The 61302-nt window shown below is 46.2% G+C and overlaps 1 protein-coding gene across 1 annotated transcript; it reads left to right on the top strand.

Annotated features, from left to right (window-relative positions):
* Positions 1-17590: 17590 nt before the first annotated feature.
* cyp27c1 (cytochrome P450, family 27, subfamily C, polypeptide 1) lies at positions 17591-53674 on the top strand. The gene is made up of 9 exons (XM_078229147.1): positions 17591-17872; positions 25615-25805; positions 28963-29162; positions 35409-35618; positions 38354-38517; positions 41203-41369; positions 47717-47795; positions 52177-52380; positions 53558-53674. Exons 1-9 carry the CDS (start codon positions 17591-17593, stop codon positions 53672-53674), a joined length of 1614 nt encoding a protein of 537 aa, XP_078085273.1.
* Positions 53675-61302: the final 7628 nt, after the last annotated feature.

Below are 61302 nucleotides of genomic sequence, written 5' to 3' on the forward strand. Positions count from 1 at the left end.
TAGCCAAAAGGCCAAGAGGCGCCGTGGGGAAAAATATACAGAAGTCTGAGGTGACGTACCAACCGACTCAAGAACAGCTTCTGCTGCCATAAGACTTCTGAATAGTCCTATCACACATTAAGCTGATGTTTCTCTTCACCCTATGTGTAACGGCAACACAACATTCTGCACCCTCTCCTTTCCTTCTCCCCTATGTACTCTATGAAAGGTATGCTTTGTCTGTATAGCAAGCTAGAAAGAACACTTTCCACTGTATACTAATACATGTGGCAATAATGAATCAAATCAAATCAGTCTAGACTGGGTGGCTATATAGAAAGACGAGTGTGTGATGCCATCTGCTGGCAGAGGGTGTGCTAGCAACTGCTTGTATCTCAGTTTCCCCCAATGTTAAGTAAATGTTGTCTGTGTGTTGTTACATCAAAGGCAATTCTGGTATAACAGAGCTTCTTCACCTATCACCTCATCCCAAAAATACCCGACTGCCTGGTAAGATTACAATGAGAGTTCCCACCCTCATCAGACGTTTCAGTGTCTAAATTTACACACAACTTGCCTTTATTTCACTCTGCATATCCCAGGGCAAACACAGTAAGAAGTCTCACAACACCAGGTTAAAGTCCAACAGGTTTATTTGGTAGCAAAAGCCACTAGCTTTCGGAGCGCTGCTCCTTCGTCAGGTAAGTGGAAGTTCTGTTCACAAACAGGGCATATAAAGACACAAACTCAATTTACAAAATAATGATTGGAATGCGAGTCTTTACAGGTAATCAAATCTTAAAGGTACAGACAATGTGAGTGGAGAGAGGGTAAAGCACAGGTTTAACCAGTGCTTTACCCAGTGGTTTAACCTATGCTTAATAGGAATAGGCCACTCAGCTCCTCGAGCTTGCTCCGTCATTCAATAAAAACATGGCTGATCTGATTATAGCCTCAACCCCACCTTCCTGCCAACCCCCCAATAACCTTTTACCTCTTAGGGAGACAAGTGGCCAAAGTTTGGGCAAAGATGTGAGCTTTAAGGAGTATCATAAAGGAGGAGAGGCGGAGAGGTTTAGGGAGAGAATTTAATTCATTCATGCGATGTGAATGTCGCTGGCTGGGTCAGCATTTATAGCCCATCCCTAATTACCCTAGAGTGGCACGGTGGCACAGTGGTTAGCACTGCTGCCTCACAGCGCCAGGGATCCGGGTTCAATTTCCAGTTTAGGTCACTGTCTGTGCGGAGTCTGCACGTTCTCCCCGTGTCTGCATGGGTTTCCTCCGGGTGATCTGGTTTCCTCTCACACTCCGAAAGATGTGCTGGTTAGGTGCATTGGCCATGCTAAATTCTCTCTTAGTGTGCCCGAACAGGTGCCGGAGTGTGGCAACTAGGGGATTTTCACAGTAACTTCATTGCAGTGCTAATGTAAGCCTACTTGTAACACTAATGAACTAACATTAAACTTTACTTGAAAAGATGGAGGTGAGCCGCCTTCTTGGGCCGCTGCAGTCCACGTGGTGTAGGTACACCCACAGTGCTGTTAGGGAGGGAGTTACAAGATTGTCACCCAGCGACAGTGAAGGAACGGCCGATATATTTCCAAGTCAGGATGGTGAGTGGCTTGGAAAGGCGATGTTACAACATGTCTGTCACCCTTTTTCTATTTGGAGTTTGTGAGCATTGCATTTGAGCACCTGGAGGCACGGCTGCCAGTGATAGAGTTTGAAAATCAGGGATGGACAAAGTTTATCAGAGCACAGAGTCTGCGGAAGGTGGTGGTGCTGGAGGAGATTACAGAGATAGGGAGGAGAGAGGTCACGGAGGGATCTGAAAGCAAGGATGAAAAAGTTAAAATCGAGGCATTTCCAGACCAGGAACCATTCCTCATTTTCTCTTCCTCTTTCCTCCTCCTCGTCTTTATTATTTTCCTCTGCCTCCGTCTCCTCCTCCTGTTGCTGCCTAGCTGGTGCTGGGAGCTGATCCATTAGAAAAAAACTGGGCGGCACGTTGGCACAGTGGTTAGCGCTGCTGCCTCACAGCGCCAGGGACCTGGGTTCAATTCCGGCCTCGGGTGACTATCCGTGTGGAGTCTGCATGTTCTCCCCGTGTCGGCATGGGCTTCCTTCGGGTGCTTTGGTTTTCTCCCACAGTCCAAAGATGTGCAGTTTAGGTTGACTGGCCATGCTAAATTGACCCTGAGTGTCAGGGGGATTAGCAGGGCAAATGCATGGGGTTACGGGGATAGGGCCTGGGTGGGATTGTTGTCAGTGCAGACTCGATGGGCCGAATGGCTTCCTTCTGCACTGTAAGGATTCTAGAACAGTAAGGTTATGGATCACGCAGTGGATCATGAAGAATCTGGAGACCAGCTCAGGGCTGTCCTTCATTGCAAAGGGAATGGAATAACAAAGTAGAAAAGTTTTACTGCAGCTGTACAGAGTCTTGGTGAGACCCCATCTGGAGAATTGTGTACAGTTCTGGTCTCTTTATTTGAAAATATATAATTGCATTAGGAGCAGCTCATAGAAGATTCACTGGACTCATTCCCAAGATGAAAAGCTTATCCTATGAAGAAAAGTTGAGTAAGTTGGGCCTGTACCCATTGGAGTTTAGGATGAGAAGAGATTTCACTGGAACATTGTGGTGAACCATCGTTGGTTCCCACTGGATAGTACTGAGCCAGGGCTGGCCAGTACTACAGGAATGTATATAGGTTACTGTGGGATTGTACTAATGTTGCTGTTGGGTTAGGGTGGGATTGTTACACCTGTGTTTGTTACGTTTGTGGCACATCCCAGTCGGGCTCCGCCTCCTGGGAGAGGTATAAGACTCCCTGCTCGGACGGGACCCCTTCAGTCTGGGATAGTGTGTTAAAGTTCTGATAGCTCCATTGTTAGTTAATAAAAGCCTTCTTTTACTGAAGCTTCGAGCCTCGTGTCCAATTGATGCGCATCAAACATATAAGATCCTGAGGGGACTCGATCGGCTGGATACCAAGAGGATGCTTCCCTTGTGGGGGAGACCAGGGTCGCAGTTTCAGAATAAGAGATCTCCCTTTTAAAATGGTGATGAGAAGGGACTTTTTACTCTCAGAGAGTCATTAGTCTATGTAATTTGTTGCATGTTGTATGTTCAGTTGTTTGGAACTTAAACTGTGAAATTCCCTCCCATCTCTCCATCTCACCATCGGTGGTGATTGTCCCTTGAAGGGCAAAGCAGCAGAATAAGGGTCTCCTGGTCTGTGACCAATCAAGACTCAGGGTGTGGAATCACCCCTTGGCGAGAGAGGTTCCTAGGCAGAGAGGAGCGAGCATTAATGTGTTCACTAAAGAAGCCCGTGAAAGTGCAGCCTTACACCATCCCTCTATCTTTTCGATTGAAGCCTCCCCTCAAAACCTACCACTTTGACCATAGATACATAGAAACTAGAAGCAGGAGTAGACCATTCGGCCCTTCGAGCCTGCTCCACCATTCATTACGATCATGGCTGATCATCGAATTCAATATCCTGATCCCCCCTTCCTCCCATATCCCTTGATCCCTTTAGCCCCAAGAGCTATATCTAATTTCTTCTTGAAATCAGACAACGTTTTGGCCTCAACTACATTCTGTGGCAGTGAATTCCACACATTCACCACCCTCTGGGTGAAGAAATTTCTCCTCACCTCAGTTCTAAAAGGTTTACCCTTTATCCTTAAACTATAACCCCTAGTTCTGGACTCTCCCACCATTTGGAACATTCTTTCGGAGTCTACCCTGTCTAATCCTGTTAGAATTTTATAATTTTCTATGAGATCCCATCCCACTCTTCTAAACTTTAGTGAATATAATCCTAATCGACTTAGTCTCTCCTCATATGACAGTCCCGCTATCCCAGGAATCAACCTGGTAAACATTCGTTGTACTCCCTCTATAGCAAGGACCTCCTTCCTCAGATAAGGACACCAAAACTGCACATAATACTCCAGGTGTGGCCTCACCAATGCCCTATACAATTGTTGGTCGCCTGTCCTAACGTCTCCTTATGTGGCATTATCCTGGTAAATTCACCCTGCACTCCTTCCAAAGTCAATATATTCATCCTCAGGAGAGATGCCCAGAACTGTTCACATTCTCCTAGGTGTGGTCGAGCCACGGTTTCATATCCTTCTTAGGCAGTCAAGCGGAATCGAAGACCACTTGCTTCCACTCGGCTTGATGGGTTCTGAGATGGTTAATAAGCCTAATGCATGATCTGCTGACTCTGGCACATGTGGGACAGGTGGTGTGGAAGGGTTGGGTCAATGGGTTGTTTAAAGGTTTGTGAGCTACCTCCGGCATCGCAACTTCACCTTTGCACGTTCCCAAGGAAGTGTCTTGATGTGCGTGGGACCTCCCCAGATGTAACATCTCCATTTTGGTTGGTCAGGAGCCTGGGTCTCCTGTAAGTTGGCGGGGATGTTTGATCTCTAAGGGGTGCTTTGAGGACATCCCTAAGGTTTCATACAGTTGAAGCATGACAACTATCCCTTGAATTCCAGTCCTCTAGATAGAAAGGCCAGCGTTCCATTTGCTTTTTGACTGATTCCTATCCCCTTTTGTGATGCTATCATGAGGTCAGATTCTCCGGCCGTTCACGCCAGCAGGATTCTCTCGTCGCGTTACAGTGACCGGGAGTTTGGCTGAGGGTCAAATTCTCCGTCGTCCCTTCAGTGGAGGTGGGGCGTGAAAGGCCAGAGAATTCCAGTCATGATCTATACACCTGGACCCCATATCCCCTTTTGCCATCCAGTGTTTCTAGCTCTTCAACATTTAGAAATTGCTTCTTTCTAAACGTTTCAGATCCAAAGTTGGTGACCTCTCATTTGTCTCCACTGAAATCCATTTGCCACTGTTTCAATTTAGTACTATGTTATGAAGAAGGGTGGATAAATAGTCTTGTTGTTAAAGATCCTCTTGGAAAGAGTGATCACAGCGCGCCAGAATTTCAGATTCAGATTGAGCGAGAGTTTTTACTAGAGTTTTAGCATTGGGCAGAGGTAATTGTACAGACCTGAGGGAAGAGTTGAAGTAAACTGGACACAAATAATTGAGGGCAGGGCAGTTGAGGAACAATGGTGGATGTTCGGCGAGATATTAAATGCTTCTCAGTAAAGGTTAGTGGACAATACTGGTGAGGTATTGATGGGAGACACAGAGGAGGCACTAAGCCAATATTTTGCCTGTCTTCACGGTAGAGAATAATGAAAATTTTCCAAAAACTGTCGTTAATGCAGAGGAACTTGGTGCAATAACCATCACTAGGGAGAAGGTATTGAATAAACTAAGGGGATTAAAGGCAGATACGTCTCTGGGACCTGATGGCCTGCGCCCTCGGGTATTAAAAGAGGTGGCAGCAGAGAAGTAGATCCATTAGTTGTGATATTTCAAAATTCCTTGGATTCTGGTACGATCCCGGTGGATTGGAAACACACTAATGTGACTCCTCTATTCAAAAAGGTAGAAAGGCAAGAAGTTGGAAACTATAGGCCAGTTAGCTTGACCTCTGCGGTGGGGAAGTTGCTGGAATCAATCATTAAGGAGGAAATGAATGAGCATTTAGCAACACAAAGCTCAATCCACCATTGTCAGCATGGTTTTCTGAAGGGTAAGTCATGCTGAACAAATTTGCTTGAGTTCTTTGAGGACATAACCAGCAAGATGGATAATGGGGAACCTGTTGATGTGGTATATCTAGATTCAAGAAGGCATTTGACAAGGTGCCACTTAAAAGCTTGATCCAGAAGGTGAGATCGCAGAGGATTGGGGGTAGAGTACAGGATTGGTTTGAGGATTGGCTGACTGACAGAAAACAGAGGGTCGGGAAAAATGGGTCCCTCTCTAGCTGGTGAAATGTAACTAGCGGGGTGCCTCAGGGGTCAGTCCTTGGACCTCAACTGTTTACAATCTGTATAAATGATCTGCAAGCAGGGACAGAGTGTAACATAGCAAAATTTTCGGATAATACTAAAATAGGTGGGAAAGCAGGCAGTGAAGAGAAGATAAGGATTTTACAGGTGGATATAGATAGGCTAGGAGAATGGGCCAAAATTTGGCAGATGGAATTTAATGTGGATAAGTGTGAGGTTGTCCATTTTGGCAGGAAAGATAGAAAGGGAAATTATTACCGAAATGAAAAGCAGATTCAAAACGTGTCCAGGCAGAGGGATCTGAGAGTCCATGTTCATGAATCACAGAAAGCCGGAATGCAGGTGCAGCTCGCAATAAAAAAGGCAAATTGATGTTGGCATTTATTGCAAAAGGGCTGGAGTATAAAAGTAGTGAAGTGTTGTTGCAATTGTTTCGGGTGTTGGTGAGACCACATCTGGAGTATTGTGTCCAGTTTTGGTCTCCTTATTTGAGGAAGGATGTGGTGGCATTGGAGGCAGTTCAGAGGAGGTTCACCAGATTGATTCCGGGGATGAAAGGGTTGACGTATGAGGAGAGATTAAACAGTTTGGTCTTGTACTCGCTGGAGTTTGGAAGGATGAGAGGGGATCTGATCGAGGGATATAAAATACTAAAAGGGATTGATAAAGTAAACGTAGACCAAATCTTTCTTCTTATGGAGCAATCCTAAAACAAGAGGTCACAGGGTATAGGTTGAGAGGTGGAAGATTTAAAACTGAGATGAGGAGGAATTACTTCTCGCAGAGGGTGGTGAATTTATGGAACTCGCTGCCCCATAGCGCGGTGGAGTCTGAATCGTTGAACGGTTTCAAGAAGGAGATAGATATATTTCTAATTGTAAAAAAGGGATAGGGGATATGGTGGGAGAGGGGGGGGTGACCTGGGAGAGATCAGCCATGAACTAATTGAATGGCGGAGCAGGCTCGAAAGGCTGAATTTGCCTCCTTCTGCTTCTAATTCCTATGTTCCCCATTCACTTAATCTATCAATACATCCCTGTCATCTTATGCTTCCACCTACAGTGTTTATTAAGCCACCAATCTTTATGACATTGGCAAACTTGGATATGTGGCTTTCTGCCCCATCATCTAAGTTGTTATTAATGTGATGGATAATTGAGACCCCAAGCAGTTCCTTGTGGGATCCCACCGGTCACATTCTGACAATTAGAGCACTTGTCTAAGCCGACTCTCTGTCTCCTGCCACTCAGCCAATTTCCTAACCAGGTCAATAATTTGCCTTCAATTCCAATGCTTCAACTTTTGTTAATAGTCTCTAATGAAGGACTTTATCAAATTGTGACGCCACTGTGCCTTTAAAAAGTTTATTTTAATCATGAGTCTCTGGTGGTTTTTCAAGCAGTTCCTAGCATCTTATTTTGGCACCGTGATGTCTGTAACTGGTGTCCTCTAATTGTTACTAAAGCAAGAAAAGGACATCATGCTGATTTTAATCTAGGCTAATGCAGTGTCCTTGGGTTTTATGATCCTTTGGAATTGCTGCGTGGGGCATGATTGACAGGTCAGGTGATGGCTGGTGATGGTTTTTTGTCCACAGGAAAGTCCAAGGTTTTAGTTTCATTATTCTCAGATGCTGTTTGGATGTGAGACAAAAAGCAGCGTCTTGTTTTCCCCTCTCTCTGGAGTTGGAAATGTTGCTGTCTGTGAGTTGCTGTTAGAAGCTGGTGGAAGCAGGCAGTGCCTCTGTCTCCCTCCCTCTCTCCCCAGAGGCTTTATGGAAAGTTCCAGGACTGGGAAGCCTCAGAGTTTTAATCCAACATTCAAAGGACTAATTCACAGCAGGTGTTAAAAAGCTGCAAAATCCAGCATCACCTGAGCATGCTTGCTTTTTGTGCCAAGTTCAGAAAGGGGTGTATGTCTATAGGATGGTGGTTGATTTGGAACATCATAAATAGCTAGCTGTTATGATTCATACTTTATCATGTTTGATTCTTGTAATTGGTAAGAGTTATACTAAATCTTTTTGTTATATTCTAACTGTGCTCTTAAATAAACTTTGTTTGATTAAAGCTCCCGAGTAGGTCACTTGAATTATATCCGGAGTGAAGCATCACCCTAATGCCAAAATCAAATGCAAAACTTAGGGTCTAGGCTACCTTTGTAAAACACCTTGGAACTTCTGGCCTGGATCAGAACAAAATGCTTTCTGGAAGTTCACATAAATGACTTCCATAGACAATCCCTGTCCACTCCCTTACTCACATCATCAAAAGTTCATTAAGATTCTTCAGGCATGACCTACCCGTAAGAACATATGAATTAGAAGCAGGTGCAGGCACTTCAAGCATGTTCTGACACTCAGTAAGACCATGATTGATCTGATTGTGGCCTTAAAATGTCTGCCTCCTCCACTGCACCCCCTCCCCCATCCCCCTCCCCATTACCCTTGACTCCCTTGTCAATCAAAAATCTGTCTAACTCAGCCTTGAAAACATCCAATGAGCCAGCCTCCACAGCTCGCTGGAGGTAGAGAATTACAAACACTAGCGGTCCTCCGAGAGAAGAAATTCCTTCTCGTCTCTGCGCTGAATGGGAGACCCCCTTATCCTGAAACTAGTTCTAGATTCCCCTGCAGTAGATAAAAAATACCTCTGAGGCTGGTATGAGTCAAAATAGAGTAGGCTTTATTCTCACAAGCTTGCGGAAGAACTTGACCCCTTGAAAGCAGAAGCCAAAGTTCTCCCTGAACACAGAAAATTGGGGATATATATACAGCATGGCTTCCAATACTGGCCACGACTCAAACACCAGATCAGTCACGACTCAAAAATACATTTACAGCTTCTGGTCATAAACCAGAGTGTATCTGGTATTCTCAGGTCATGAAGCAGTCCTTGGTTTCCTACATTAACCCTTTAGGTACAAAATACATTGAGTACAAAAAACATTAACCTTTCCCTTCTTCAATCCCCCCTTTTGGTCGGGGCCAGGTCCAAGCATGGCCCCATGACCAATTCAGAGCCAAAGGTCACCAGTATATATGGGCCTACCTCCTTCATCAGGAAGTCTGCCCCTTCTGCCTGTACACTTGCACTTGGCATAATTCGGGCTGTTCGTGCAATAATGTCATACAAATACAGCAAGCAATAACAATGACAATGAATACAATCAACCCCTGCATCAGGTATGATCCCCACAACCCAAACCATTGCCCTAGCCATCCCGGAGGGTTATAATTATGATATTGGCTCCCTTCATCCTGTGTTGTCTTCGCTACTCGTTGTATATGATCTGCCAAACGAGTTATATTTTAATCATCTGGGATATACGTGCAGCATTCGGAGCGCACATTCCTCCCTGGAAAGCCAACACACAATCAAGTGTCAATCGGTTCTGTAAAGCAACAGTCCGGACAGCTACAACCTCAGCTGATACTTCAGAGAAGGCTGTGCTCACCTCCTCGAATCTGTCTCTAGTTTCATTTGCAATTCTCTCCAAGGTCGAGGCCATATGTATATGATTCGAAATCCTCTCTACCATTCCAGGAGTTGACAAAGGAATAGGGAATAAAGGACTTCCCCCCTTTTCTCCGTGCATGGGAATATGCAAGCAGACCCAGCACTTGCTCAAAATTTGACTGCAATACATACAAGTGAGACATATACATGAAAATGTTCATGTGCTAGGGTCGGATTTTAGAGGATTGGTACAATGATTGCTTGGATCGACCAAATCTCGTGTTGATGTACACATCCTCCCGAGCCGTGCACTGATGCCGGGTACAGGTCCACCCTGGTCCCTCAGCCAAACACCAAAAATTCCAGTTACACCACATTACATTGCATGGGAGACCCCAATCACCTCTCCCCTCCAACAGAGTTGGCAACATGGCATGGTTAAGGAATCCCAAGCAGCGGTCCCTATGGGTTACCTCCCAGGGATTTATTCCATGTGTCGGAAGGTTACAATAGATAGAGCCATCGTTACAGAGATGCTTGCGATGCTCTATCCCCAAGTCTACACAATTCCATCTATACTTCCCCTCCGTAACTAACAGGGCAAGGGTCGTGAGAAGCAGCAAGAAAATCATCCTATCACTTAACTAATAACCCGCGCGACCGTTATACAATGGTCCAAAGGCTATACCGCCTGTGCGCCACTGCCCACGAACCCGTTCAGCTTGCTTGGAGGTCAACTGTCTCACATATCTGTGAATTAAGCACACTACACAATTTTAACCTCATAGGGGCCCTTCCATTTAGGGGCGAACCCAGGTTTGTCAAGTAGTGCTGTTACTAGGATGCAACTTCCCGCCCGTCAGGGAGCATTTCAAGCTCTCTCTCCCTGTGTCTCTTTGTTCCGGATTGTCATTTACCAATTTGCGCATCCCTTTTAGTTGGGTGCTTCGTTCCAAAACATATTTCCTGAATTCATCTTTTAGTGAACCTACATCATCACCCATTCTGTCATTAATTCATAAGGGGTTAATCCGGTTGTCCGGTTTGTGGTAACTCTTAGCCTCATCAGTATAGTGGACAATATCTCTGTCCACAATTTTCCCGATGTCTGTATGGTTTTAGCTAGTACATTATACAGTTAACTACACACCCCCCTTCCATAGAAAGCTTAGTGTGAATTAAATAACACTTTACACAGTTTTTTTGGCTGCAGTTGGACATCCATTCATTTGTATATAATCTCATCAAAAGACATCACATTCCCAATTAAATCTCATGCCATACAGCTCCAATCTTTATATAATGTACTCTTACATTGTATCTAATTTAATCATTTGCATAGCGAGGAAAACAGGAAGCTCCTACAGAGTTATCAATACACAACATATAATATATAACTACATTATCCAAAATTGGTGAAGGCTTTTCAGGATTTGATTTTATTCTCGGGTCTATATGGAAAATAATCAAGCGGCAGTTGTATCATACTTTACACATCATAACTGTGATATCCAAACCCCTTTACTCCAAGCCGTTTCCAATTTTAAACTGAGCTCCAGATCTAAACCCTCGCACTCGAGGAAAACAACAGGCGCCAAATCAAAACCAAAGTAGCTACAATACATACTAGTTAATTAATCAAAAACATTTTGGTTTGATTTAAATTGGCTAGATTTCAAGCTTGACAGTGCTCAATATTTGGCAAACTTTGAACAATAGGTAGCACATAAAATTCCAACGGCAGTATATAATTTTAACCAGTTTACAGAATATTAAACTATTAGAGATTCGTAAATCACTATATCCTGCGGACCTTAATACTGCATTCTAAATGGGCAATTTGCATTGGCAACTAAGATTTAATTGAATAATCTCCTGGTAGAACTTGAAATAAGCAGAATTACAATTTATTTCACTGACTTAAAATATTTTAAACCGACTCATAGACAGTACATTTACCTCATTCTTTTGTTCTTGTTTATCTACTTTCCCATAAAATTACTTATTTTCTTCTCCCAATTTCTCAACTCACTCTCTCATAATCTTCACTTTGAGACAAAGGAGAGAGCACATGGTTCCCTCCAAGGTTTAAATCCTTTCTTAACAAAATTTAAACACAGGCTTATTCAAAATCCAAATTGGCTATTTCAAACTTCAATTTATGTACTTCGATTTTGAAATTTCAATTTACCTTCTAATTTTATTTAAACTCTGTATCAAACCCACTGTTGTAAAATCACAACAGGGAAGAACATCAAAACAAATAACTTTGTTAAACACACATAGACACACATGGAAACTTCCAACACTCATTCAAACTTAACATCTTAAACTGAGATGTAAGTAAAACATTTAAAAGAATACAGAACTTGGATTAAGACAGTCACTTTTATTCTTCTTTCTTCCAAACTATAATTAAACTCAAAACAGAAGTAAATTCAAGAAATCTTATCACTTTAATCTTTAACAGTCTTAGCACCTCCCCAGCTCTCCTGAGGCTAAACTAAGGTCATTTATTACCCGCAAAAAACACTCCACAAGAACAAACAAAGGCTTCAACAATTCCTGCTCTCAATCTAATACAACAACAACCACCTACATTTGACTAGCAACCAGATCACACAAACACACTGAAATACAAAAACTAAGATCTCTCCTATCCACCTCCAGGTATGCCATTAGCCCATTCTTCCAATTCATTATAGTTCGGGGTACTGAGAACTCCCATTTTAAGGATCTTTTGGTGAACACTAAAGAATTCATCCTTAAAAGCGTGGATGAACGCTCGATCTCGTCGACTGGGTTTCCTTGTCCTGAGCACTCCTGATATATCTGGAACAACTATCCCCCATATTCAGAAGCTCCTTCCCCTTTTAACTGTTTCGTTGTGGTTATTCCGCTCCAGTTAGTGGGAGCATTCCCTACCACTCTCAGAGTTTCAAACTGGGCAAAGGGTGTCTGCTGGGCATCTATCTCTGATGTTAGGGCAACTACATGTGTCCACCATCCCCCATTATAATCCTGTGTTGGAGGAGCGGCGGGTCCACCTGCTACCTGCCTCCACTTACCCGCTGGACAGGCTGCCCTTACTAGCTGGTGTACGTCTCACAGGTGTAATAGGTGTCCTACCCAGATTGTGTCTAATTCTTCCCAGAATTTAGTGTTTGCGCTTCTAGGTTGTAATTTACCCAGGGAAGCCATTATCTGCTGCCTCTCACCTGGGGTGAATGGTTTATAATTTACCTTTGGCTGCGCATCTGTTCCCCCTCGGGTTAGTAGCACTAAGCTGTGTTCTAGCGCTTCCCACTCCTCTGGAGGAGCGGTTAGTCCCCGTTGTGTGGACTCATAAGGAGGTAGAGGAACGGTTTCCCTTCTCCATTGCTTTTCTTCTAATACTTGGTTTTGTTTCTCCAGTTCCCTTACTCTGGATTCTAACTCCCTAATCCTTTCTTTATCCTCACTCCACTTCTTAGTAGAGGCGACTACTTGCTCAATTAGTCCAGCTAACTGATGTATTAACAATACTCCTATTTTCCTTGTCATGTTTCTCTTTTCTTTACCCAACCATTTATGCTGTTGGCCCAGAGGGTAGGATAAGTTCCACCCCCCTTTTCTCATCTGTTTAATGAATTTGTACCTCTTAGTCATACACTCATCTATCAGGGATTCCGGAAGTCCCCACTGTCCTTGTGATCCTGCCATAATACCACCTGGAGTCTTCTATTCTCCCTTCTCGCTCTCCCACTCCTAGGTCGCTCTTATCAGGGTCCAGTGTTACCTGTCAGGGGTGATCAAATCCCTCCCTATCACCGCTTACACTATTAAGCTTACACTATTAAGCTTACACCATTAAGCTTACACCATTAAGCTGGCTTCTACTCCGGTGATCACTCAGACAGTCTCTCTTTCTCACTCACGTCTGAACATCACGCCTCAGGCACCTTTTTCTCCAGTCTTTACACTCACTTGAGTATTAAAGACAAATGCCTCCTTGCCCGTATATGTTCAGTTCAGACCTCTTTCACTCTCACACTCTCTCATCACATATGATCACCTCACTGTAGTTTGACTCACCCGATTAGGTTCAGAACTCTATTCCAGTACCCAGGTTGTGGCCATTCAACCTGAGCCCGCAAACAGAGTCCCGCAAACAGATCCCAGGGGTGTCCCAGGTTTCGGCACCAGTTGTAGTAGGTAAAAAATACCTCTGAGGCTGGTATGAGTCAAAATAGAGTAGGCTTTATTCTCACAAGCCTGCGGGAGAACTTGACCCCTTGAAAGCGGAAGCCAAAGTTCTCCCTGAACACAGAAAAGTGGGGATATATATACAGCATGGCTTCTAATACTGGTCACGACTCAAACACCAGATCAGTCACGACTCAAAAATACATTTACAGCCTCTGGTCATAAACCAGAGTGTATCTGGTATTCTCAGGTCACGAAGCAGTCCTTGGTTTCCTGCATTAACCCTTTAGGTACAAAATACATTGAGTACAAAAAAAATTAACCCTTTCCCTTCTTCACCCCCGTAAAGGGAAACGTCCTTTCAGCATCTTCCCTGTCAAACGCCCTCAGGATCTTATATGTTCCACTAAGATCACCTTTCACCTTTCTAAACTCTAATGAGTACAGACCCAACCTGCTCAACCTTTCTTCATAGAATTAAAGAGGTTTACAGCATGGAAACAGGCCCTTCGGCCCAACTTGTCCATGCCACCCTTTCCTTTACCACTAAGCTAATCCCAATGTCCCTCTATACCCATCTTACCCATGTAACTGTCTAAATACTTTTTAAAAGACAAAATTGTACCCGCCTCTACTACTACCTCTGGCAGCTCATCCCAGACACCCGTCACCCTCTGTGTGAAAAAATTGCTCCTCTGGACCCTTTCGTATCTCTCCCCTCTCATCTTAAACCTATGCCCTCTCGTTCTAGACTCCCCCACCTTTGGGAAAAGGTATTGACTACCTACCTTATCTATGCTCCTCATTATTTTATAGACCTCTATATGATCACCCCTAAACCTCCTACACTCCAGGGAAATTCGAGGAGTGCAGTCCCCATTAGAGACTTTAGAAATATCCCAATCACAGGCATTGAGCTAACTGGTCTGTAACTCCATGGTTTCCCTCTCCTGCATTTCTGAAAAGTTCATAGAGTGGCACTGTTTACTGTGAGGGGAATTGATTACAAAAGTAAGGACGTCATGCTTCAGTTATACAGGGCATTGGTGAGACCACATCTGGCGTACTGTGTACGGTATTGGTCCCCTTATTTAAGGGAAGATGTTAATGCACTAAAATCAGTTTACTAGACAAATGCCAGAAATAAGTGAGTTGTGTTATGAGGAAAGGTTGGAGGGATTAGAATCATAGAATCATAGAATCTACAGCACGGAGACAGGCCCTTCGGTGCAAACTGGTCCATGCTGACCAAAAAGCCCATCTAAGCTAACCCCATTTGCCTGCATTTGGCCCATATTCCTCTAAACCTTTCCTATCTGTGTATCCATGTCTCAATGCCTTTTAAATGTTGTCAATGTCCCTGCCTCAACCACTTCCTCCGGCAGCTCATTCCACACACGTACCACCCTCTGTGTAATAAAAGTTGCTCCTCAGGTTCCCATTAATTCTTTCCCCTCTTAACTCAAACCTACGCTCTATAGTTCTCAATTCCCCGATCCTGGGAAAAACATTGCGTGCATTCACCCTATCCATGCCTCTCATGATCTTATCACCCCTAGGTCTCCTACACTGCAAAGAAATAAGTCCTGGCCTGTACAATCTCTCCTATAACTCAGCCTCTTGAGTCCTGGCAACATCTTTGTAAATCTCTTCTGCACTCTCTCCAGTTTAATAACATCTTTCCTATAGCAAGGCGATCAAAACTGAACACAATACTCCAGGTGCAGCCTCACCAACATCCTGTACAACTGCAATATCACTTCCCAACTTCTATACTCAATGCTCTGGCTGATGAAGGCCAGCATGCCAAAAGCCTTCTTCACTGCCCTGTCTACCTGTGATTCCACCTTTAGAGAAATGTGCACCTGAACTCCAAGGTCCCTCTGTTCCACAATACTCCCTAAGGTCCTACCATTCACCATGAAAGTTCTCCCTTGATTTGACTTTCGAAAAAGCAACACCTCACACTTACCTGTATTGAAGTCCGTTTGCCATTTCCCGGCCCACTTCCCCAGCTGATTAAGATCCTGCTGCAATTTTTGATAACCTTCCTCACTGTCTACAATGCCACCTATTTTAGTGTCATCTGGAATCTTACTGTTCATGCCTTGTACATTCTCATCCCAGTCGTTGATGTAGATAACAAACAGCAAGGGCCCAGAACTGGCCTCTAAGGCACACCACTAGTCACAGGCTTCCAGTCCAACAAGCATTCTTCCATTATTACCCTCTGCTTCCTACCATCAAGCCAATTATATATCCAATTTGCCAGCTCTCCCTGGATTCCATGTGATCTAACCTTCCAGAGCAGCCTACCATGTCAAACTTTATCAAAGGCCTTACTGAAGTCCATATAGACTACATCTACTGCCCTTCCTTCATTAACCTTCCTGGTTACTTCATCAAAGAACTCTAACAACTTTGTAAGGCATGATCTCTCATGCACAAAGCCATGCTGACTACTCCTAACCCTGTCTTTCCAAATGCCTGTATATCGTATCCCTCAGAATCCTCTTGAACAACTTACTTTTTCTTTGCAGCCCTTCTTAAATAAGGACACATCATTTGCTCCCCTCCAGTCTTCTGGTACCTCACTCGTGGCTCACGATGTTGCAAATATCTCAGCCAGGGCTCCCGCAACTTCTTCTCCTCACGTAATGTTCTTGGATGTACCTGGTCAGGGCCAGGAGATTTATCCACCTTCATACATTTTAATACGTTCATCACCTCCTCTACTGTATTGCAAACTGTCCCCAATATATCGCCACTAACATTCGCTCTGTCAAATCCACTCTCAAACCTACTCTTCTCCAAGGGAAACAGCCCCAGCTTCCATCGAATCCATACAATCCTTACAGTGCAGAAGGAGGCCATTCAGCACATTGAGTCTGCATCAACTCTCCAAAGGTGCATCTTACCCAGGCCAGGCCCACTGCCTCCCTCCTCCTCCCCATAACCCCAAGCATTTCCCATGGCTAATCCACCTAACCTGCACATCTTTGGAGCATGGGAGGAAACCAGAGCACCCAGAGGAAACCCACGCAGACACGGGGAGAATGTGCAAACTCCACACAGTGCCCAAGCCGGGAATCAAACCTGGGTCACTGGCGCTGTGAAGTAGCAGTGCTAACCACCGTGCCACCGTGCCACCCAATCTTCTCCAATGTTTCCACGTCACTGAAGTGTGTTAGTAAGTAAATTTATTTCATTAATGTCACAAGTTAGGCTTACATTAACACTGCAATGAAGTTTCAGTGAAAATCCCCTAGTTGCCACACTCCGGCGCCTGTTCAGGTACACTGAGGGAGAATTTAGCATGGCCAATGCACCTAACCAGCACGTCTTTCAGACTATGGGAGGAAACCGGAGCACCTGGAGGAAACCCACGCAGACACGGGGGAGAATGTGCAAACTCCATACAGACAGTGACTCAAGCCAGGAATCGAAGCCAGGTCCCTGGCTCTGTGAGGCAGCAGTGCCAAGCACTGTACCACCATGCAGTGTATGTGTATGGTTAGCTGCCATTGTCTATGACCTCCGTTGTTGGTCATCCTTCGAGCCAGCACTCCCTGGTTGGCACCTGAAGCACACACTCAGTGGGGTAAGTGGGTGAGGGGTGAGATGACTGTTTGGGGAGGTTGAAAGGAGCAGGCAAAGGACAAAAAACGGGAAGAGAATCGAGCCAACCATTTGAATCTGGATGACCCTTCATCAGAGGAGGTCGGCCAGACTTGAAATGTTGGCTCTGTTCTCTCTCCCCAGGTGCTGTCAGACCTGCTGAGATTTTTCAGCATTTTCTGTTTTTGTTTCTCAAGTTCCTGCATCCGCAGTATTATGCTTTCACATAAAGGACAAGAAGTGATTGTTACATAAGTGGTTGTTACATAAGTAATTTGGGGAAGATGGGGGCGGGGTCCTGGGAGGAGCAATGATTGAAATGTGATCCCAGAACTGTGAAGGGGGAGAAGCAAGAGGCTGGGAGCTGAACTGGAAAGTTGGATGTTAGGACATAGGACAAGCTGGTTACACTGAAGTGAGAGAGTCGAGAGAAATAAAAGACACACACACGCAGGGCGATGTCTCACCTCGGGATCTTACTGAGTTTAAGCAAAGGGAAGGAATGTCTGTCCCGTGTCCTCCAGATGGTGAAGCCAGCTCTCAGACACCCTGCCTCAGGCAGCCAGGCGCTGCCACTCACCCAGACAAAAGATGTGGAGACCCTCGTGGGCAGCTCCACACCGCCCGGGGCACAACCCCAGCGGGTCAAAGACTTGTCCCAAATGCCGGGACCCGGGACATGGAACAACCTGGTGGAGTTTTTCTGCAGGGATGGATTCAGCAGAATACACGACATCCAAGTGAGTTATTTTTTAAAAAAAGGGGCAAATGTAACTTAGTGAGCTAAGTCAAAAATACTGTGGGATAAATGTGTATATGTGTATGTGTGTGTAGGTATAACTATACTCAGGATTTCAGTTATCTGGGGGCTATTTTTTATTGGTACAAGGTTAAATCTAACGGGGGAAAGTTAGATATTTCTCTCGCCAACAAAGAAACTTCAGCAGAGGCGCCAGTTTGAATGGTATGAGTTGTTTTGCTGTGACCAGCCTTTGATCCCTTTCATTAAGTTTCTTCTTTAGAGGAAAGAGTTTGAGGAACTTTTGAAAGCAGTGTGAGATTGAGTGGACTGGGAGCTTGTTAGTGAAAACCTCTCTCACAAGTTGCTGAATCCCAGTCCCTTGTGTCTTTCCTGCAATGACTGTGCATGGGGCTAGCCCAGTCGGCAAAGGGGCATGCCACTCTTCATCTTAGGGTGGTCGGTTCAAGGGCAACATCGGCTGCTAAGTACTCTTTACGGTGCCAGTTTTGTGCTTTAGCCGGTAAGACTCTCCCCTCCTGAGTCCCAAGATCCTGGGTCCCGCACACAAAAAGAAATCAATGTTGGCATTCCAGTGTATTACTGAGGGAGTGCCGCACTGTTGGGAGTGCTGTCTGTTAGATGAGAAGATCCCACCTGCCTGCCCTGATTCTAGAATCACCATAGAATCTCTACAGTGCAGAAGGTGGCCATTCGGTCCATCCAGTCTGCACCGACTCTCCAAAAGAGCATCTGACTCAAGCTCATTCCCCTGCTGTACCTTTGTTTAAGAAGGGTTGCAGGGAAAAGCCTGGGAACTACAAGCCAGTGAGCCTCACATCTTTAGTGGGTAAGTTGTTAGAAGGTATTCTGAGAGACAGGATCTACAGGCATTTAGAGACACAAGGACTGATTAGGGACAGTCAGCATGGCTTTGTGAGTGGAAAATCGTGTCTCTCAAATTTGATTGAGTTTTTTGAAGGGGTAACCAAGAAGGTAGATGAGGGCAGTGCAGTTGATGTTGTCTACATGGATTTTAGCAAGGCCACTGACAAGTTACCACATGATAGGTTGTTGCATAAGATTAAATCTCACTGGATCCAGGGTGAGGTAGGCAAATGGATACAAAATTGGCTTCTTGACAGAAGCCAGAGGGTGGTTGTAGAGAGTTGTTTTTCAAACTGGAGGCCTGTGACCAGCGGTGTGCCTCAAGGATCAGTGCTGGGTCCACTGTTATTTGTCATTTATATTAATGATTTGGATGAGAATTTAGTAGGCATGGTTAGTAAGTTTTCAGATGACGCCAAGATTGGTGGCATAGTGACAGTGAAGAAGGTTATCTAGGATTGCAATGGAATCTTGATCAATTGGGCCAGTGGGCTGACGAGTGGCAGATGGAGTTTAATTTAGATAAATGCGAGGTGATGCATTTTGGTCGATCGAACCAGGGCAGGAGTTACTCAGTTAATGGTAGGGCGTCGGGGAAAGTTACAGAACAAAGAGATCTAGGGGTACAGGTTCATAACTCCTTGACAGTGGAGTCACAAGTGGACAGAGTGGTGAAGAAGGCATTTGACATGCTTGGTTTCATTGGTCAGAACATTGAATACAGGAGTTGGGATGTCTTGTTGAAATTGTATAAGACATTGGTAAGGCCACACTTGGAATACTGTGTACAGTTCTGGTCACCCTATTATAGAAAGGATATTATTAAGCTAGAAAGAATGCAGAAAAAATTTACTAGGGTGCCACCGGGTCTTGATGGTTTGCGTTATAAGGAGAGGCTGGATAGACTGGGACTTTTTTCTCTGGAGCATAGGAGGCTTAGGGGTGATCTTATAGAAGTCTATAAAATAATGAGGGGCACAGATCAGCTAGATAGTCAATATCTTTTCCCAAAGGTAGGGGAGTCTAAAACTAGAGGGCATAGGTTTAAGGTGGGAGGGGAGAGATACAAAAGGGTCCAGAGGGACATTTTTTTCACACACAGGGTGGTGGGTGTCTGGAACAAGCTGCCAGAGGTACATAGAACATAGAACAGTACAACACAGAACAGGTCCTTCGGCCCACGATGTGCTGAGCTTTATCTGAAACCAAGATCAAGCTATCCCACTCCCTATCATCCTGGTGTGCTCCATGTGCCTATCTAATAACTGCTTAAATGTTCCTAAAGTGTCTGACTCCACTATCACTGCAGGCAGTCCATTCCACACCCCAACCACTCTCTGAGTAAAGAACCTACCTCGGACATCCTTCCTACATCTCCCACCATGAACCCTATTGTTATGCCCCCTTGTAATAGCTCCATCCACCCGAGGAAATAGTCTTTGAACATTCACTCTATCTATCCCCTTCTTCATTTTATAAACCTCTATTAAGTCTCCCCTCAACCTCCCCCACTCCAGAGAGAACAGCCCCAGCTCCCTCAACCTTTCCTCATAAGACCTACCCTCTAAACCAGGCAGCATCCTGGTAAATCTCCTTTGCACTCTTTCCAGTGCTTCCACATCCTTCTTATAGTGAGGTGACCAGAACTGCACACAATATTCCAAATGTGGTCTCACCAAGGTCCTGTACAGTTGCAGCATAACCCCATGGCTCTTAAACTCCAACCCCCTGTTAATAAAAGCTAACACACTATAGGCCTTCTTCACAGCTCTATCAACTTGAGTGGCAACCTTCAGAGATCTGTGGATATGGACCCCAAGATCTCTCTGTTCCTCCACAGTCTTCAGAACCCTACCTTTGACCCTGTAATCCACATTTAAATTTGTCCTACCAAAATGAATCACCTCACATTTATCAGGGTTAAACTCCATCTGCCATTTTTCAGCCCAGCTTTGCATCCTATCTATGTCTTTTTGCAGTCTACAACAGCCCTCCACCTCATCCACTACTCCACCAATCTTGGTGTCATCAGCAAATTTACTGATCCACCCTTTAGCCCCCTCCTCTAAGTCATTAATAAAAATCACAAATAGCAGAAGACCAAGCACTCCGCTAGCAACCTGCCTCCAGTCTGAAAATTTTCCATCCACCACCACCACCCTCTGTCTTTGATCAGATAGCCAGTTACCTATCCAGTCGGCCAACTTTCCTTCTATCCCATCCTCCTTACTTTCATCATAAGCCGACCATGGGGGACCTTATCAAATGCCTTACTAAAATACTAAAATCCATATATATGACATCAACTGCCCTACCTTCATCAACACACTTAGTTACCTCCTCAAAAAATTCTAGCAAATTTGTGAGGCACGACTTGCCCTTCACGAATCCGTGCTGACTATCCCGGATTAATCCGCATCTTTCTAAATGGTCGTAAATCCCATCCCTAAGGACCTTTTCCATCAACTTACCAACCACCGAAGTAAGACTAACCAGCCTATAATTACCAGGGTCATTTCTATTCCCTTTCTTAAACAGAGGAACAACATTCACCACTCTCCAGTCCTCTGGCACCATACCCGTGGACAGTGAGGACCCAAAGATCAAAGCCAAAGGCTCTGCAATCTCATCCCTTGCCTCCCAAAGAATCCTAGGATATATTTCATCAGGCCCAGGGGACTTATCGACCTTCAGTTTATTTAAAACTGCTAGTACATCCTCCCTCCAAACATCTACTTCGTCCAGCCTATTAGCCTGTAACACCTTCTCTTCCTCAAAAACATGGCCCCTCTCCTTGGTGAACACTGAAGAAAAGTATTCATTCATCACCTCTCCTATCTCTACTGACTCCATACACAAGTTCCCACTACTGTCCTTGACCGGCCCTAACCTCGCCCTGGTCATTCTTTTATTCCTCACATAAGAATAAAAAGCCTTGGGGTTTTCCTTGATCTGATCCACCAAGGACTTCTCATGCCCCCTCCTAGCTCTCCTAAGCCCCTTTTTCAGCTCATTCCTTGCTAACTTGTAACCCTCAATCGAGCCATCTGAACCTTGTTTCCTCATCCCTACATAAGCTTCCATCTTCCTTTTTACAAGACATTCCACCTCTTTTGTGAACCATGGTTCCCTCACTCGGCCATTTCCTCCCTGCCTGACAGGGACATACCTATCAAGGACACCCAGTATTTGTTCCTTGAAAAAGTTCCACTTTTCATTAATGCCTTTCCCTGACAGTTTCTGCTCCCATCTTATGCCCCCTAATTCTTGCCTAATCGCACCATAATTACCTCTCCCCGATTTATAAACCTTGCCCTGCCGGGAGGGCCCTATCCCTCTCCATTGCAATAACAAAAGACATTGGTAGTAGTAGAGGCGGGAACAATTTTGCCTTTTAAAAAGCGTTTAGACAGTCACATGAGTAAGATGAGTATAGAGGGGTATGGGCCAAATGTGGGCCATTGGGACTAGCTGAGGGGTTAAAAAGATGTGCGGCATGGACAAGTTGGGCCGAAGGGCCTGTTTCCATGCTGTAAACCTCTATGAACCTGACCTATCCCCATAACCCCACACATTTACCATGGCTAATCCACCTAACCCACACATCTTGGGACACTAAGGAGCAATTTACCATGGGCAATCCACGTAACTCGCTCATCTTTGGAATGTGGGAGGAAACAGGAGCACCCGGAGGAAACCAACGGAGAGAACGTGCAAATTCCACACAGACAGTGACCAAAGGCCGGAATCGAACTCGGGTCCCTGATGCTGTGAGGCAACAGTGCCAACCACTGTGCCACCGTGCCACCTACTGTTGTACCACTTCGGAGAATAGCAGGGGGATTATCTATCCTCCATGTTCTGGCCAATATTAACATCAATCAACATCACATAAACAGATGATCTTGCCAATATATTGCTGTTTGTGGAAGCTTGCTGTGCACAATACAGATTGTTCACCATCTATCCCACATTACAACAGTTGTCTACACTTCCAAAACATTTAATTGATTGTAAAATGCTTTGGGACATCCGGTGGTTCTCAAAAGCAGTCTATGAATACAAGTCATTTTAGTGTCGCAACTCCTCTCCCCTCCCTGCAGCCTGGGGTGGCACAGTGGTTAGCACTGCTGCCTCACAGCGTCAGGGACCCGGGTTCAATTCCCAACTTGAGTCACTGTGTGGAGTTTGCATGTTCTCCCCGTGTCTGCGTGGGTTTCCTCCGGGTGCTCCGGTTTCCTCCCACAGTCCAAAGATGAGTAGGTTAGGTTGATTTGACCTTGCTAAATTGTCCCTCAGTGTCCCGGGAGGTGTAGGTTAGAGGGATAAGCGGAGTAAATGTGTGGGGCTGTAGGGATAGGGCCTGGGGTGGGATTATTGTCGTGCAGACTCGATGGGCTGAATGGCCTCATTCTGCACTGTAGGGTTTCTATGATTCTGTCCTTGTGCAGGTTGAGGATTTGACCAGCTTCTCAACAATCCTCTCTTGATTCAGTAACGACATTCCCTTTATAAGATATTGCTCAGGGCATCTACATTAACATGCTGCTGCTCCTTTCTCTCTCTCTCTCTCATCAGGTATCAATTGATGTTGGCTCGCTTCCATGGTTTCAATATCCTCTTAACCTTGTTAGAAATGAAAGCTCTCTTTGTTTTCATTGGACTACTTACAAATAGCTCCTTGAAACAAAAGTTCCAACCTGTTCAAAGAATGATGTGATTTGATTTATTATTATTAAAAGTCTCAAAACACCAGGTTAAAGCCCAATAGGTTTATTTGGTATCACGAGCTTTCGGAGCGCTGCCCCTTCATCAGGTGAATGGAGAGGTAGGTTTCACGAACAGGCATATATAGACGGACACAATTGCAAGATGATGGTTGGAATAGGAGTCTTTACAGGTAATCAAGTTTTTACAGGTACGGAAGCCAGGTGCTATATAAATGAATGCAAGTTGTCGTTTGGCTCTGGAGGCAGGGAATGAAAATGGAGAGTGAGTTGAAGTGTTTTGTTGTTGCTATTTAAATGGGATGTTCTTCCTGAGGACATCCAGCAGTTTTCCATTAAACTTGACCCCAAGTGCTGCAAATGACCTGGACACCAAGGGATGCACAAAATGTACCCGGTCAGCATAAAAGGTGCACTACAACAACAACTTGCATTTATATTATGCAAACAGCTTCATAAAAAGATCCAAAGGTGCCTAACAGGAGATCAAATTTGACACAAAGCCACATAGAGACATTGGGTGGGATTTTACAAGAAAAATTCCAAGTGTCCAGCGATCGTGAAAATGGGAGTTTTTACTCCCAATCTTATGCACATAGTGCATGAAAAAATGGGCTCGACTGTTTCTATCTACTACGGGCAGTGGGCGGGGCTAAACTCACCACTCACTGATCAACCAGCAGAGGGAGCTATTGAGCATGTGTAGACCTCTGTGGCTGCACATGCACAATTCCAACAGCAGAGGCCTGAGAGAGAGAGAGAGCTGCCAGGCCTCTGCGACAGCAGCCAACCTCAACACAGCAGCCCCCCTCTCCCACAATCACGGGGGCCCGTAGCCAATCGCAAGTCCACACTGCCCGAAAATATAGCCCCCATTGCTGCCCAGACAGATCGTGCCCTCCCCAACCGATCACAGGCAGTGGGCCCACCCCACCATCCCTCCCTCCCTCCCTCCCTTCCTCCACTGATTATAGGCAGAGCAGCAGCAGGCGACCCCTCCATCCCCGATCAGGCCAACCCAGCCTCACCCTGTCCCTTCTATGCTGAAGTATCCTATGCCCCGCCCTCCAGTCCCCATCCACATAGACCCTGGCTCCGCCCCCTTCAGGCCACATCGCGTTCAGGTCCCAACCCCACAGGCCCCATGGGGAGAGGTGCGGGGGAATGCCTCTTGGATGCCTAGGAGGCACCCCCCCACCTTGCCCTTGACCTCCCCATGGGGTCCTCAATGGCCTCCGGTTCTAACGTCAAGGGCAACACAACTGTTCCCTGTTCAAGGGGAGTAGGTGTTTTCCTCTCCCAGCAAGGCCATAAGGGCAAGTGAGCGAATGATTGAGCGCCGGGCTCACTAAGCACATGGAAATTAACATTTAAATAAATCTAAATAACACATTCAGCCTCTCGGCAGGGATGGGCAAAAGGCTGACCGTGCCAGAAGTCTGTGCCAGAGATCACAAGAGCCGAGAAATTGGGCGCGATCCTGATTTCTTGCTTCTTGTGCTATTTTAGCAGCTCACTCCACCCATCGATGGGCATTGCGAGCCAGTAAAATCACGGCCATTTGGTTGGTCAAAGAGGTAAGTTTTAAGACTCCTATTAAAAGGCTTAGAGAGATTCAGGGAGACAATTCCAGAGCTTGGGTCCAAGCTGGCTTCAGGTACGGCTGGCAACGAGGGAGGGACGGGGGATGGGGGGGGGGGGGGGCTGTGAGGTGATGGGGGGGTGGGGGGGAATGAAAATTGAGTTGTGTGCAAGAGGCCAGAATCGGAGGAACCCACAGATCTTTTTATCGGGTGGAAGTTACAGAGATACAGAGGGTCAACACCAGGCTGAGATTCGAAAACAAGGATGGGAATTTTAAAAGCTAAGGCTTTACAGATGGAGAACCAGTCAACGATTGGTCTAGTTGGACCAAGGAGCGGCACAGGCTTGGAGGGCCGAAGGGCCTGTTTCCTGTGCTGTACTGTTCTTTGTTCAGTCAGTAAATATGGGGCTGATAGGTGAACAGAACTTGGGTTAAGTTAGGATATAGGGAGCAGAGTTTTTGATCTGCTTAAGTTTACAGCGATTAGCGCTGTTGCAGTTTCTTATTAGCCTTTCAATGAACTTATATATTGTTTAATTGCAGCTCCAGCACACACGGCAATATGGCAAGATCTTTAAATCGCACTTTGGGCCTCAATTTGTCATTTCCATTGCTGATCGGGACATGGTGGCACAGGTATTGAGGGCAGAGGGCAGGGCCCCTCAAAGGGCCAACATGGAGTCCTGGCAGGAGTACAGACAGTTACGAGGGCGGGCGACCGGATTGATATCTGCGTGAGTAGAAACTGCTCAGTGCTGTGATTTTTTAAATCATTCATGGGACATGGGCGTCGCTGGCTGGCCAGCATTTATTGCCCATCCCTCGTTGTCCGAGGGCAGTTGAGAGTCAACCACATTGCTGTGACTCTGGAGTCACAAAGTAGGCCAGACCAGGTAAAACGGCAGATTTCCTTCCCTAAAGGACACTAGTGAACCAGATGGGGTTTTCTAACAATCGACAATAATTTCATGATCATCCATAGATTCTTATTTCCAGATTTTTTTTTATTGAATTCAAATTCCACCATCTGCTGTGGCAGGATTCAAACCCAGGTCCCCAGAACATTAGCTGAGTTTCTGGATAAATAGTCTAGCGATAATACCACTAGGCCATCACCTCCCCTGTGTTCAAAGTAGAACCAGACAGTCATGTTAGGCAATTATATAGTTGTGATTGAATAGAGCCAACGTTTTGAGTCTGGATGACCCTTCATCAGAGCTGGGGTCATCCAGACTCGAAACGTTGGATCTATTCTCTCTCCACAGAGGCTGTCAGACCTCCCGAGAGATTTTCCAGAATTTTCTGTTTTGGTTTCAGATTCCAGCATCCGCTGTTATTTGCCTTTATCTCTGTTGGTGACTGATATTTTTTCTCTAATCCACAAGATTGTCTTCCTGCTCCTCCTGTGGCAGTGACCCCACTGGCAGTATTCTGACAAACATTGACCCTGTGAGTGTAGTCCTGGCTACAGCAGGCTATCCCAGCATTACTAGAGGCGCAAGGCGACCTTCACTCAATGTGTAGATACTTTCCGAGAAGAACCACTTGTCAGGACTTGGAGGGAATCATCTCCTTCCACCCTCTGCCCTCAACCGCATGGCAAACCTCAGGCATTTCGGCCAATTCTCATGAGTGTCTCATGACAGGAACTGGAGGAGAAGACCATTTAATCCCATTCGATCAGATTGTGGATAATAAGACCATAAGACATAGGAGCAGAATTAGGCCACTTGGCCCATCGAGTCTGCTCCGCCATTCAATCATGGCTGATTTTTCTCTCATCCCCATTCTCCTGCCTTTTCCCCATAATCCCTGATCTCCTTATTAATCAAGAACCTATCTTTCTCTGTCTTAAAGACACTCAATGACCTGGCCTCCACAGCCTTCTGCGACAAAGAGTTCCACAGATTCACCACTCTCTGGCTGAAGAAATTCCTCCTCATCTCTGTTTTAAAGGATCGTCCTTATAACCTGAAGTTGTGCCCTCTGGTTCTAGTTTTTCCTCCTAGTTAAAACATCCTCTCCATGCCCACTCTATCCGGGCCTCGCAGTATCCTGTAAGTTTCAATAAGATCCCCCCATATCCTTCTAAACTCCAACAAGCACAGACCCAGAGTCCTCAACCGTTCCTTATACGACAAGCTCTTCATTCCAGGGATCATTCTTGTGAACCTCCTCTGACCCTTTCAAGGCCAGCACATCCTTCCTTAGACATGGGGCCCAAAACTGCTCACAATACTCCAAATGGGGTCTGACCAGAGCCTTATAATCTGTGACCTCACTCAATGTGCTTTACCACATCTCCCCATAACATCCTGTGGTTAGCAAAAAAAATCTATCAATCTCAGCTTTGAACTGAATTGATCTGACATCATTTGCTGTTTATAGGAGATAGTTTCAAACCTACACCACCATTTATATTTTGAATTGTTTTCTTAGAATCTTAGAAACCCTACAGCACAGAAAGAGGCCATTCGGCCCATCGAGTCTGCACCGACCACAATCCCACCCAGGCCCCACCCCCATATCCCTATATATTTACCCACTAATCCCTCTAACCTACGCATCCCAGGACACTAAGGGCAATTTTAGCATGGCCAATCAACCTAACCCGCACATCTTTGGACTGTGGGAGGAAACCAGAGCACCCGGAGGAAACCCACGCAGACACGAGGAGAATGTGCAAACTCCACACAGACAGTGACCCAAGCCGGGAATCGAACCCAGGTCCCTGGAGCTGTGAAGCAGCAGTGCTAACCACTGTGCTACCGTGCCACCCAAAAATTTTCTCACCTCACTCCTGAAAGGACTGGTACAAAATTTTATGCTCTGAACCTTAATCCTAACCTCCACAGAGGAAAGAGTTTTCATTTATATAATGCCAAGACTGCTCGTCTCTCTCACTCCACTGAAGCGTCAGCCCAGATTCTGTGTTCCAGTCTCTGGAATGGGTCTCGAACCCACAACTTTCTGACTCAAAAGCAAGAGCTTTTTTAAAATTCATTTGAGAGGTGTTGGCTTCCCTGGCTAGGCCAACTTTCATTACCCATCCCTAAATGCCCTTGAAAAGGTGGCAATGAGCTGCCTTCTTGACCCAGTGACAGTGAAGGAACAGTGATATACTTCTGAGTCTGGATGGTGAGTGACTTGGAGGGGAACCTCCAGGTGATGGCGTTCCCATATATCTGCTGCCCTTATCCAGCTAGATGGTAGTGATGGTGGGTTTGGAAGGTGCTGCCTAAGGAACCTCGGTGCACCTAGTATATGGTACACACAGCTGTCACTGTGCACAGTGGTGGAGGGAGTGAATGTTTGTGGAAGGGGTAGCAATCGAGCGGGCTACTTTGTCTTGGATGGTATCAAGCATCTTGAGTGTTGTTGGAGCTGCGCCCATCCAGGTAAGTATTCCATCCCACTCCTCAGTTGTTCCGTGTAGATGGTGGATAGTGGTTCACATTGCTGCCTCACAGCGCTAGGGACCCGGGTTCGATTCCCGGCTTGGGTCACTGTCTGTGTGGAGTTTGCACGTTCTCCCCGTGTCTGCGTGGGTTTCCTCCGGGTGCTCCGGTTTCCTCCCACACGCCAAAAGATGTGCTGGTTAGGGGCATTGGCCATGCTAAATTCTCCCTCGGTGTACCCGAACAGGCGCCGGAGTGTGGCGACTAGGGGATTTTCACAGTAACTTCACTGCAGTGTTAATGTAAGCCTACTTGTGACTAATAAATAAATAAACTTTAAAATATATAAATTGATGAAATGGAATGAATCGAGGGGCCGAATGGCTTACTCCTGCTCCGAATTTGTCTGGAGTTGTGGTCACTGGAAGGGATAAGTTTGTCGGGCCTACTTTCCTGTTCCTAAAATGTTGCTTTTTGTGGCTGTTAATTTCAGAGAGGGCGAGGAGTGGCTGAAAATGAGGAATGTGCTGAAACAGCGGATCATGAAGCCCAAGGACGTGGCCATGTTTTCGGAAGGTGTGACCAATGTTATCGCTGACCTGATCAAACGGATAAAGTACATCAAGGTTCAGGAAGAAGGCTCGGAGACCATAACCGATGTGAATAGTTTGTTCTTCAAATTTGCCATGGAAAGTAAGAGCCTTTGTCTGGACCCGGCCTTGCGCCTATTAACCCCGGGTCTCCCTGGCTGATGTCCAACTGATATCCATTCACAGCCGTGGATCTGAAACCATATCAGCTGGGAAATCACAGGCCAATCTTTCAAACTTGCTCTGTGACAGTTGACCTTGCAAAGGGCTGTTAAATTGGGAGGGGTGTCTACAATTGAACATAAGAAATGTGAGCGGAATTAGGCCATTCTGCCCCTCTATTCATTCCACAGGGTCTTGACTGGCCATCTACCTCAGCGACACCTTATTCAAAAGAGTGTAAAGAGAAACCTGCCAACTGCGGGCCAATCAGATTAACGCAGGTGGTGGACGAACTTTTGGAAATGTTTATGTAAGGCATAAGAACAAAGAACAGTACAGCACAGGAACAGACCCTTCAGCCCACCAAGTCTGTGCTGACACAGATGCCTCTCTAATATTTTCTTGCCTCTATGTGGTCCATATCCCTCTATTCTCTGCCTATTCATGTATCTATCCAGATGCCTCTTTAATGTTGTTATAGAATCTGCTTCCACCACCTCCTCCGGCAGCGCATTCCAGGCATTCACCACCCTCTGTGTGAAAGATTTGCCCCTTACATCTCTTTTAAACTTCGCCCCCTCTCACCCTCAACCTGTGCCCCTGAGTAATTGACCCTTCGACCTTGAGAAAAAGACTCTGACTGTCCACTCTATCCAAGCTTGTCATAATCTTGTAAACCGCTATCAGGTCCCCCCACATCCTTCGACGCTCCAATGAAAACAATCCAAGTTTGTTCAACCTTTCTTCATAGTCCATATCCTCCAAACCAAGCAACATCCTGGAAAATCTCTTCTGCACCCTTTCCAATGCATCAACATCCTTCCAGTAGTATGGCGACCAAATTGTACACAATACTCCAAATGTGGCCCAACCAAAGTCTTATACAGCTGCAACATGATTTTCCAATTCCTATACTCAACGCCGATGAAGGCCAACATGCCATACGCCTTCTTGACCACTTTGTCCACCTGAGTTGTTACTTTCAGGGAATTGTGGATCTGCACACCTAGATCCCTCTGTATGCTAATATTTCTAAGGGCTCTACCGTTTATTGTATACTTTCCTTCTGCAGTAGACCTTCCAAATCGCATCACCGGGTTAGGTTGATTGGCCATGCTAAAAATTGCCCCTTAGTGTCCTGGGATGTGTAGATTAGAGGGATTAGTGGGTAAAATATGTAGGGATATGGGGGTAGGGCCTGGGTGGGATTGTGGTCGGTGCAGACTCGATGGGTCGAATGGCCTCTTTCTGTACTGTAGGGTTTCTATGATTCTATGATTTGTCCGGGTTAAATTCCATCTGCCATCTTTCGGCCCAGGTCCCCAGCCAATTTATATCCTGCTGTATCCTCTGATAATCCTCCTCACTATCCACTACTCCCCCAATTTTTGTAATTACTGATCAGACCACCTAATGGAGCCAATGGACATGCGAGAATTCATTTAAGGAGCCAGCGCAGGTTGTTTTTTTTTTAAAAAGGCAAATTATATCTAACTGACTTGATAAGAGGTTTTATATGGGGCAGAGTATTGATGAAGGCCGTTTGGTATGTGGACCTGTAAAAGGCACTTGATAAAGTGCCACATAAATAGCTTACCCAATATACTGAAGCCCAGGGATTAAAAGGGACTGAGGCAGCATGGATATGAAATTGGCCGAGTAACAGGAAACAGAGGTGAACAGTTGGTTTTCAGACTGGAGGCAGGTACACATTGGAGTTCCCCAGCGATCGGTACAAGGCCCTAGGTCTTGATATCGAATGATGATCTAGATTTTGATGTGTTTGATTGTTCTCGAATCATCATAGAACCCTGCAGTGCAGAAGGAGGCCATTTGGCCCATCGAGTCTGTACCGACCACAATCCCACCCAGGCCCCATCTCCATAACCCCATGCATTTACCCTAGCTAGTCCCCCGACACTAAGGGACAATTTAGCATGGCCAATCCACCTAACCCACGCATCTTTGGAGTGTGGGAGGAAACCGAAGCACCCGGAGCAAACCCACGCAGATACGGGGAGAATGTGCAAACTCCACATAGACAGTGACCCAAGCCGGGAAACGAACCCAGGTCCCTGGCGCTGTGAGGCAGTAGTGCTAACCACTGTGCCACCATGCCACCCTGGTATACAGGGCACAATTTCAGAATTTGCAGATGACAAAACATTTGGAAGTTAATGAACCGTACCAAGATTGTGATAGACTAAAGGTATAGGTAGCCTGGTTGAATGGGCAGAAAGATGGCAGGTGAGATTTAGAATCATAGAACCATAGAATCCCTATAGTACAAAAGAAGGTCATTCAGTCCATCGGGTCTGTACTGACTCTCCAAAAGAGCATCTTATCCTATCCCCGTAACCCCGCGCATTTACCATGGTCAATCCACCTAACCTACACAAATTTGAACACTAGGGGACAAGTTAGAAGGGTCAATCCACCTAACCTGCACATCTTTGGACTGTGAGAGGAAACCGGAGCACCCGGAGGAAACCCACGCAGACACGGGGACAATGTGCAAATTCCACACAGACAGTGACCCAAGGCCGGAATTGAACCCAGGTCCCTGGCACTGTGAGACAGCAGTGCTGACCACTGTGCCACTGTGCTATTGTAGAATAGCGTGAAATGATAAATTTTCATAGAATGAGGAGAGACAGTATAAAAAAGAAACTTATAAAATTCTAACAGGATTAGACAGGGTAGATTCAGAAAGAATGTTCCCGATTGTGGGAGAGTCCAGAACTAGGGGTCCTAGTTTGAGGATAAGGGGTAAACATTTTAGAACCGAGGTGAGGAGAAATTTCTTCACCCAGAGGGTGGTGAATGTGTGGAATTCACTCCCACAGAATGTAGTTGAGGCCAAAACGTTGTCTGATTTCAAGAAGGATTAGATATAGCTCTTGGGGCTAAAGGGATCAAGGGATATGGGAGGAAGGGTGGATCAGGATATTGAATTTGATGATCAAGATGAATGGTGGAGCAGGCTCGAAGGGCCGAATGACCTACTCCTGCTTCTAGTTTTGATGTTTCTATAAAAGGTACAATGCGACAGAGAGTGCAGGAACAAAGAGACCTGGGGCTATACACCTTTGAGTAGCAACTGAGCACAATTAACTAAAAAAGCACGCCTTAGAGAAAGAACTGCAACAGAAATGAATAAATTAAATTGGAATGGTGTTATAGGTGGAGGTGAAAAAGCAAGGAAGTCATGGTGGACCTTTAGAAGACGCTACTTCAACCTCAACTGGAGCATTGTGTCCAATTCTGGGCACTACACTTTAGGAAGGACGTGAAGGCTTTAAAGAGAAGACAGAAAGGGTTTTCAAGAATGGTTCCAAGGACGAGGAACTTCAGTTGTGTGGATCGATTGGAGAAGCTGGGGCTGTCTCTTTGGTGTTCAAAATTGTGAGCAATTTGGACAGAGTGGATGGGGAGAAACTGTTCCACTTGGTTGAAGTACCAGAGAGCACAGATTTAAAGTGATTTGACAAAGAAGTAAAGAAGCATGAGGGAAATCTATTGTTTTGAACGTGGTGGCTGGTTAGGATCTGGAATGCATTGCCCCAAAAGGATGATGAAGGCAGATTCAATCATGGCTTTCGGAAGATAAGGATAAGCCATTAAAGGGGTAAAACTTGCAGGGTTACAAGGAGAGGGGAGGGAATTAGGACTAGCTGAGCTTCTCTTCCAGAGAGACAGCATGTTTTTGATGGGCTGAATGATCTCCTCCTGTGCCATGACCATCTATGACTCCAACTAGGGAAGGAAATCTGCCATCCTTACCCGGTGTGGCCTACATGTGACTCCAGACCTCCAGACCCACGGTAATGAGTTTGACTCTTAACTCACAATCCCTCCATCTCTCAATTCCCTTCGCATCCAGAAATCTAATGATCTCTAATGGCCATAGGAGACAGAGGGTAGTGGTCGAAGGGTCTTTTTCCGGCTGGAGGTCTGTGACCAGTGGTGTTCCGCAGGGCTCTGTACTGGGACCTCTGCTATTTGTGATTTATATAAATGATTTGGAAGAAGGTGTAACCGGTGTAATCAGCAAGTTTGCGGATGACACTAAGATGGCTGAAATTGCAGATAGCGAAGAGCATTGTCGGGCAATACAGCAGGATATAGATAGGCTGGAAAATTGGGCGGAGAGGTGGCAGATGGAGTTTAATCCGGATAAATGCAAAGTGATGCATTTTGGAAGAAATAATGTAGGGAGGAGTTATACAATAAATGGCAGAGTCATCAGGAGTATAGAAACACAGAGGGACCTAGGTGTGCAAGTCCACAAATCCTTGAAGGTGGCAACACAGGTGGAGAAGGTGGTGAAGAAGGCATATGGTATGCTTGCCTTTGTAGGACGGGGTATAGAGTATAAAAGCTGGAGTCTGATGATGCAGCTGTATAGAACGCTGGTTAGGCCACATTTGGAGTACTGCGTCCAGTTCTGGTCGCCGCACTACCAGAAGGACGTGGAGGCGTTAGAGAGAGTGCAGAGAAGGTTTACCAGGATGTTGCCTGGTATGGAGGGTCTTAGCTATGAGGAGAGATTGGGTAAACTGGGGTTGTTCTCCCTGGAAAGACGGAGAATGAGGGGAGATCTAATAGAGGTGTACAAGATTATGAAGGGGATAGATAGGGTGAACGGTGGGAAGCTTTTTCCCAGATCAGAAGTGACGTTCACAAGGGGTCACGGGCTCAAGGTGAGAGGGGCGAAGTATAACTCAGATATTAGAGGGATGTTTTTTACACAGAGGGTGGTGGGGGCCTGGAATGCGCTGCCAAGTAGGGTGGTGGAGGCAGGCACGCTGACATCATTTAAGACTTACTGGATAGTCACATGAGCAGCCTGGGAATGGAGGGATACAAACGATTGGTCTAGTTGGACCAAGGAGCCGCACAGGCTTGGAGGGCCGAAGGGCCTGTTTCCTGTGCTGTACTGTTCTTTGTTCTTTGTTCTTTGTTGTGATAGAGTATTACAAGATTATGAGTGGCACGGACAGAGTGGATAGTCAGCTGCTCTTCCTTTTGGAGGGCCGAAGGGCCTGTTTCTTGTGCTGCACTGTTCTTTGTTCCTAGGGTAGAAAAGTCAAGTACTCGGGGACATAGATTTAAGGTGCGTGGGGAAAAGTTTAGAGGAGATGTGCGAGGCAAGTTTTTTTACACAGAGGGTGGTGAATGTCTGGAACACGTTGCCCGGGGAGGTGGTGGGAGCAGGTACGATAGCGACATTTAAGGGGCATCTAGATGAATACATGTAAAGGATGGGAATGGAAAGATATGGACTCTGTAAATGCATACGGTTTTAGTTTAGGCATCATGATCGGCGCAGGCTTGGAGAGCTGAAGGACCTGTTCCTGTGCTGTACTGTTCTTTGTTCTTTGAATATACGCAATAACTGTGCATCCACTGACCCTGGGCTAGAGAATTTCAAATTTCATCACCTTTGAGTGAGAAAATTTCTCCTTGGGTCAAATCGGTTAAAGTCTCCCAGGGAAGCAAATATCAAGCATTGTTCCACCATTAATCTGAGTGCTATTGAGTGACTCTTATGTTCATGTGAATGTTGAGTGCAGAGTAACACCAACAGCATGGGTCCAATTCCCGTACCACCTGAGGTTATTCATGAAGGCCCCACCTTCTCAACCTTGCCCCTCGCCTGATAAGTGGTGACCCTCGGGTTAAATCATCACCCGTCAGCCTATGGTTCTCTGGAACTTAGGCAACTTTCATTTCATTGTCTTTTCACCGAGGTAGGGAGGCTAAGGAGGGATTTGAACCTAAGGATGGTGTAAGCTTAAAGTTTTAAAGTTTATTTATTAGCATCACAAGTAGGCTTACATCAACACTGCAATGAAGTTACTGTGAAAATCCCCCAGTCGCCACACTCTGGCACCTGTTCAGGTACACTGGGGGAGAATTTAGCATGGCCAATGCACCTTACTGACACGTCCTTCAGACTGTGGGAGGAAACCCGGAACATCCGTAAGAAACCCACTCAGATCTGGGTAGAACGTGCAGACTCTGCATAGACGGTGACCCAAGCCGGGAATCGAACTCGGGTCCCTGGCGCTGTGAGGCAGCAGTGCTAACCGCTGTGTCACCGTGGGGTAAATTGGGGGAGGATGCTGCCACTGAACCCCTAATCTCCCAGCTATGGTGATAACTCTCTCCTTCCTACCCTCAGGTGTTGCCACTATCCTTTTTGAAACTCGCTTGGGATGCTTAGAACACCAGATCTGCCAAGAAACAAAGGACTACATGGCAGCCCTGGAGCTCATGTTCAGCATATTCAAGACCACCATGTATGCGGGAGCCATTCCCAGATGGCTGCGGCCTTTCATCCCCAAACCCTGGAACGAGTTCTGCCGATCCTGGGATGGACTTTTCCGATTCAGTGAGTACCAAGTGACTCCAAAGGTTTTTGCAACCTTTTGGCAGCTTGACTTCTCCTTCAAGCAGAGAATCCCGAGTGCCGAGGATTGGTTAGGTTTCTTTGGAATGGGGGAGACTTTGAGATAATTTAAGGTTAACTGAAATGGAAGCAAGAGTTCACCGTTTAGCCCTCACAAACATCAGCCAATGAGGTGATTTCAAAACATTTATTCTTTCATGGGATGTGGGCGTCGCTGGCTGGACCAGCATTTGTTGCCCATTCCTCATTGCTCTTGAACTGAGTGGCTTGCTAGGCATTTTCAGAGGGCAGTTAAGAATCAAACACATTACTGTGGATTTATATCACATGTAGGCCAGACCGGGTAAGGACAACAGATTTCTTCACAGAGCATCATAGATTCAAGTGATAGTTACAGCATACAAGGAGGCTATTTGACCCTTGGGTGTGTAGAAATTCCGAATTTTGGGGGGTATTTTGGGCATCACTTGTTGTCCATTCCTAATTGCCCACGAATAGGACAACTAAAAGTCAACCAGAGTCAACCGCCACATTGCTGTGGCTCAGGAGTCACATGTAGGCCAGACCAGATAATTGCAGCAGATTTCCTTCCCTCAAGGATATTAGTGAACCAGATGGATTTTTCCAACAATTGACCCGTGGTCACTATTACCAAGACTGGCATTTTTTTTTCAAATTCCAGTTTATAAATTGAATTTAAATTCCACCAGTTGCTGTGGTGGGATTTGAACCCAGAGCATTAAGCTGCACTTCTGGATTACTAGCCCATTACCATTAGACCACTTGTCTCCCCTTCCTGATGGCTGATTATGTACCTCAACTTGATCACCCACATTCTGTGATTCTTTTAGTATCCAAAATCCCTAAAGATTTTAATCTTGAATGTCCTCAGTGAGTGAATATCCGCAGCCCTCGAGGGTAGAGAATCCTAAACATTCACAGCCAAAATTGCCAATTCCTTGTTCTGAGACTGTGATTCCTAGTTCTAGCAACCAGGGACAGCATCCTCCCGACATCTTCCCTGGCAAGCCCCTTCAGAAATTTATGCACATCAGATTTATTAATTTGTGCGTAGGGTGTGGGTGTCGCTGGCTCGGCCAGCATTTATTGTCATAGAAATCATCATAGAAATCATAGAAACCCTACAGTGCAGAAGGAGGCCATTCGGCCCATCGAGTCTGCACCGACCACAATCCCACCCAGCCCCTACCCCCACATATTTACCAGCTAATCCCTCTAACCTACACATCTCAGGACTCTAAGGGGCAATTTTTTTAACCTGGCCAATCAACCTAACCCGCACATCTTTGGACTGTGGGAGGAAACCGGAGCACCCGGAGGAAACCCACGCAGACACGAGGAGAATGTGCAAACTCCACACAGACAGTGACCCGAGCCGGGAATCGAACCCGGGACCCTGGTGCTAACCACTGTGCTACCGTGCCGCCCCTTCAGAAGATGGTGGTGAGCTGCCTTCTTGAACTGCTGCTATCCTGGGTGTAGTTACCCCCACAATGCTGTTGGGAAGGGAGTGCCTCTGACTTGCTCTTGTCGCCACAGTATTTGTATGGTTGGTCCAGTCAGTTTCTGGTCAATGGTAACCCCCAGGATGTTTACCTGAACAAATTTAACCACAAGTCCATCAAGCAGTGGTCTGCACGTAATGTCCTCGAGGCTCTGAGGGAAAAGGAGATGATGGATCTTGTTGGATGGTTCCCTGAGCAGACTGTCAAAGTCATTAGGCAGATCGCCTCATCCCCAGAAACTTTCAAACAAGTACCGGGAACTAGCTTGGCTGGTGATGAGAAGGGCACTCCCTGGCAGATCCTTCATGTACCCTCAAAGCCTCTGTGTCACAGCACGCTGCCCTTGAACAGGCTGCGGAGGGGAAGAGACGGTCGCACACCTCCTTGCGGAATGTGCCTTTGCGATGATGGTCTGGAGAGATACGCAATGGTATCTGTCGAGGTTCATCCCGAGCAGCTCTGTGACGCAGGACTCTGAGTTCTACGGGCTGTTCCCAGAGACCCACGTCCAGATAAATATCAACTGCTGTTGGAGGGCCACAGCTCGTAACCCTGAACCCGAGAGCCTTACCTGAGACTGCAGTGATCCACAACAGGACAAGGACAACCACTCTGTGAGACTTCAAATGACCTTGCTGTCCTGTGCTAGTAACAGTAAGAAGTCTCACAACATCAGGTTAAAGTTCAAAAGGTTAAGCAGGTTGATCGAGTGGATAGTCAGGGCTGAAATGGTTGCCACAAGAGGGCACAGGTTTGAGGTGCTGGGGAGTAGGTACAGAGGAGATGTCAGGGGTAAGGTTTTCACTCAGAGGGTGGTGGGTGCGTGGAATGGGCTGCCAGCAACGGTGGTGGAGGCGGATTCGATAGGGTCTTTTAAGAGACTTTTAGATAAGTACATGGAACTTAGTAAGATAGAGGGTTATAGGTAAGCCTAGTAATTGCTAAGGTCGGGACATGTTCAGCACAATTTTGTGGGCTGAAGGGCCTGTATTGTGCTGTAGTTTTTCTACGTTTCTATGGCAGGTTCCAAGTTTAAGATTCTATTTTGCAATACTTTTCAAACCTTAGGGGTACGCATGTTCTCATAGAAATCAATGTAATGTTGACTAATCGGATTAATCAGGGTTGTTTTCTTTGTCCTCTTCATTCCTTTCACTCATTTCCTCATCTTCCCCCTGCCCGTCTAACCAGGTGAGATCCACATTGACCGAAAATTGACCCGGATTAGGCGGCAGTTGGAGGAAGGGGGCGAGGTGCAGGGTGGACTGCTGACCAGTCTGTTGGTCAGTCAGGAGATGACCCTCGAGGAGGTCTACGCAAATATGACAGAGATGCTGCTGGCCGGAGTCGATACGGTAAATCTAAGGTTGAGTTATTACCGCCTCTCCCTGTGGTAGGAGACCCTCCCTCTGGGAGAAGCTCGAGATCTGAATTCTTCTCTCTCAATTTGGAGATGAGTAGAATTTGTGACACACACCTTGGTCTTTTTTTGTTATTGATTCAAGGGAGATGGGCATCACTGGCTGGCCAGCATTTATTGCTCATCCCTAGTTGGGCAGCCAAGCGTCAACCATATTGCTGTGGCCCTGGAGTCACATATAGGCCAGACCAGGTAAGGATGGCAGATTTCCTTCCCTAAAGGGCATTAGTGAACCAGATGGGTTTTTCTGACAATGGTTTCATGGTCATCAGTAGATTCTTAATTCCAGATATTTTTTATTGAATTTAAATTCCACCATCTGCCGTGGCGGGATTCGAACCTGGGTCGCAAGAACATTAGCTGAGTTTTTGGATGAATAGTCTAGCGATAATACCACTAGGCCATCGCCTCCACTGGACTTACTTTACAAATGACTTCATTGATCAAACCCCGAGGGCAGGACTTCATGTTGAGGATCGTGGGGAAGTTGAATGAATCATATTTAGCAATAAGTAATTGGTATTCAAATGTGAGTTCTGGTATTCCAAATTGGATTCTCTTTGTGGTTCATTAGGTAAATACTGAGACATGGATTAGAAATATCCTAATTGTGTTCCCTTTGTGGTGACTGGATGATCTCAGCCAATGAGCAGTGGAGGAATCAGCGTATTAGTAAACTAGGAAACATTGCAACTGGAAGTGGAGGGAATGAGAAGAGAGAATGTGATGAAGTGGGAACAATTGATGTCAGTCAGGAAAACCTAGGCGATTGGTTCAGGATAAGTTTAGGGGAGGCGGTGGCCTAGTGGTATTAACACTAGACTATTAATCCAGAAACTCAGCTAATGTTCTGGGGACCCGGGTTTGAATCCCACCATGGCAGATGGTGGAATTTGAATTCAATAAAAAAAATCTGGAATTAAGAATCTACTGATGACCATGAAACATTGTCGATTGTCGGAAAAACCCCATCTGGTTCACTAATGTCCCTCAGGAAAGGAAATCTGCCGTTCTTACCCGGTCTGGCCTACATGTAACTCCAGAGTCACAGCAACGTGGTTGACTCTCAACTGCCCTCTGAGATGGCTGAGTGAGACACTCAGTTCAAGGGCAACTAGGGATGGGCAATAAATGCTGGCCCAGCCAGCAACACCCATGCCCCACAAATGAATAAAGAGTTAGGCTGACAAGTTATAAGGATAATGGCCGGGATTTTCCATTCAAGACCGCGTCGGGCGCCATGGGGACGGGAGTGGAAAATCTCACAAGGACAACAACATTGCATTTCATGCCAAGGTGGGTGAATGCGTGACATGATTGCCACCACCCCCTCTCCCCCCCCCCCCCCCCCCCACCCCCACTTCAATGACAGGACACATTTCTTGTCGGCACGGTAGCACAGTGGTTAGCACTGCTGCTTCACAGCTCCAGGGTCCCGGGTTCGATTCCCGGCTCGGGTCACTGTCTGTGTGGAGTTTGCACATTCTCCTCGTGTCTGCGTGGGTTTCCTCCGGGTGCACCGGTTTCCTCCCACAGTCCAAAGATGTGCGGGTTAGGTTGATTGGCCAGGTTAAAAAAATTGCCCCTTAGAGTCCTGGGATGCGTAGGTTAGAGGGATTAGTAGAGGGGGTAGGGCCTGGGTGGGATTGTGGTCGGTGCAGACTTGATGGGCCGAATGGCCTCCTTCTGCACTGTAGGGTTTCTATGATTCTATGATTCTTGACGTTTAGCATGGGGAACATTATTTGAATGAATTAGCATATCATTGTCAGGCCTCTATGCCTGGATCATTCCCCCCCCCCCCGCCCGTCAGAAAAACCATCCAGGTCAGTGTGGCGGCAGAATGGCACAACACCTAACTGGTGTCCCACGGCCTGCATCTAGTGAGCAGACCTCCCAGAGGAGCTCAGGCAAGTGCATTGTTCAAGGGGGAGAAGGCCATGCCTGGCACTGCCCCCTGGCACTGACAGTAGGGCCATCGCCTGAGTGACAGGACGGGGAGGTTCCAGGTGAACCTCTTCGCGTTGGGGCAGCCTTTAAAAATGGCACCCTGCTCCTCAAGGTTCTAATTTGCTGATGGCCGCTCCACCAGTTCTGGGACCTGCCCCTTGCTGTTCTGTTCTTCTAAGTCCAGGGTGATGCAGCGGAGAAAGCTGCCATTGCTGTCCGCGATTTTGACGTCGGCTTTTCCCACCCGCTATCGGCCTTTGTCAAATTCTGAGACAATTTAGCCTGATATCCTTCAAATTAATATTAATCAAATTCGTGCCAAATCTACAGTCATTCAAGTGGGAAAGATCACTCCAGGGTTTCCAATATGCGCAGATCGGAAGGTTGTTTGGGTGGCGGCCATTACTCTTAAAATTAAAAAAACAGAAAAACTGGAAATACTCGGGTCTGGAAGAATCTGTGGAAAGAGGAAGAAAGTTAATGTTTCAGGCTGGTGACCTTTCATTGGACCTGCCCTGTTTTCCCACCTTCTCGGTTTTGCTTTCAGATTCCCAGCATCCGCAGTGTTTTCCTTCTGTGTCAGTCCACAGGTTCTCTGCTGGATTCTCAGGGTGGGGGAAGCGACCTTTCCTGGTTTGTGGTAAAGACTCGGCCTGTGGTTTAATTTCAGACCTCATTCACGTTATCCTGGAGTACGTACTTACTGGCGAGGAACCCTGCGATCCAGAGTGTGGTGCACCGAGAGATTGTTCAACACCTTGGCTCGGACGTGACCCCAACGGCGCAGGATTTGTTCAAATTACCGTTGGTCCGAGGAGTCCTCAAGGAAACGTTGAGGTAAAATAATTCTGACAAAAGTTGCCTCTTTTTGTCACGCGCAGCAATGCAAGGTGGCGCGATGGTTAGCACTGCTGCCTCACCGCGTCGAGGATCCAGGTTCAATTCCAGTCTTGGGTGACTCTGTGGAGTTTGCGCATTAGTCATACAGCGCAGAAAAGAGCCTTCAGCTCATCGAGTCTGCACCGACAATAACTATCACTGAAGTCACACTAATCCCATTTTCCAGCCTTTGTCCCACATCCTTGAATGTTATGATGTTTCAACTGCTCATCCAAATATTTTTTAAAGGTTGTAAGGTTTCTGGCCTCCACTCTTTTCCCAGGCAGCGCATTCCAGATTCCCACCAACCTCTGAGTGAAAAGTTTTTCCTTAATTCCCCTATGAATGTGCTGCCCCTTACCCTAAAACTATGCCTTCTCGTGATTGACCCCTCAACCAAGGGGAACAGCTGCACCCTACTCACCCTGTCCAAACCGCTCATAATCTTATACACCTCAATCATGTCCTCCCTCAGACTTCTCTGCTCGAAAGAAAACAACCCAAGCCTACCCAGTCTCTCCTTATAGCTCAAATACTCCTTCCCAGGCAATGTCCTGGTGAACCTCCTCTCTATTCCCTCTAATGTAATCATATCCTTCAGATTGTGAGGTGACCAGAACTCTAACTGTGGCCTAACTAAGGCTCTGCACAACTCCAACATTACCTCTCTGCTCTTATACTCTGTGCCATGACTGATTAAAAACCTTTTATCCTATGGGATAAAAGTCCCATATGCCTTCTTAACTATTCTATTCTCCTGCTCTCAACCTTCAGGGATTTGTGAACAAGTATTAATAGAATCATAGAATAGAATCCCTACAGTGCAGAAGGAGCCATTCGGCCCATCGAGTCTGCACTGGCAACAGTCCCACCTGGGCCTTATCCCCATAACCCCACATATTTACCCCGCTCATTCCTCTAACCTACACATCCTGTGACATTAAGGGACAATTTAGCATAGCCAATGCATTTAACCCGCACATCTTTGGACTGGGAGGAAACTGGAGCATCCGGAGGAAACAAAGAGTAGGAATTAATGGGTGCTTTTCAAATTGGCAGGCAGTAACTAGTGGAGTGCCACAGGGATCAGTTCTGGGACCTCAGCTATTCACAATTTATATTAATGATTTGGATGAGGGAACAAAATGTAACATCTCAAAGTTTGCAGACGATACCAAGTTGTACCTTTGACAAGGTACAGCATGGTAGGTTGTTGCATAAAGTTAAATCTCACGGGATCCAGGGTGAGGTAGGCAAATGGATACAAAATTGGCTTCTTGACAGAAGCCAGAGGGTGGTTGTAGAGAGTTGTTTTTCAAATTGGAGGCCTGTGACCAACGGTGTGCCTCAGGGATCAGTGCTGGGCCCACTCTTATTTGTCATTTATATTAATGATTTGGATGAGAATATAGGGGGCATGGTTAGTAAGTTTGCAGATGGTACCAAGATTGGTGGCATAGTGGACAGTGAAGAAAGTTATCTCCAATTGCAACGGGATCTTGATCAATTGGGCCAGTGGGCTGACGAATGGCAGATGGAGTTTAATTTAGACAAATGCGAGGTGATGCATTTTGGTAGATTGAACCAGGGCAGGACTTACTCAGTTAATGGTAGGGCGTTGGGGAGAGTTACAGAACGAAGAAATCTCGGGGTACATGTTCATAGCTCCTTGAAAGTGGAGTCACAGGTGGGCAGAGTGGTGAAGAAGGCATTTGGCATGCTTGGTTTCATTGGTCAGAACATTGAATACAGGAGTTGGGACGTCTTGTTGAACTTGTACAAGACATTGGTAAGGCCACACTTGGAATACTGTGTGCAATTCTAGTCATCCTATTATAGAAAGGATATTATTAAACTAGAAAGAGTGCAGAAAAGATTTACTAGGATGCTTCCGGCTCTTAATGGATTGAGTTATAAGGAGAGGCTGAATAGACTGGGACTTTTTTCTTTGGAGCGTAAAAGGCTGAGGGGTGATCTTATAGAGGTCTATAAAATAATGAGGGGCATAGACAAGGTAGATAGTCAATATCTTTTCCCAAAGATAGGGGAGTCTAAAACTAGAGGGCATAGGTTTAAGGTGAGAGGGGAGAGATACAAAAGTGTCCAGAGGGGCAATTTTTTCTCACAGAGGGTGGTGAGTGTCTGGAACAAGCTGCCAGAGGTAGTAGTAGAGGCGGGTACAATTTTATCTTTTGAAAAGCATTTAGATAGTTCCATGGGTATGATGGGTATAGAGGGATATGGGCCAAATGTGGGCAATTGGGATTAGCTTAGGGTTTAAAAAAAAAAGGACGGCATGGACAAGTTGGGCTGAAGGGCCTGTTTCCATGCTGTAAATCTCTATGACTCTAAGTTGGGTGGGAGGGTGAACTCTGATGCGGATGCAGAGATCCTTCAGCATGATCTGGACAGGTTGGGTGAGTGGGTAAATCAATGGCAGATGCAGTATAATTTGGATAAATGTGAGGTTATTCACTTTGGAAGCAAAAACAAGAAGGTAGATTGCTACCTGAATGGTTGTAAATTGGGAGGGGGGAATGTGCAGTGGGACCTGGGTGTCCTTGTGCACCAGTCACTGAAGGTAAGCATGCAGGTGCAGCAGGCGGTAAAGAAGGCAAATGGTATGTTGGCCTTCATTGCGAGAGGTTTCGAGTACAGGAGCAGGGATGTGTTGTTGCAATTATACAGGGTCTTGGCGAGGCCACACCTAGAGTATTGTGTGCAGTTTTGGTCTCCTTTTCTGAGGAAGGATGTTCTTGCTCTCGAGGGAGTGCAGCGAAGGTTTACCAAGCTGATTCCGGGGATGGCGGGACTGATGTATGAGGAGAGATTGACCAGGTTAGGATTGTTTTCGCTGGAGTTCAGGCGAATGCGGGGGGATCTCATAGAGACTTATAAAATTCTAACAGGACTAGACAGGGTAGATGCAGGGAGGGTATTCCCGATGGTGGGGGAACCCAGAACCTGGGGTCACAGTCTGAGGATTCAGGGTAGACACCTTAGGACGGAGATGAGGAAACATTTCTTCACCCAAAGAGTGGTGAGCCTGTGGAATTCATTACCACAGGAAGTAGTTGATGCCAAAACATTGAATGTATTTAAGAGGCAGCTGGATATAGCACTTGGGGAGAGTGGGATCAAAGGTTATGGGGAGAAAGCAGGATTAGGCGATTGAGTTGGATGATCAGCCATGATCGTAATGAATGGCGGAGCAGGCTCGAAAGGCCAAATGGCCACTTCCTGCTCCTATCTTCTATGTTTCTATGTAAACCCATGCAGACATGGAGAGAATGTGCAAACGCCACACAGACAGTCACCCGAGCCAGGAATCGAACCCAGGTCCCTGGAACTGGAGGCAGTAGTGCTAACCACTGTGCCACCGTGCCACTCTGAGTGTTTGCCCCATGTCTCTGTGGGTTTCCTCTGTGTGCTCTGGTTTCCTCCCACAGTCCAAGGGTGTGCAGGTTAGGTGGATTGGCCATGCTAAATGCGTGGGGTTGCGAGGATAGGGTGGGGTGTGGGCCTCTATAGAATGCTCTTTCGAAGGGTCGGTGCAAACTTGATAGGCCGAATGGCTTCCTTCTGAATAGTAGAAGTTCTATGGTTGGGACCGAATGGGTAATTTGCCAATATAATTGCTGAGCTATAGTAATTCATGGCACGAGGATTTGGGGGTGGCTTGTCGGGTAAGACACCCCACAAAATGACATTGCAGTGCACCTTTCCTTCAGTGGGTAGTCTGTGGTGAAAATCCCACTCTTTTTATCCCCTCTGGATGTAAGCCCTAGCTCACCTGGCAGGAGAGGGTGACACATGAGACCCAGACCACCCTCTGGGAAACTATATTGTTCGTACAGGGAGTGGGGCCAGAAGTGAGTGGTTTGCTTGTACAGCACTGAGGGAGTGCTGCAGTACTGGAACTCCACTGGGAGACATTAAACCAAGACATTTCTCTACAAGAGCAGAAGGGCCTTAAAAAAAGGATCCCATGGCTGTATTTGTCAAAAGGCAGGGAAATGCTGGGCAAAATTCCTCCCTCAAATGGCATGAGTAGAATAAAAAACAGTAAGAAGTCTCAAAACACCAGGTTAAAGTCCAACAGGTTTATTTGGTAGCAAATACCATAAGCTTTCGGAGCACTGCTCCTTCGTCAGATGGAGTGGAAATCTGCTCTCAAACAGTGCAAACAGACAGAATCAAGTTGCAGAATACTGATTAGAATGCGAATCCTACAGCCAGCCAGGTCTTAAATGTACAGACAATGTGGGTGGAGGGAACATTAAACACAGGTCAAAGAGATGTGCATTGTCTCCAGACAGAACAGCTAGTGAAATTCTGCAAGTCCAGGAGGCAAGCTGTGGGGGTTACTGATAATGTGACATAAATCCAATAAAAAAAACAGATGGAGTAGATATTTATCTTATTGCAATGGCCGTTTGGTTTACTCGAATCCTTTATTGTAAGTGAAGATCTTTTGAGAAGTTTTTGTGTGACATTGTTCTATATGAAAGCAAACCCTTCTAACGCCTGTGACCCTGATGCATTGACAAGACCAAGCACATTCACTCAATAGCCGTGTAATCCTATTCAAACATGTTGTATCTGCCCCAGTGGCAATGGAAGATGGTTACGATCATTGGGATAAAGCGGCACTATTTACATCTTAAATACAACTCTGAGCCCTGAGGGGCAACGTCTCAATTCACTCATTGACAAAAGATGTGTCAAAAGCTGCCTTTGCATTGATTCCGCTGTGTAATGCAGCGTTTGATGGGGCCTCTGCAGGGCTGACCCTGGGGACACAATATACAATATACGCCGGCATCTCCACCTCATGACACAATATACAAACAGACACTTTGCTTTTCTCAGTGCCGTAATTTGATGCCCAGGTCTCCCAGACGCTGTTGGTAATACAAGGAGAGTCAGTCCAGCCTTTAGTTTTAACTGGAATCTCTCGACAGACCCACACAAAAACGTGGCTTTCCTCCATCAGCCACCATTCCTGTTCCTGATGACTATCCGCTTATTCTTGTGGGACAGCGCGCGTGTCCATTGAAAAGACAACCAGTTGCGTGAATTTGCTTGTGGCAGATGCGCTCACTGGCGCTTGTGGTTGTGACATGGGGAATGCAGTTTGGAGGAGGAACTCACTGATTTGATTTGATTTTGATTTGATTTATTATTGTCACATGCATTAGCATACAGCGAAAAGTATTGTTTCTTGCGCGTTATACAGACATAAGATCATAAGAACTAGGAACGGGAGTAGGCCACCTGGCCCCTCGAGCCTGCTCCGTCATTCAATAAGATCATGGCTGATCTTTTCGTGGACTCAGCTCCACTTACCCGCCCACTCACCATAACCCTTAATTCCTTTACTGTTCAAAAATGTATCTATCCTTGCCTTAAAAACATTCAAGGAGGTAGCCTCAACTGCTTCACTGGGCAGGGAATTCCACAGGTTCACAACCCTTTGGGTGAAGAAGTTCCTCCTCAACTCAGTCCTAAATCTGCTCCCCCTTATTTTGAGGCCATGCCCCCTAGTTCTAGTTTCACCTGCCAGTGGAAACAACTTCACTGCTTCTATCCTATCTATTCCCTTTATAATCTTATATGTTTCTATAAGATCTCCCCTCATTCTTCTGAATTCCAATGAGTATAGCTCCAGTCTACTCAGTCTCTCCTCATAAGCCAACCCTCTCAACTCCGGAATCAACCTAGTGAATCTCCTCTGCACCCCCTCCAGTGCCAATATATCCTTTCTCAAGTAAGGAGACCAAAACTGTGCACACTACTCCAGGTGTGGCCTCACCAGCACCTTATACAGCTGCAACATAAAGACAAAGCATACCATTCATAGAGGAGAAAAGGAGATGGTGCAGAATGTAGTGTTACAGTCATAGCTAGGGTGTAGAGAAAGATCAACTTAATGCAAGGTAAGTCCATTCAAAAGTCTGATGGCAGCAGGGAAGAAGCTGTTCTTGAGTCGGTTGGTACGTGTCCTCAGTCTTTTGTATCTTTTTCCCGATGGAAGAAGGTGGAAGAGAGAATGTCCGGAGTGCATGGGGTTAACTTGCATCTGTGTTTAATTATAACTTGACCAAAGTTCCCAACATTCTTGACTCTCATTCTCACAGTTGTCCTTCCAGCTAATATTGTTACTGTAGCTGTTGCTGTAATCGTTGTGGTAGTCAGCCCTCTGGCCACACCAGCCAAACGTGAGAAAACCCAAGCCGAAAAATAGCTGTCTGAGGTGGAATAACTTGGGACGTGAGAAATTCCTGTTTTGCTTTCCACTGCAGGCTCTTCCCTGTTCTTCCCGGGAATGGACGGGTCACCCAAGAGGACATGATTGTTGGCGGATATTTCATCCCAAGCGGAGTGAGCTGAATATTTACTTTGGTGAATTACATTTAGTAATGCCACTGTCAAACAATGCACACTGCGGACTTTAACTCAACTTCATAAGGTTTTTAATCTCTGTTGGTCAGAAGGGGGCGACGTGGTGGCACAGTGGTTAGCACTGCTGCCTCACAGCGTCAGGGACCCGGGTTCGATTCCCGGCTTGGGTCACTGTCTGTGTGGAGTCTGCACGTTCTCCCTGTGTCTGCATGGGTTTCCTCCAGGTACTCCCACAATACAAAGATGTGCAGATTGGCCATGCTAAATTCCCCCTTAGTGTACCTGAACAGGTGCTGGAGTGTGGCGACTAGGGGATTTTCGCAGTAACTTCATTGCAGTGTTAATGAAATATAAATAATCTTCAGAATGTGTAAAGAACAACTTGCATTTAGAGAACTGGGAAATCATAGAATTTTACAACAGGGAGGCCACTCAGCCCATTGTGCCTGTACTGGCTCATTCGCAGAGCAGTTGTAAATTATTTAGCTTCCACCAGCTCTTCCAAAATGAGCATTCTGACACTTTTGAGTGGAAAACCAATCTCCTTATTGTCCCTCCAGACCTTTAGCCAATGATTTAACAATCTGTGCCCTTTGCTTATTGATTCACTCGCTAAAGGGAAATAACTGTCCTCTCCTCCGAGTCCTCGTGTCACCTGGAAAAATTCTATCAGGTCTCTCTCTCTCAAACTTGGATCAGCCCTATGGCTGCAATTAAAATCAAAACATGCCAGAGTCTGGGCAGAGAGAAAAACAGAGTTAACATTTCCCGTCTGTAACCTCGGAGCGGACGAAACTTTTGCGACCACTCCTCATGACTGAAATGGTTCACGTCCTCCATCACACCCTGGTCAACGCCCCCCCCCCCATCGCCCCTATCCCCCATCCCCCAACCCCCCTCCTCTGTAGCCCACAGAGCTAACACATTGCCAACACATTGAACACACTGAAATGTCCCAAGGTGCCTCTGTGCATGTGGTAACATGGACAATGTTTTAAAATTCAATTGTGAGTGACGCTGACAAGATTTGATTTGATTTATTATTGTCACATGTATTAACATACAGTGAAAAGTATTGTTTCTTGCGCACTATACAGACAAAGCATACCGTTCATAGAGAAGGAAAGGAGAGAATGCAGAATGTAGTGTTACAGTCATAGTTAGGGTGTAAAGAAAGATCAACTTATTATGAGATAGGTCCATTCAAAAGCAGTGTTTAGCGATGCTGCCTCACAGCGCCAGGGACCCAGGTTCAATTCCAGCCTCGGGTCACTATCTGTGTAGAGTTTGCACATTCTCCCCGTGTCTGCATGGACTTCCTCCGGGTGCTCTGGTTTCCTCCCACAGTCCAAAGCTGTGCAGATTAGGTTGATTGGCCATGATAAATTGACCCTAGTGTCAGGGGATTAGCAGGGTAAATGTATGGGGTTATGGGAATAGGGCCTGGTTGGGATTGTGCAGACTTGGCGCAGACTCGATGGGCCAAATGGCCTGCTTCTATACTGTAAGGATTATATGAAAAGTCTGATGGCAGCAGGGAAGAAGCTGTTCTTGAGTCGGTTGGTACGTGATCTCAGAATTTTGTATCTTTTTCCCGACGGAAGAAGATGGAAGAGAGATGTCCAGGGTATGTGGGGTCCTTGGTCATGCTGGCTGCTTTTCCGAGGCAGCAGGAAGTGTCGACAGAGTCAATGGATGGGAGGCTGATTTGCATGCTGGACTGGGCTTCATTCACGTCCCTTTGTAGTTTCTTGCGGTCTTGAACCTGGGATGAAGGGACAAAAGGTATAGTTGCTAAAATTGCTGATAATACAATGATAGGAAGGAAAGTAAGTTATGAAGTGGACGTAAGGAGGCTACAAAGGGATATGAATAGATTCAGTGATTAGGAAAACCAATGGCAAATGGATTATAATGTGGACCAATGTGAAATTGTCTATTTTAGCAGGATAAATAACAAAGCTTACATTACATTGTCTTACAAAAGACAAGGTTCCCTTTACTGCCCATTCCCAGCTGCCCTGAGAAGCTGGTGATGAAACTCATTCACTAGGAAAAGTTTCACATCGCAGTTTCTTGGTAGGCCCCTTTATAGGCCAGCGCTGCCCAAACTGTTTCCTGCCGTCACCCCATTACAATGCTTGCATATGAATTAGGAACAAGAGTAGGCCACTCGGCCCCTCAAGCCTGCTCCGTCAGTCAATAGGGTCATGGCTGATCTGACTGTAACCTCAATGCCACATTCCCACCTACTCCCAATAACCTTTCACCCCCATGTTAATCAAGAATCTATCTCGCTCTGCCTTAAAAATATTCAAAGACTCTGCTTCCACTGCCTTTTGAGGAAGAGAGCTCCAGAGACTCATGACCCTCTCAGAGAAATAAAATTCTCCTCATCTCTGTCTTAAATGGGTGACCCCTTATTTTTAAACATTGACCCCTCGTTCTAGATTCTCCTAAAAGAGGAAACATCCTCCCCACATCCACCATGTCAATACCCCTAAGGATCCTAAAGGTTTCAATTAAGTCACCTCTTACTCATATAAACACTAGTGGGTACAAGCCTAGCCTGTCCAACCTTTCCTCATAAGACAACCCACCCATTCCAACCTCTCTCATAACTGCTTCCAACGTACTTACAAAGTGTCTGGATGAACACTTGGCACATCATAACATTCCGGGCTATGGGCCAAGTGCTGGCAAATGGGAATAGGTGGAGCTCAGGTGTTTCTAATGTGTCGGTATGGATTCAATGGGCCTAGGGGCCTCTTCTGCACTTTATGATTCTATCAACATTCTATTAGCTTTCCTAATTACTTGCTGTAGCTGTGTACTAGCCTTTTGTGATTCATGCACTAGGACACCTAGTGGGCAGCACGGTGGCACAATGGTTAGCACTGCTGCCTCTCAGCACCAGGGACCCGGGTTCGATTCCCAGCTTGGGTCACTGTCTGTGTGGAGTTTGCATATTCTCCCCATGTCTGCGTGGGTTTCCTCCGGGTGCTCCACTTTGCACCCTCAGTCCAAAAGGCATGCGGGTTAGGCGCATTGGCCATGCTAAATTCTCCTTCAGTGTACCCGAACAGGTGCCGGAGTGTGGCGACTAGGGGATTTTCACAGTAACTTCATTGCAGTGTGAATGTAAGCCTACTTGTAACACTAATAAATAAACTTTAAAAAACCCCACCCAGATCCCTCTGTATCTCAGAGCTCTGCTATATCTCATCATTTAGATAATAAGCTTCTTCCTGCCAAAATGGACAATTTCACACCGACCCACATCATTCTCCATTGCCAGATTTTTTTCTCTACTCATTGAACCTATCTATATCCCTCTGTAGCCTCCTTACGTTCTCTTCACAACTTACTTCCCTTCCTATCATTGTATCATCAGCAATTTTAGCAACCATACCTGTGGTCCCTTCATCCAAGTCATAAATTGTAAAAATCTGAGATCCCGGCACTGCTCCCTATGGCACACCACTCGATACATCTTGCTAACCAAATAAATCACCTATTTATGGCTACTCTCTGTTTCCTGTAGGCTGTTCAATCTTCTATCCATGCCATTTTGTTATCCGCTACCCAACAGCTTTCATTGAACGTAATAACCTTTGATGAGGCACTTTATCAAATGTCTTCTGGTAAATCTAAATACCAGAGAGCCCCACCTATGGTCAATGGACCTTTTCATGGTCCCCCCCCCGCCTGCTACAATTCCCGTGGCGGCGGGACGGTAGAATTCCCACCATTATCTCTACACCACTATGCCATGTAACTCTGTCACAATTTGCTCCATTTCTCTCAATTCTACTGTTTATTCCTGCCGTAGATATTTATTCTCTCTTCCCAATTCCAAATCCTCCATTGTATAATTTTCCTCTTCCTCATCTTGACTCTTCACATTATATCCCATTTATCGGCCATTCCCAGTGCCTCCCACCTTCAGCGTCCTCTTTTTCTGGCAACCTGCAGACTTGCTGCTAACTCAGTATCTCAATGTGATTTATTGTTGTTCTCTCCTCGTTGGACCTCGGTGTCCAGGATCTTTGCGCTTTGTTATATATTTAAGTGGTTGTAGGTTGCTTTAAGAGCTGGTCACATGATTTGATGGTGATGTCATTAGGGTGTTGCAGGTCAGAGGTCCTTGAATAAATCTGTTGCGTTTTATTTTGAATCTACATGTGCAAACCATATCTTTTACTTTTGTTGAAAATTCACAACCCCTAACATAGTTAAGACATCACAATCTTTCAATCAGATTTCTCCGTCAAAGCTTTGTCACTGAACCCTGTACGCTGAGTGGGGGTAACCAACACTAAAAATTCCTTATTTTGTTCTTACCTCTCTCCCTCCCCAGACACAACTTGCCCTCTGCCACTACACCACGTCTCATGATAGCGAGGTTTTCGACAAGCCAGGGGAGTTCCAGCCACACCGCTGGCTAAGGAAGAACGACACGGATCGGGTGGATAACTTTGGTGCTATCCCGTTTGGCTACGGGGTACGGAGCTGTGTGGGACGGAGGATCGCGGAACTGGAGATACACCTGGCGCTCATACAGGCAGGTCTCGGGGGGAGTGGGGGCTGGCAAGGGGCTCAGTAGGTGGAAAACACTTGGCTCCTGCGCCAGGATAGAAAATGAAGCTTTTGCAAGAGTGTGGGTTTTATAGCACAGGCTATTCAGCATTTTGAGGGGATTACATTTATGAGGTCTTGTGCGCAGTGAGTCGCGTTTCTGAGATAGAAGCCCTGAGTATACAGGTACACAGGTCACTGAAAGTGGAAACGCAGGTGGAGAAGGTAGTCAAGAAGACATACGGCATGCTTGCCTTCATTGGCTGGGGCATTGAGTTTAAAAATTGGCAAGCTATGTTGCAGCTTTATAGAATCTTAGTTAGGCCGTACTTGGAATATAGCGTTCAGTTCTGGTTGCCACACTACCAGAAGGATGTGGAGACTTTGGAGAGAGTACAGAAAAGATTTACCAAGTTGTTGCCTGGTATGGAGGGCATTAGCTATGAGGAGAGCTTGGAGAAATTTGGTGGTTCTCACTGTAACGATGGAGGTTGAGGGGCGACCTGATAGAAGTCTACAAGATTGTGAGGGGCATGGACAGAGTGGATAGTCAGAAGCTTTTTCCCCAGGTGGAAGCATCAATTACTTGGGGGGAAGACTTAAAGTGCGAGGGGCAAGGTTTAAAGGAGATGTACGAGGCAAGTTTTTTACACAGAGGGTGGTGGGTGCCTGGAACTCGCTGCTGGGAGAGGTAGTGGAAGCAGATACGATTTTAAGGGGCGTCTGGACAAATACATGAATAGGATGGGAATGGAGGGATATGGTCCCCGGAAGGGTCGGGGGTTTTAGTTAAGTCGGGCAACATGGTCGGTGCAGGCTTGGAGGGCCGAAAGGCCTGTTCCTGTGCTGTAATTTTCTTTGTTCTTTAGCTCACTCATAAGAACATAAGAACTCGGAGCAGGAGTAGACCATCTGGCCTCTCGAACCTGCTCTACCATTCAATAAGATCATGGCTGATCTTTTCGTGGACTCAGCTCCACTTAATAAGTCACTCATAAAACTTGGACCTCTTTGACCAAGCTTTTGATCACAAGTCCTAATAATTCCTCATGTGATTTGTTGCAGAATATTGTCGATAACAGCTCTATATAAATACAAATTGTCATTGGGACAGTACTTCATATCGCAATTGTACTGACCATTTTAACCTCTGCTTTCCTCAGCTCCTGCAGGCATTTGAGATACAGCTGGCTCCCAATACTGGAACTGTTCCTGCCAAGACCCAAGGCCTGCTGGGTCCCGGAAGGCCCATTGACCTGAAATTTGTGGACAGGAAGTAATGTGACCGGCGAGGGGTGGGGTGGAGTGGGGTGGGAGTCGGCACAGGCCAGTGTGGCATGAAGTGGGCATCTGAAGAACCGACTGAAAAAGTCTTCACATTGACACGAACAGATTTGATTCAATCCGATAATTATGAGGATTACGAAGCAACTGGGTGAACAGCAACACACAATGAGGACACGTGACAGAGGCTTTTATTCAACTCAATTTTAACCACATGCGCAGAGCAGAGAATAAAAGCAAATTACTGCGGATGCTGGAATCTGAAACCAAAAGAGAAAATGCTGGAAAATCTCAGCAGGTCTGGCAGCATCTGTAAGGAGAGAAAAGAGCTGACGTTTTGAGTCTGGATGACCCTTTGTCAAAGCTAAAAGGCATAGAAAGTGGGAGATATTTATACTGCAGGGGGAGGGAATGAAAGATGAGTCAGAGCCACAGAAACCAGGGGAAAGGCTGCTAATGGCAGCCCGTAGAGAGAATAGAAGGTGTGAATGGCCAAACGGCAGAGAAGCTGGAATCAGAGGGTAAACTGTGACAGATGAAGATGTGGGGGGAATGGGGAGACGGGTGGGAGAGAGGTAAAATTGAGAAAAAGGGGAAGCAAAAGAGGAGAAAAGGTAAGGAAAGGGTGATAAAATAGAGGGAAAGAGTGGGGGGGGAAGAAAAATGAAGAAAGACAATCAAGAAATAAAAGGTAGAGAACAGTTAAAAATTAAATGAAATGAAAACAAAGGGGTCGATGTGTGGTAGAGATATTCCAGCAATTTCTCTTTTGCGCAGAGCAGAGATTGTTCCACCTTAAATTGGCGCCAAAGATCATCGACTGATAAAGTGCTAGGCTGGAGAATATTTTCCTGTAACCATTTTGGAGATTGTAAGATTCCATCTTCTACCTCCATAAACCCTTCCTCTCTGACGTTATATCCCAACTCCCAACAATTTCTCCCACCTCCCCGCTGCCCCCGCCTGCCATGAACATCCCGATTGGCAACGTTCCCTCAATGCTGCATGGGTACACAGCCATACCCAAACCGGCCATACACAAGCAGTGGTCCCTTTAAGATGAGCAACCACGCAGCAATCTTAAAGGGACTGGGATCTTGCAAGAAATGGGCCCACACAATGAAGGAGATTTAGGGGGAGCATTGATCCTTGGTGATGGAGCAATGGTTTTAAGGTGACTGTCACTTCAATATGTGAGATTACATACTGCAATGATGTCCAACTTGTGTGGGGAACTCCTTTTAATCAGACACACTTTTAGAAGTCCAGGGATTTGGTCTAAATAATTCATCATGAGTTGCTCACCATAAAACATGTGACAGCCAGTTTATAAACTTTATCAGTGACTTATTTAATTGCCAACTGGTTCTACAAAGCTATACTTAAGTCCCACAGTTTACCGCTACTTCCAGTGAGGTCTCTGCCAACCCCCCTCCCCATTTAAGATTCTTTGCTTGATCCCTAGGGGATTTTCACAGTAACTTCATTGCAGTGTTAATGTAAGCCTACTTGTGACACTAATAAATAAACTAAACTAACAAATTAGCGTACAATTTCCCACATATCACAGGATGCACATTCCTTGGGTTGAGCTGCCCTGCCATATCTTAACATACATACACACATACAAACATGGAGCAGGTGTAGGCCATTTGACCCCTCAACCTTGTTCCGCCAATTATGTCTGATCTGAATTAAGGCTGATTTAATGTTTCCATGAGGAAGGAAATTGAACTGCATGTTAATTTTGCAGTTCTGGCCATAGGTGAGTTTTAAAGTTTATTTATTATTGTCACAAGTAGGCTTACATTAACAATGCAATGAAGTTACTGTGAAAATCCCCTAGTCACCACACTCCGGCGCCTGTTCGGGTACATTGAGGGAGAATTTAGCATGGCCGATGCACCTAACCAGCACGTCTTTGGACTGTGGGAGGAAACCGGAGCACCCGGAGGAAACCCACACAGACATGGGCAGAACGTGCAGACTCCACACAGACAGTCACCCAAGCCGGGAATCGAGCCCCGGTCCCTGGCGCTTTGGGCAGAAGTGCTATCTACTGTGCCACTGTGCCGCCCTGTTCAACAATTGTGCAATTATTAACGTTTCGTTAGGGAGTCAAACTGTCTCCCTAATCATGTCAGTGGATTGGCAGGCTTAGATCTACATGGACCAAATCTTGCAATTTTCCAATGTAAACACAGGAAGCCAAGGCACTGGTATTCCCCTCCTACCCCGAGATCTGCCAAAGCACCAAATATAAAAGCACATTTAGTTTTCAATGAAGACCAGATGACCACATGAAGACTCAGGAATAAGTTGGGCCTGAATTCTCATTACAATGGAGAGGCTATCCAGCTCAACCAAGCTGGAACCAGGGGCCCAGATCAAGAAGTCCTGAGCCTGGTATCCAGTGTTTTAGTGCTGGGGGAGGGGGCGGTGGCATTGTGTGAATGGGGGAATGTTGAACTTTGGCCATGGGCTATTCACTGAGATACATGTGACGGGCAGCTGCCTTCATTTAGCTCTGATTTTTCAAAAGGAAAGAGAGGGAAAAACAACTTGTGCAATTTAAACTCATCAAGAGAAGGCCTAAAGCTGCCAGTTATTTGGAGGGGTAGGTACACTTGGGAAGATGCAAGGTGCCCTTTGTGGATGGGAAAAGTGGGCCTGAATATGTATAACAAGTGTATAAACTCAATGGAGCTGTTAAATCTGGCCTTTAAGTTTTTGAAAAAACTGCAGTGTTTTTTTAAAATCAGAGCTTGCTATTTCACTATTACTTGAGAGCTTGAGGGTTCTCATTGCAAGAGTTGTGCGGCATGACTGATTTCACAAACTATCATTATGCTCTAAGTGCTCATAAAGTCTTTGAAATGGGGCTGTGAATATAGATGCTTTTCTATAAGGGATTAAGTAGTTGAAATAAATATAGTCATTTTAAAAAATAATCAATGTGAATGTTTCTTTTAAATACTGAACTCACCAATGGAACGTTATTATATTTTCATTTTATTTCATCTCCGCATGGGTCCTGAGGTCTGCCCATGGTGAATACTGGATGAGTCGGCATGGAAGGTGAAAGGGAAAAATGTGGTGGATTGGAGGGCATAAGTTGACACTAAGTTAGCATAGGGGCATGGGAGGTAGGGAAATGGGTTGGCATGGAAGGTAAATGAACCATGAAGGGGTGGATTGAGAGGATGGAGCATAGAGTGTGTATGTGTCTGTGTGTGGGTGGCACGATGGCACAGTGGTTAGCACTGCTGCTTCACAGCGCCAGGGACCCGGGTTCGATTCTGGCCTCGGGTGATTGTATGGGGTCTGCACGTTCTCCCAGTGTCTGCGTGGGTTTCCTCCAGGTACTCCGGTTTCCTCCCACAATCCAAAGAGGTACAGGTTGGGTTGACTGGCCATGCTAAATAAGAACATAAGAAATAGGAGCAGGAGTAGGCCATCTAGCCCTTCGAGCCTGCCCCGCCATTCAATAAGATCATGGCTGATCTGACGTGGATCAGTACCACTTACCCGCCTGATCCCCATAACCCTTAATTCCCTTACCGATCAGGAATCCATCCATCCGCGCTTTAAACATATTCAGCGAGGTAGCCTCCACCACCTCAGTGGGCAGAGAATTCCAGAGATTCACCACCCTCTGTCTTAAACCGACCCCCCTTTATTTTGAGGCTGTGTCCTCTAGTTTTAACTTCCTTACTAAGTGGAAAGAATCTCTCCGCCTCCACCCTATCCAGCCCCCGCATTATCTTATAAGTCTCCATAAGATCCCCCCTCATCCTTCTAGCTGTTGGGGCTAAATTGCCCCTTAGTGTCAGGGGATTAGCAGGGTAAATACGTGGGGGTGAGGGGATAGGGATTGGGTGGGATTGTTGTTGGTGCAGGCTTGATGGGCCAAGAAGGTTGTAGTTTTTTTAAATCAGTGCTTGCTATTTCAATGTTTGCCGCAATTGTAACGGGTGTTGGTGAGGCCACACCTGGAGTATTGTGAGCAGTTTTGGTGTCCTTATCTGAGGAAGGATGTCCTTACTACAGAGGGAGCACAGCGAAGGTTTACCAGGCTGATTCCTGGGATGGCAGGTCTGTCATATGAGGAGAGACTAAGTCGGTTAGGATTATATTCACTGGAGTTTAGAAGAGTGAGAGGGAATGTCATAGAAACTTATAAAATTCTGACAGGGTAGATTCAGAAAGAATGTTCCTGGTGGTGTGGGAATCCAGAATTAGGGGTCATTGTTTGAGGATAAGGGGTAAACCTTTTAGAACTGAGGTGAAGAGAAATTTCTTCACGCAGAGGGTGGTGAATGTGTGGCATTCACTACCACAGAATGTAGTCGAGGCAAAAACATTGTGTGATTTCAAGAAGAAATTAGATATAGTTGTTGGGGCTAAAGGAATCAAGGGATATGGGGGGAAGGGGCGATCAGGATATTGAATTCAATGATCAGCCATGATCATTATGAATGGCGAAGCAGACTGGAAGGGCTAAATGGCCTACTCCTACCTCTAGTTTCTATGAATATGAGTGTGTGTTTGGGGAGGGGCTATGGGGGCCGGGGGGGGAGGGGGCGCGGTGGTGAGGGGTGAATGACAGACGGCCGTTCTTTGTTACATTGTTTAAAAGCTGCTGTGAGGTCCTGGAGCACCCCTGACCTGCCCGTGTCAATACCCGGCAGTTCCTCAGGCTGCCTCCACACTCTTTCCAGGGGCAGCAGACCTCACCCTGGTTATTAGCTGCCCCTGCCCTAGAACAAAAATCCAACCATTCAGGGCACCTTCTCCCTTGTTGGGTTTGTGGAGATGGGGATTTCCCCAACTCTGCACTCCTGACTCGGGGGCAGAAATCCAGGCTTCGGGCTCCAGTGATGTTGGATCTACTGACTATGGTCATTTACATAAAAACACCATCAAATAACACTCCATCCCATCCATATAACCCATGCAGGTAAAGTAAAGCCATCTAATCTGGTAGGCACATACCACCAGCCAGCAGGCTCTATCAGGCAAAGCTTGCTGCTCTGAAACATTGTAAAATAACATTTATTCCAACACGTCAGGGACCTGGGTTCAATTTCAGCCTCGGGTCACTGTCTGTGTAGAGTTTGCACATTCTCCCCGTGTCTGCATGGGTTTCCTCCGGGTGCTCCGGTTTCCTCCCACAGTCCAAAGATGTGCGGGTTAGGTTGATTGGCCATGATAATTTGACCCGAGTGTTCAGGGGCTAGCAGGGTAAATATGTGGGGGTAGGGGAATAGGGCCAGGGGTGGGATTGTGGTCAGTGCAGACTCGATGGGCCAAATGGCCTCCTTCTGCACTGTAGGGATTCTATGAAAATCTATTCTATGAAAAATCAAAATCCACAGACACTCCCACTTTTAGAGGACACACAGTCTATAGTTACCACCATGCTAAACCCAACCCTGATCTACAAATTATTATTGCTCCCTGAGCACTCAATCCATGACTCTGTTCTCTCCTGCCTTACCTTTCAGCGGGGCTTGGTCTGGAGGTTGTCCACACTCTGAGCAATCTTTCTCGACTGATTTCTACTCTCTGCTGCCCTCACTGCCTGTTCCATAGCGAGGCCAGTCCATGTTTATATTATCCATCTGTGCCATCTTGGGTTTTCATTGTGCATGCTTGCTTTGCATTACTCCAAACACTTCCCCCCCCTGTTCACATCACGTGTCCGAAGTCGGTGAGTTTCCTCGATATCACCGCCTCAAACATCAGCTTTCTCGAGCACCCACTCATTTGGCCGTCCATGACACGAAATATCCGTCTGAGCCCTTTCACTTCAAATGTTCTTATTGGACCCCTGTCACCTCTCTTAATGATACACCATAGAAAGCATTCTTTCTGGTTGTATCACAGCTTGGTATGGGCTCCTGCTCTGCCTAAGACCACAAGGAACTACAAAGGGTCATGAATGTAGTCCAATCCATCACGCAAACCAGCCTCCCATCCATTGACTCTGTCTACACTTCCCGCTGCCTCAGGAAAGCAGCCAGCATAATCAAGGACCCCACGCACCCCGGACATTCTCTCTTCCACCTTCTTCCATCGGGAAAAAGATAAAAAGTCTGAGGTCACGTACCAACCGACTCAAGAACAGCTTCTTCCCTGCTGCCGTCAGACTTTTGAATGGACCTACCTCGCACTAAGTTGATCTTTCTCTACACCCTAGCTATGACTGTAACACTACATTCTGCACCCTCTCCCTTCCTTATCAATGAACAGTATGCTTTGTATTGTGCGCAAGAAACAATACTTTTCACTGTATACTAATACATGTGACAATAATAAATCAAATCAGATTTCTCAGGCATACGCTGTCAGCAGCCACACAAGGGCTTTCAGAGAGTTTTCAGTGTTATGGCTCTTCCATATTCTTCAGTGAGTTTACAACATTATACCCTTAAGTCGAGCTCAAGTTTCTTTGATCTTCTGTGATGAGTGACCCAAGATAGGAGAAGGTATTAACCTGTTCAAACTGAACTCCGTTAGTTGGAGTCTGGCAGGTTTTTCCAATCATCCTCATCACCTTTATCTGGCATTCATCAGGAGGAGATTCCGGGCGGAATTGTCCCAAAGTTTGTCAGTGTCCGGTTCAGACTGAAAACGCCACGCTGCCCAGCTGGGATTTCACTCTGGATTTTCTGGCACTCATTGCAAAGGGAATCTGCAGCTGTGGTTTGCACCATTACTCTGGCAGGGAGGGGCCTGATAGAGGCGGCAAGGCCAACCCCACAGAGATCAGAGCGCCATCTTTCAAACGCAACTCAATCTGCATGAGAGATAACAAGCATCGGGGGATCCTCCAACCACTGCCACTCACCCCCCAGTGACCTCGCAAGCATAATCCTCTCTCCCCTCCCCCCTCTCAGCCATCCCCCTCCCTCCCAGGTTTCAGGGAACACCCCCTCACATGGATGTGTGTGTGCCCCCTTCACCACAGAAAAGGGGACCCCCACCCTCCCCAAGTTGGGGCTCCCCACAGGGCCCGCACATGGCAACTACTAGGTTGACAGCACTAGCCAGGCATGCCCCTCACTACCTGAGATCTATGCTAACTTCTGTGCCCAGCATGGTCATCATGACTGGTTTTCTTTTTTGGAAACCAGCAACGATTCATCCCGGTGGGACGTCATGCCGGCTGGGTGGGAAGATAAGTTGAGGGCGGCACGGTGGCACAGTGGTTAGCACTGCTGCCTCATAGCCTCAACCGGGATCTTCGGTTCATGTCACACTATCTGTAACCCCCACGACTTGCCTGGGCTTGCAAAATCTCACTAACTGTCCTGGCTGGAGACAATACACATCTCTTTAACCTGTGCTTGGCCCCCCCTCCACTCACATTGTCTGTACCTTTAAAACTTGATTACCTGTAACGACTCGCATTCCAACCATTATCTTGTAAAATGAGTTTGTGTCTTTATATGCATAGGCTATGCTAAATTCTCCCTCAGTTAACCCGAACAGGCGACGAGGGGATTTTCACAGTAACTTCATTGCAGTGTGAATGTAAGCCTTTTGATACAAATAAAAAAAATACATTTGCCCCCCCCAAAGAGATGTCACCTCTCTACCTTCTCTCATTGTTCCTCCT

The sequence above is a fragment of the Mustelus asterias genome, chromosome 14 (assembly GCF_964213995.1).
Source record: "Mustelus asterias chromosome 14, sMusAst1.hap1.1, whole genome shotgun sequence".
Lineage (NCBI taxonomy): Eukaryota > Metazoa > Chordata > Chondrichthyes > Carcharhiniformes > Triakidae > Mustelus > Mustelus asterias.

Excerpts from the sequence above, each read along its gene's own strand:
- cyp27c1 (XM_078229147.1), top strand. The coding sequence starts at position 17,591 with ATGTCTCACCTCGGGATCTTACTGAGTTTAAGCAAAGGGAAGGAATGT. Across the intron at positions 35,619-38,353 it reads GGATGGACTTTTCCGATTCA|GTGAGATCCACATTGACCGA; the intron begins GTGAGTACCAAG and ends CCGTCTAACCAG. Across the intron at positions 52,381-53,557 it reads TACACCTGGCGCTCATACAG|CTCCTGCAGGCATTTGAGAT; the intron begins GCAGGTCTCGGG and ends TGCTTTCCTCAG.